This window comes from Hibiscus syriacus, unplaced genomic scaffold (genome assembly GCF_006381635.1).
Source record: "Hibiscus syriacus cultivar Baekdansim isolate YM2019G1 unplaced genomic scaffold, ASM638163v2 tig00110328_pilon, whole genome shotgun sequence".
NCBI classification, from domain to species: Eukaryota; Viridiplantae; Streptophyta; class Magnoliopsida; order Malvales; family Malvaceae; genus Hibiscus; species Hibiscus syriacus.
The window spans coordinates 36,077-108,165 of NW_024062685.1; the positions used below are offsets into that span (position 1 = coordinate 36,077).

The 72,089-nt window shown below is 36.6% G+C and overlaps 2 protein-coding genes and 2 pseudogenes across 2 annotated transcripts; 3 read left to right on the forward strand and 1 right to left on the reverse strand.

The window, feature by feature from the left end:
* Positions 1-28,839: 28,839 nt before the first annotated feature.
* Positions 28,840-32,159, forward strand: LOC120118744 (RING-H2 finger protein ATL48-like). Its single transcript, XM_039138737.1, has 2 exons — positions 28,840-28,972; positions 31,830-32,159. Exons 1-2 carry the CDS (start codon positions 28,897-28,899, stop codon positions 32,009-32,011), a joined length of 258 nt encoding a protein of 85 aa, XP_038994668.1. The 5' UTR covers positions 28,840-28,896; the 3' UTR covers positions 32,012-32,159.
* A 4,511-nt stretch (positions 32,160-36,670) lies between these two features.
* LOC120118778 lies at positions 36,671-43,788 on the forward strand (annotated as a pseudogene).
* Positions 43,789-44,131: 343 nt separating this feature from the next.
* On the reverse strand, positions 44,132-44,663 carry LOC120118393 (annotated as a pseudogene).
* A 307-nt stretch (positions 44,664-44,970) lies between these two features.
* On the forward strand, positions 44,971-45,910 carry LOC120118392 (glutaredoxin-like). Its single transcript, XM_039138428.1, has 4 exons — positions 44,971-45,165; positions 45,233-45,321; positions 45,397-45,495; positions 45,685-45,910. The coding sequence occupies exons 1-4, from the start codon at positions 45,062-45,064 to the stop codon at positions 45,765-45,767; spliced, it is 375 nt and encodes a 124-aa protein (XP_038994359.1). The 5' UTR covers positions 44,971-45,061; the 3' UTR covers positions 45,768-45,910.
* The last annotated feature ends 26,179 nt before the right edge of the window (positions 45,911-72,089 follow it).

Here is a 72,089-nt window from a genome sequence, read left to right on the forward strand (position 1 = left end):
TATATAATGCCTTCCTCATTAATGGGTTCAGGTTCCACACGAAATCTCGTGAAAGATTAAGAAGGACACAAAATTGTGGAGTCGTAGTTACTTCGTCAACTACAAGTTATGCTACTGTAAGGGACAATAATCCGCAGGAGGGAGAGGTCGATTATTATGGAAATCTTACGGACATTATTGAGTTAGATTATTATGGAAAATGAAAGGTTGTGTTGTTTCGGTGTGACTGGGTTGATGTAAACAGATGTATAAAAAAATCGGGTTTACAATAGTGAATTTCTCTCGATTAATTCACACGGGTCAACGTTTGATGGATGAACCATATGTATTTTCTTCTCAAGTGAAACAAGTATTTTATTGTCACGATCCAATGGATGACGGTTGGTATGTTGTGCTTCGAAATACTCACTGAGACTTGATAGACATCGGGGAAGGAAGTAGAGATGACATTGAAACAAGATCAGAAAGTTTACCTCTACTACCACAAAACTTAGATGAAACTATCAGTAATACAAAACAATTTCAATGGGTTCGGGAGGATGGTGATGAAGATATTTATGACAACTGACATTATATAAAACTTTTGTAGGATTTTATATCTTCATTTATTTATTTATAATGTTATAACCTTTAACATGTTATCTTTCAATATATTCATTAATTAATTCATTTTTTATTACTCATGTTTGTTTATTATATATATCATGCCGAGGAGAAAAATAAATAATTTACGGGTTGTTCGAGCTTCTGAAGACCATGAAGAAAGAAATAACGAGGAATCGAATGCACCTGAGTCTTCTGAAGTTCTGGAAACTGTTGAAGAAGACGTAGAAATTCAAAGTATTCTTCGAAACATTATTTACTACTTTGTTCATTTTTAAAACTAGCATTTAATAATTTCTTATATAGTTGAAAATGTTGGAACGCGCAAGACTCGAGGACGTATAACTTTGAAGGAATTATACCAACTTCCTCCTGGGCATCGTGTCAAAGTTTCAAGAAACGATGTCGGTCAACCTATTGGCCCAGAATCACATCTTCTAGCAGGTTACTTAGGCATAGTTGGATGTAATGCGAATCTGTTACCGATCAATTACGAGTCATAGCGCGAAATGCCTAATAGTAACAAAAATCAAGCGTTGGATTTTGTTAAGGTAATAATGTCATTATAATACATACTCTATAGAAATTTAATACTAATTTATACTTACGGTGCACACTTATATGTTGTATAGGAGAAATTTTCTTTAGAGGTCTCTGACGATTATGTGAAGCAAACGTTAGGGAATAGATGGAGGGATCACAAGAGCTCCTTAAAGAAGAAATACTTCAAGAATGATCTCAGCCTTGAAGAGAAGTTGCAAACAATCCCACCAGGAATGCTCAGGTACCAATGGGAAGATGCAGTCAGATTTTGGAGTTCACAAAAAGGACAGGTATGATGTATTTTTCAGAAATAATTGTAACGAATTGTAAATCATCATTAAAACTAGTTGTTTGACATTGTAGACCCGAGAGCATATTGGTGTTTCTAGCAGGCAACAACAAAAGTTTACGCACACGGTTGGATCGAAGAGTTTTGCTTGTATAGCTCATGAGGAGGTATTATAGATTATTGAAATAGATTTTTTGTATTCCATGTACATACTAACTCATAATAATTATATTATGGTACATTGTAGGAAAATACATCCGGTTCTAAAGTTGGTCGAATCCAACTCTTTGACATGACACATACGAAGAAGGATGGCACTCCTATGACTGCTGACGCTGTAGAAATTATGGTACGTTTTTTGGGTAGATGTTTTAAATTTACCTGACTTTATTTATATTTCTACAATGACATTTTTTATTTTAATTAATTATTCACCTTATTAGGAAAAATTGAGAGAGAAAAAGGCGGAGTATCATGTTACTGCTTCGAGTCAAGGTATTGTTAATGATGATGACATTGAAAACCAAGCTATTAATGACGTTTTGGGTCCTGAAAGATATGGTCGGGTGCGCTGTCAAGGATCATTCGTTACTCCCACCAAATATTTTGGATCCAGTTCATCACAGTATATGTCATCACAGTCTCAATCTTCCCACCAAGAAGTTTGTCATTTAAAAGAAAAGTTGGTTGAGATGGATCAACAAATGGCTAACTTGAAAGCGGAAAATGAAGCAAGGGAAGCAGAGAGAGCAGCAGCAGAAGCAACCAGAGTAGCAGCGGAAGCAGAGAAAGAAGCTGCAGTAGCACAGAGAGAAGTAGCGGCAGCACAGAGAGAAGCAGCATATCAGCAGAGATGTGAAGAATTTGAAAAACGACTCAATGATATGATGCTGATGATTCAGAAAACGCAACCTCAGAATTCATCATCGTAGTCTCATTTATGTTATGAGCATTCTACTGAACCTTCTGTAACTGAACTTATATTACGTTAATGAAAACTTTTATTTATTATATTGGATTTGATGTTGTTTCTTATGAATATAGAGTTTGAAATTGTTATTTTTTTTGTTTGTTGGATAATGGAACAGGTTGAAAAAACAGTTTTGGGGTAATCAAGCATAATTTTTAGGATTGTTAAATTCTGTGTTATTTAGCGGCGTTTGTAAAAAACCGCTGCAATATACCATACATTTAGTGGCGTTTTTATCCTAGAAACGCCGCTATATACAGACTTGTACCGGTATTTTTAGCAGAAATGCCGCAAAACATCAACACCTACTGCGGCGTTTTAACAAAAAACGCCGCTAAACATCATAACATATTGCGGCGTTTGTCTGAGAAACGCCACTAAATATCAACACCTATTGCGGCGTTTGTTGAAAAATGCTGCTAAATATCAACACCTATTGCGGCGTTTTTATGACAAACGCCGCTAAATATCAACACCTATTGCGGCGTTTTTATAACAAACGCCACTAAATATCAACACCTATTGCATCATTTTTCACACAAACACCGCTAAATATCAATACTTACTGCGGTGTTTTTTGTGAAAAAATGCCGCAAACTTTAGCGGCGCCATTTTCAACGACGATTTTTGCGGCGTTTGTCTTAATGCCGCATGTGTTTTAGCGGCGCTTATAAACGCCGCTAAAGATAAAAAAACACCGCAAAAAGCCTGTTTTACTGTAGTGACATATTGATGTTTTTATTTCAGATCATTTGGATGGGTTCAACTGGAGGTGTACGAGATTTTATAGTGGACCAAAAGAGTAAAATCAGAGAAACTTTTGAAATTTATTAAGACAGCTGGATGATTGCCCTAGTTTTCCCTGGATGGTTATCGGGGACTGAAACAAAATAATGTTTCCTACTGAAAATTGGATGGTTATCTGAGTGTTAGATGGGGAAGTTTCATCATGCCCTAAGTGATTATAGCCTTGAGAATGTGGGTTACATGGGGTAGTGGTATACTTAGGAGCGAGGTCGGCTTTGTGAGACAAGTATTCGCGAACATTTAGGTAGGGGTGTTGCAACAGCATCCTGGGGTATTCCGTTCCTAAATTATGAGGTGCAACACTTGATTCATTTTTTTGGATCATTGTCCCTTTTTCTTGAATACTTGTATTTCTCCTCAGGATCGTAGATTTTGGTACTTTAAATTTGAGGTCCTTTAGCTCCTTGAAGACTCTTGCAAGATGCAATTGCGATCTCTATGGGATTATTCGAGTGGATCTTTGCATGAAAGACTTGATGTGGTTCGATATGGTCTTGATAAGTGATTTAAGAATTTGTTCCATGTGAGGCGGTTGACAGAGTTTCAGTTAAAGGAGAAATTGAGTGAGCTTATGGAGTTGCACCCGACGAAAGAGGTATTGGATGATATTATACATACAAACTTTAATTAAATCTTAAGACTGACAAAACTGAGATTTATTGAGAACAACGTGCGCGGAAAAATTCTCTTTTAAACGAGATAACATCGTTTTTCCACCGATTCATAACAAAATGAAAAAAGTGTAATAAGATGGTATTGTTAGAATCTGAGACGAGAGAAAGTATAGAAGGGGAAATGGCGATTGAAGATTGTGCGAGACGTTATTTCTAGGATCTTTTCACCTCTTCTAGTAGTTCGATTGATGGGGGATTTTTTGTAGGATTTCACCTTTTATTACACCTAGAATAAATATGATGCTTTCACGAGAATTTACTTTTAAGGAGATTTCCCAATCGATAAAAGCTATGAGCTCGATGAAGGTATCTAGGGAAATTATGATAGAGTATTTTCAAGGATTAAGATATAAGAGTTCAGAGATATAAAGTAGGTTGGAAATGAGATAGGTATTATTCGAAAGAATCATAAGATGACTATCAATCGATAGAAATTTTAAACGAATTTTAAAAGAAAAGAGATTAAATATCAAGTAAAGATAGAGTATTTTCAAAAGTATTGTTGATAGGAAAGATATTATGATTAAGAGAATAAGTGAAACTAAGGTATGAATTATGAGTCCGTATGAGGTTATTAAAATGATAAATTTAATGACCTATTGATTAGTTCTATTTTAGAAAAGAACGAGAAATTATGACGTATTTATGCATGACATTTCAAAGGTATGATTTGGATTTTTAAACGTGCTGCCATATTGAAAATTTTGAGATTTGAATAGATTTAATTATGAAGAAAAATTAATAAGGATACTAAAGCAAGAAGTTAAAGTATTGAGAAAACAATTGATGTTATCTGTTAAAGTTCTTTTAAGAAAGCATAAGGTTCCAAAAGTTAGACAAGAATGTAAAAGATAAATGAAAAGTGATAGACTTATTGGTTGAATCAAGTATGTGTTGAAAATTTAAGGACGAGTTTTCTTTAACGGGGAAGAATTGATATACCCCATTTTTTGCTAGTGACCAAAATGTAAGTTTTAAATGTTTAGTGGCCAAAGTATAAATTTGGAAAAGTTCATGGACCAAAAATTTAATTTTTAAAAATTATATGTTTTGACCCGTAAATAATGTTTTATTAAAAAATTGATGTTTTCCTGGTAATCAGAATTTTGATTCAGGATTTGTACTAAAAGCTATAAAGTAGTAAAGTCTGATAAGAATTAAGATAATCAGATCGAATCAGAATTTCACGAAAATTTGAAGGATGTCATAAAAGGGCTAGAAATATTATTTCCATAATATAAATCAGTGAAATGTAACATGGATCAATGGAATTAAGATTGATTTTTCATGTTAAGTCAATTTTGGAATTAAGTGAGTAAATTGCAATTTTCAAAAAATTGCAAGGGCAAACATGAAAAATCAGAATTATGATATTTTTTTATGGATATGATGATGTGAGGTATGATTTCATGGAGTGGAAAAATTATAGTTATGAAGATTCATTAAGGGCAAAATGATAATTTTACATTAATTGAATTTTAAATTCAATTATATTAAGTTAAGCCATGTGTTAAGTGATAATTATCAAAAAATTTTGAGAAAATTTTATCTTCTTCAACCCTTCAATCCGTGAACTCCATTACAAAATAGGTAAGAATTTTTAATTTTATTTTTAAGCTTATTAGATTGATTTTTGGGTTAAGTTATTAGATAGAGAATTAATGTACTTGAAATTCTCTATCATTTGGTATAAATAATTCATGAAAAACATGCTTGGATGATGATATTCAGGATTTGGGTTCATGAAGAACATGTTGGATTTTGATGATTTAAAGGTTGGTTTTTATGTTATTAATATTTGTAGATTAATTTCTAATCATGTGTGATGAATAAGAACATGCATAATGGCTTATGTGAGTTTCAACCACTCTAGCTTTTGGAGGAATTGTTGAATTTTAATTGAACCCGGACCTGAGTCCGAGGTGTCACATTGACTTTTCAAAACATTACTTGTATAAAATAATGAGTAATTTAAAAATTTTATAACATATAACTTATTCAAAACGTTTACAGAACTATTCAGAGCTTATACAATATATTATTGAATACATGCCAACTAAAACTTTATATATTAAAATACATATTATTCACCTTTCTTCTGATCTGACCTTCGGTAAGGAGAACTGACCTGTCTTACTCCACATTTCTCTTTACTCTTCTCACTTCTGTAACCTACGTGTGAAACAATCACACGCTAAGTCTATGACTTAGTGAGGCATTACATTTATAAAAGAACTCTAATTATTTAAACATGCAGGAACACATCATCTCATGATGTCATACCAAAACAATTTAACATTACATACAATGTAATATACACATATACATATCTCACACTATTTCCATTACTAACCTTATTCCACTATCCATATTCTTATCATTTATGTCTTATAATCATATACTCGTATGTCTATTCTTTTAAGCCATATATGATTCATTTAACCAAACAATACACATATCATCATATAATCATATAATGCAATTCATATTACAAAAGCATATACTTTACATGTAATATATTTATTTATTGTTATCTATTTGTTAGCCCATGTACATCTGTGAGAACTGTAGATATGTGAGTCTATTGAGGTTGTGCACTATGCTGTCACCACAGCTCGTATGGGGTCCCACTAGGGGCTATGAAATTTGTCCTGAAGGACCTATCCAGAGGTCATAAAGAACCTCGGCAACTGTCATAGGTCCCGAAGAACCTAGGTAAACTGTCCATATGTTCCGTAGAACATAGGTATATTGTTCATATGTCCCAAAAGACATAAATAATTCTGTCCATATATCCTGAAAGACATAGGTAATTCTGTCCATATGTTCCATAGAACATAGGTAAACCCTCGACTTTTGGCATGCCAACTATACCACTAGCTCTCATATTACATAACATGGGCATTATCATTTATAACATTTCATATCACTTGTTATTTCTCTTCTGTCACATACCACATGTATGTGTAAGCATATATTTCATATAGTCACATATCACTTATCACATGGTTTACATCTTATGATCATGCAATCATATCAAACATATTCACCCACATAAGAATCACCTATTATATCTCATAGACATATCATTTCCATATCATTATCACATAGCTCATATAACTTTTCCTGCATATTCATGTCACATAATGTATATGGTATGAACTCATAGCATGTTTCATAATATGAAATGAATCATATATCAAATTATTCACAAGTCTAGAACTGAATATACTACTATAATCATGCTATGCATATGCACTCACCTTGGCCTCACTAAGTTTCAATCCACTTTTATGCTTTCCTCTCTTTTGATCGAATCTTAACTTGATAATCATTTTGGAACTTGTTCGTGCTCGATATCTATATAATCATACATTGATACATATCAGTATCCAATTGATATATTCTAATCTATCATTTCTTAGACCAAAAGAAAGGTATAATTCTATTTTCCCTTGAAGTGCATCGATACATTCTACAGTGTATCGATGCATTCTTTAACATGTGCATCGATGCACTACCCATGCATCGATACACAAATCACCTTCGATGTTTTCATTTTAAGGGGGTGCATCAATGCACTCCTTATGCATCGATGCACTAATTGCATTCGATGTTCATTTATTTGAGAGTGCATCGATACACATTGAAGATGCATCGATGCACACAACCCAGAAATTTCATTTTGAGCCAAAAAATTCTTACTTTGTCCTCAAATTCTACTTATTAACCCCTCCTTATACCATAAAACTTATCTTACATATGTAAACCTTCTTATAACATTATAACACTTCATTATCCTTCATAATTCACTATAATTCTTGAATTAAAGAATTTCATCAAATTTTCCATGTGTTCTTAATTCAATTCTATTACCTCTAACTTCTTAATTAACCCTTTGGCAAGTCAAATTTAACCCCCAACTTCAATTACTAACTCTTTTCCAATATTTTAATTTGAAACCTCTTATTTTCAATCTCTCATAACTTGATAATCTTTGAGTTTTAATCCATCTTAAGCTTCCCTTAATATTTTCTATCACTCTAAGAATCAAAACCAACTTTAAAAAAAAAGAATTAATCAACTTGGAACCAACTTACCTTTGCCATGGAGCTTACGAGAAGAGAAGAAGAAGAAGGTTGAACCAAAGTCTCCAGACTTTTCTATTTTCTTTCCTCCATTTCCACGTGCCATCTCCTATATAAAGGAGAAATAAAAATCTTTCTTATGAAATTACTATTATACCCTTCAAAATTTCACAATTACCATTTAATATAACACTGAAATTTTTCTATTCAAGTCCTTGAACTTTTAACTTATTTCGAAATTAAACACAAAACTTTCAAAATTCATGTTTTAGTCACTAGCCCTGTTTTAGGATGTTACAAAAATAGAATGAATTTAAGCGTTAGAAGGTTGAATTCATGCTTGAAATCGAAATAAAAGATTAGCCTAATATCTTAAGGACATTCGACCATAAGGGGAAAAATAAGGGGAAAATGTTGAAAATTTCCTATGGTCTAGAATTGATATTAGAAGTGTTCTACATACTTTGGAGATCAAATTAGATTAATTTGGAACCTTGAGGTAGTAAAAGGACCATTTTGTATGTTTTGAGAATTGTGAGACATTGATGAATAATTGTGTAATTAAGAGTATTCAATGCTAAAATTTAATTATGGAATGCTGAAATTTAAGTTAGAATGTATATTTTGGACCAAATGAAAATTTGGAAAAAAGTTACAAAGTGGAATTCGAAAGGTCAAGAAATTTAGGGAATTGATTGTAAGTTTTTAAATGTGATGGTACTAGTTGAATATGAAATTTCAATGTTGGAAATTTTTATTTGAATGTTGGTTTTCAAGTTTAAGTGTATGTTTGGGATCAAATTACAAGTTGGCAAAATTAGTGGTTAAATTCGAAAAGGCTAGGTAAAATTTAGGATGAAATTAAAAGTTTTCAAATATTTAAGTATTGGATTGAGTGTATTAATGATATGCTGGAAATTTTAGTAACTAATTCGAAGTGACCATAATGGTGAAGGACCATTATAAATTAAAAGGAACAATTGATATAAATTCTAAAAGAATTCATAAAAGTGATTTTAATGCAAAGGTTGTGAAAGTTGAAGGAATTATGATGAAAATTAACGTTTATGAAATCAAATAGCTATTGTGGAAAGTTTGAAGTTATGATGGAATCGTGATTTAGTTTTATGTCGATTTAGCAATGATTACGTTTTATAGAATTTATTTTATGAAAATTAGATTATGTTAGTATCATACTAACATATAGTTGAAAATGTTGTTATGTATGTGATAGTACATATTACGACAGATCTTGTGATTCTAGTGACTCGAAAGCAAAAGATAAAACATATGAGTAAAGGTTCAATAGTAAGGCAAATATGAGTACAATTATTTATTTAATTATACTGATTGAGGAAGACTTGCGATAAGTCAACCTCAGATAATTTGTTTTAAAAGAAAATGTTTGAATCAAATTATTGAATATTTCCATAATGGTTATAGAAAGGATTTATGAATCATTTTGGGTATAAATTACCCAATATATTTTGTGTGATATTTTCTGAAAATATATTTGAATGATTTTATAAAATGACTTTAAAGAATGATATTTTTAAATATAGAATATTCCTAAATGCTTATGTGAAGGTTTTATGAATGATTTTAGGGTGTGAACTACCCAAGTAAATGGTTTTGATAATGATAATTTGGAAATGATTCTGATTTGAAATGGATGATTAATAAATGAATGTAATATGATATGGAAGTCTATTGTATGTTGCATTGAGAGTCATAGGTATACTTGACATAACAGGAAGTTGAGTAAAGTAAACTAAAGTTATGGTACATTCGTGTGTATTATGAATGGTGTCATTGGTGCATATAATAGGATTGTACTTGCAGTGCATCCTATAATGATGATGATCATCATCATTGTTGGTGCATATGATAGGATTATACTTAAAGTGCATCCTATAATGATGATGATTGTAATACCCCCAACTCGTACCCGGCTCGGATACGAGTCCGAGATGTCACATTGACTTTTCAAAACAATATACTTATACAAAATAATAGAAAATTTAAATTTATACTAAGAAATCCAATAATTTACATAAGTTTATAAAAAAGGTCACAAAATAATTGGAGCATATACAACTTAAACTCTTGATTACATGCCAACATTAATTTTCATAACAAAATAACTTACTGTTTAAGTTGCTTCTGATCTGATATCTACAGGAATGATGCTATCCCAACTACATATCCTTGCTCGTCTAACTTCATGTATCCTACGTGTGAAACACTCACACGCTAAGTCATCGACTTAGAAAGACATAAAATATATACAATGATATTGTAATGAAATATACTAACATGAAATCATATCTTCATTCAATGCAAAATACTTAATCACACATAGTAATTTATCATAGTATTTAATGTTATTTCATATTATATATTTCATTAGCCCATGATACAATACAAGAACTTAAGGTATGTTAGTGCATTGAGGTTGTGCACAAATACTGCCACCACAACTCGTATAAATGCACCGAAGTGCCACGTAGAATTACACCGAAATGCTGCGTAGAAATGCACCGAAGTGCCATATAAAATGTCTAGAAGGACCACATAGAAATCTCCTTAAGAACTATATACACATTCCAAAGGACCAAATATGTGTCTCAAAGGACCGCATATATGTTCCAAAGGATTACATATATATCCTAAAGGACCATGTAGACCCTCGACTCTTGGCATGCCAATTATACCTCTAGCTATCATCTACATAGCATGGGTTTTTCACAATTCACATAGTTTATACATCATAGACATATAATTTCTTACCTTTTATCACATCACTTATGTAAACTTCTCATACATATTCACATAGATCATTGTTATATAATGCATATCATAGGAGTTCATAAAATGTATCATATCATGTAATGCAATCATGTATTACCTGTGTTGGAATTATACTTATCACAAGTCTAATTTCCATATCATATTATAATCATTCTATAAATATGCATTCCCCTATAGTTCTTTGTCTTTCCCTCATTCAATCTTCCTCGTCACTTGTTCTGGAACTCGTTTAGGCTCGGTATCTACATAAATATGATTTCCAAAAAAATCGTCAGAATCCTAAACATCATAGCTCGATCTTAATAATTTAACTATTTGATGAACATAATTCATATTTTTCTTATTAACCAGAACCACACCTAAATCCCAAGGATTAACCAAATGAAAGCCAACTAACCTTAGCTTATAGAGCTTCACGACTGGAGAAAAAGAAAGATGAAGAGATATATGGAACCTTTGCTTTTTCCCAAATATATGCTCCATGTGGTTATTTTTTTAATTATTTCTCTTGCTCAATGACCCATTTGCCCCTTTATTCCTCTTTCTTTTGTTAAACCATCTTACAAAAATATTTCAATTAAATCTCTGAACTTTTCAATTTATCTATTTAAGTCATTGAATTCTAAAATCTCATAATTTGGTCACTAACCCGATGTTTGGGATGTTACAAATCTCCCCTTAAGAAAATTCTTCCTCGAATTTTCATTGCACAAAGAGATGGGGGTATTGTTTACGCATATCTTCTTCACGCTCCCTGTTCGCATTTTGTGAGTACTATAAAATATACGCAAATAATGTGCAAGTATACACAATCGCTCAAGTAATATAATGATGAGTGAGTATCGTCTCCACAGGGATTGGGTGAAATCACAAAAGTCTAACCAAAGCAATGCAATATTCTATCTAAGTATAGTTAGTCTTGATATATACAAATGTCACGGTAATGTAAATGTGTATGCTGGTGAATGTGGATTGATGGTGTGATGGTGTAGCAAATGGAAATGCAGTGGCAATGATGGATGTTTAATGTTGAGTATGGTGAAATGTTGAGGCAATGAGAATTGGTAAAAACAGTAAATAAAAAGATAAACAAAATAAGAAGAAAATAATCCTCACGTGACAAGCTTCCAATGAAATGAATGGTAAGGATTGGTCTAAGGTTGCTAAACTTATTTCCCAAGTATATTTAAGCTATCTTGTCTTTACTTACTCGACAGGGCTTTCCTAAGGTGTTCAAAAGAACCTAACAGAATAGGATGCCAAGGCATCTGCTCTCACTCAACGATGTTGGATAGCCTACCCTATTGATAAAGACACCCTTTTTAGTCGTTGAAATCCTATCCTAGTCTCTTCCGAGATCTAAGGGATTAAGTTATAATATTCCTAGGCCGGTTCAAAGCCCCTTGAAAATACCATAACCCATTGCTTATGAGGATCTTATCTTGTGTTTCTTCCGAATACTTACAAGTATTTTTAGCTTAGGATTCTTCCGAATACCTAACCTTCATCTAAGAGATGGACATTTCCATGCCTCTTACAAGCCTAGATGGTGAAGCATTCATAAGCAAAGCAAATAAATAACCAAAATAAACTTAAATATACTATTGAAAATAAAGTTCAAACAACCATTCAACCAACCTCCACCAAATAAGTTAGTTCATAGTGGGGTTCGAAATATCCAAACACAAAGTCATGAAAATATTCGTTCCAACAACCCATAAAATAATATAAAAACAGCAGCAAAAAGGGAAGTGAGAAGAAGCCTTCGACGCGCCACCGGAGGTCTCCTCTCGGCCACCACGAACTACCTAGCTCGCTTGCTCCTTTCGGCGCCTAGCTTGCCACTCCTTGGAGCTTTATCAATGGAAGAATATTCCAAGGAAAAAGAAAGGAAAAGAGAAAAAAAATGTGATTTTTCTGCTCTATGCGTGTGCTCACCGTCCTCGTATCTCTCTCTCCCATGAGGTGTCATATATAATAAATAAAATATCTATGGGTAATGATGAGTTTGTTGGGTGCAAAATACCCCTCATACCCCTAGAATCACATGTTGTGCATGAACCTTATCCTCTAAGTGGCAGTGGTCCTTTGGCAGCTCTGGCAGGCGGTTACAGCAGTCCTTCACGTGCAGAGACAGCTGTCCAGTGCCAGCTGTACTTATGCAGAAATATCTTTTTGTCTTTTTCTGTGCCAGAAATGCCAAGGCATTTCAATCTGCTATAGCAACGTATGATGCCGCGACATTACTTCCCAAAGAATCCTTTTTCTTGCTATTCCCTGAACACCATAGACAAACTGCACCTTTCCCTCAAACAGCACCATTAAGAAATAAAATAGCACAACCACCACAAATGCAACTATATGCAACTACATGATCCTAAAATGACTAAAATGAGCTTTTAAACAAACAATAACTTAAGTGAAAAAGGCTTTAAAAGTAGCCTTTTTAGGAAGTTAACATACCCCCAAACTTAAGCTATTGTTTGTCCTCAAGCAATTGATAGTAGTTACATAAGCATAATGTCATGGCAAAGTTCGATAGTAAGACAGTAGGACAAAATTGAATTTCAACCCTCAAAACAATAGGCTTCAACATGCTAGACTTATCAAGAATTCAAGTACTTTTCCCTATGTCAAAATAATTTGTGGTAGTGTGTGTGCGTGATTGTATCCAATCTATACTTAGCGAATTTAGACAATTTCTAATCAAGTCCCCTAGTTTTTGTCAAGGCATTTACTTATCATTAAGCACATTTTTACTCTCTTTTCTTTGATTTTTTTTTAAATGCTGTTACGAAGGGAGTCAGCTCATCACACCTACTCTCCCACACTCTAGATGAACGGGAGCATACCTTCCATCCCCGAGCTAGTTAAGTAGAGTCATCCCGTGACTTCTTTCATTCACTCATATGCACAAGGCTTCCATTTATTAAAGAAAGTTCCAGGAAATGCCACGGCAAAGAGGAGTGTCCCTCTACAGCTATGCTTAAGCATTTATTCACAGTTTCATTTCTAAGGGAGTTTGTTTTTTATTTTTCTTTTAAACACCATACTATAATTCAATGCCAAGACTAATTAAAGTTTCTTCATAAAAATTTCCTAAATTTTCTAAGTATAGAAAACATACAAATCGTGTAAATATTTTTTCACAAAGCATCAAGCCCTAGAGTGAGTTCTATCATTCTCAACAGTCATTTACATTCAGATTCTAGCCTAACAAAATTATCATCATCGGGTATCCTCAAAACATTTCATCTAACTGTCCTACCATTTACTGATGCCATGGCATAATACTATGCTAATGCTATCATGCATATGACCTACCAAGAACAATACCTCCCCCAAACTTAAGGGAAGCATTGTCCTCAATGCTTTAAAGAGAACTAAACTAACTATAAACTATATGTTATGCAATGAAATGCAACTAAATGAAAATGGATGCAAGAGAGGTACCTCAATGTTTACGTCGTGGTGGTGCTTTGGAGGTGCTAGCAGCTCCTCATCGGGTGCGCTTTCGGATAGGTGCTGGGCTGGACTCGGAAGAAGTGGAGTAATAGTACGCAATGCGTCCAACCGTGGTCTTGGTGCGGCGACCACTACGTTGTGCATGAGCAGGATTGGGTGCTGGGATGGGGCTGGGTGTTTCTTCGACAGGGACAGTGGGAGGATATTCAGGAGTCTCGGACCGGTGTGTATCAGGAGTAGGGTCAGTAGCAGGAGGATCAGGTGCATCGTGGTCAGGCTCTGGAGATGCCTCGGCATTGAATGCCGGCAGAATTTCGTCTGGGAAACCAGGAAAATTCTGTTGTCCGTGGGGAATAATTTCTTGAAATAACAATTCCACCACAACATCTCTATGCTTCACGTATCCAAAGAAATTACGGATGTCACCTGTAAAGCATGCAGTTGAGCTTGAGTCTGTGTCACAGCTTCCTCGAGAGCAAGTAACCTTGCCTCGGCATTCGATTCTGTAGTACCTACAGATTGCTCATGAACAGGGTCGTTAGACTTGGGATTTTCAATTACCAACAATAGTGGAAGTCTAGCCCTAGTGATGCCCGATAATCCAGGTAAAATTTCATCAAAAGCATTTCCTCAACCTTTTTCTTACGACATAAAGCGGTAATTAAATTAGGAAACACCAAAGCACTTGCCTTTTTACCCAAACAGTCGTGAACTTGTTGAACAATGATACACCCACATCGATCGGACGGGATTCCATTATAGAATGTAAAAGCAATAAGCGTGAAAGTGATATCGTAGTGTTGTGGGAGGTGGGCATGAGTTTATGCTTGAGGAAGTGATTCCATAATTTTGCACGCGCTGAAGACGTTCCCGGTTGACCGAGTATCGGCTCGTCTGGCGACCATTCCACTCAGTGTTTTCGAAACAAAGGTCCTCCAAGACCCCATCGTATGTGTTTTTATCAGCTTCCTCTTCGAACGTGGCATGGTCGTCTACTACCTCCTGTAAATGAAAATAACAATTAATAGCAGTGGATGTAAAACGGATTTGCTTACCTCGAACGAAGATGGAGTGTTGATTGGGCTTGGAAATGTTCGCATAGAACTCCTTAACTAATGAGGCGTTCACCGAACCAGGATGACGGGCAAACTTCTGCCACTTGAGTGGCGTCACGATGTCCATAACTTCGGGTCCAAAACCACATCGGTTTCCTCGGTAAAAATAATCCTAACTCAAAAAAAAGTTTTCGGTTCTTGAAATTTTGGAACCGAGCCTTAGCCTCATCATTCTCAAACTGTTGCCAAGCGGTCGTGTCGGTTGGACCGGTCTTGAGCGCACCATTTTCAGTGTTTTTGATGTAAGAAAAATGAAAAATGAAGAAGCTTTGGAAAGCTTTAAAAACTTGGATGTATTTCGGCTATGGAGAAATAACAAAGAAAGAAGAGGAATGAAAGAAAGAGAAAAGGTAAAAGTTAAAATGAAAGAGAAAAATTAATAATGAAAGATAAAAGAAAAAGTTAAAAATTTGGGAGGGAAAAGGGGTGATAGGACGGTTAAGAGAGAAATTAGTGGGTGGGGGTTGTGCGTGTATGGGGAAGGAAAAACTGCCAAAAAGCAATGATGATGATGGGACAAAAACTGTGGAAAGAGAAAAGTAAATGTCAGAAATTAAATTAAATAAAAAGAAACAAATCAAAAGAATATCTCTCCAAGTAATGCTTTGTCCTTTCCTCCATTTGGTAACCGCTCCTTGTACGGTTTGCAGCAATGTGGTCCCTACAAATCAGATCAAAAATTAATTACAAAATAAAATAAAATAAAACTAAAGAAAAAACTTGAATGTTAAATTTTATTTATGCACAGACACAAATTCAATGCCGAGGCTTCAAATTTTGATTCTCCTCTGGGCACGCTTCAGTATCGTGCAGCCGTAACACGTCCTTGTTGTGCGGTGGTGGAATTCCAATGTAGGCTTTCAGACGCTGGCCATTGACCTTGAAGATCTTCCCATTATCTATTCTCTTGATGTCAACATCTCCATGGGGATAGACATAATGCACCTCAAATGGCCCTGACCATCGAGATTTTAGCTTCCCAGGAAAGAGTTTAAGTCTAGAGTTGTAAAGCAAGACTTGTTGCCCCACATGAAAATGCCGTGGCATCAGTTTTTGGTCATGCCACTTCTTGGTTTTCTCCTTGTATATTCGAGCATTCTCATATGCTTGTGCTCTAAACTCTTCCATTTCATTAAGTTCTAATAATCTCTGCTCCCCAGCTAGTTGAGCATCGAAATTCAATCGGTTGATAGCCCAATAAGCTTTATGTTCAAGCTCAACCGGGAGATGACAAGCTTTACCATACACTAACTTGAAGGGTGACATCCCCAAAGGAGTTTTGAATGCTGTTCTGTACGCCCAAAGTGCTTCATCCAACTTTGGCGACCAATCCTTTCGCTTTGGGTTCACCACTTTCTCTAAAATCTGCTTGATCTCTCGATTAGATATCTCAGCTTGGCCATTTGTCTGCGGATGATATGTCGTGGCAATCTTGTGTCGAACTCCATATCTCACCAATGCCTTGGCAATCAACTTGTTATCAAAATGGGTTCCTTCATCACTGATGATAGCACGAGGTACTCCAAACCGAGTGAAAATATACTTGTGCAAAAACTTGAGTACGGTCTTGGAGTCATTCTTTGAAGTTGCTATTGCTTCCACCCACTTTGACACATAATCCACAACAAGCAATATATATAATTTTCCTTCAGAAGATGGGAATGGTCCCATGAAGTCGATGCCCCACACATCAAACAGCTCTATCTCCAAAATATTTTGCAGCGGCATCTCATGTCGTCTGGAGATGTTTCCAGTCTGTTGGCATCGATCACATCCTTTGTAAAATGCTTGGGCATCTCTGAACAAAGTTGGCCAGTAAAAGCCTGATTGCAGGACCTTAGCAGCAGTCCTTGCTCCACCAAAATGGCCTCCACTTGGGGCCGAATGACAATAGTACAAAATATCACTTTGCTCTTCTTCAGGTACACATCGTCTAATGAGCTGATCGGCACAATATTTGAATAGATATGGCTCATCCCAAAAATAGTGCCTTGCATCGTGCTTGAACTTCTTTTTAGCCTGACTATTCAAATCAAAAGGCACAATTCCACTAACAAGAAAATTAACAAGGTCAGCGTACCACGAGATTGCCGCGGCATATAAAATTTTCTCATCAGGAAATTCCTCTTGGATATCTACAGTGTCATGGCATTCAGAATTGTTCTCTAGCCTAGATAAGTGATCAGCAACTTGATTTTCAGTTCCTTTTCTATCTACCACCTCTAAGTCAAATTCTTGCAAAAGTAAGATCCACCTAATAAGTCTAGGCTTGGCATTCTTTTTGTTCACTAAGTATTTTATAGCCGAATGATCAGCGTGAACAATAACTTTAGTTCCTATTAGGTAAGGTCTAAATTTATCAAAAGCAAATACCACGGCAAGTAATTTTTTCTCAGTGGTGGTGTAGTTCAATTGTGCTTCATTAAAGTGCGACTAAAGTAATAAATAACATGAAAGATTTTACCTCGGCGTTGCCCCAAAACAGCTCCTACGGCATAATCGATTGCATCACACATCAGCTCAAATAGTGATGTCCAGTCGGGAGGGACTACAATGGGTGCCGAGATCAGTTGTCGCTTTAGCTCAGTAAACGCGCCGAGGCATAATTCGTCAAATACAAAGGGTTGGTTTTGTTGAAGCAATGTGCACAAGGGTTTAGAAATCTTGGAGAAGTTTTTGATAAACCTTCTATAGAATCCAGCATGTCCAAGAAAACTTCTTATTCCCTTAACCGAAGTTGGTGGTGGCAACTTTTCAATCACTTCAATTTTCGCCTTGTCCACTTCAATACCCTTGTGTGAAATTTTGTGGCCTAATACAATGCCTTCAGTCACCATGAAGTGCCATTTTTCCCAGTTTAAGACCAACTCAGCCTCCTCGCATCTCTTGAGAACTTTTGCTAAATTGCCGAGGCATCGTTCAAAATCATCCCCACAAACAGAAAAATCGTCCATGAAGATCTCCAAAAAATCCTCAACCATATATGAAAATATAGCTTGCATACAGCGCTGAAACGTTGTCGGGGCATTACAGAGTCCAAAAGGCATCCTCCTAAAAGCAAAAGTGCCATAGGGACAAGTAAATGTAGTCTTCTCCTGGTCCTCTGGTGCGATGGCAATTTGATTGTACCCCGAGTACCCATCCAAAAAGCAATAGAATGCTTTGCCGGCCAATCGATCCAACATTTGGTCGATGAAAGGTAGAGGAAAGTGGTCCTTCTTCGTAGCTTTATTGAGTTTTCTATAGTCCATACATATCCTCCATCCGGTCACAGTGTGAGTGGGTAATAGCTCATTATCCTCATTCGTAACCACCGTCGTGCCTCCTTTCTTCGGAACACATTGGACAGGGCTCACCCATGAGCTATTGGAGATAGGGTAGATCACTCCAGCATCAAGCCATTTCAGAATTTCTTTCATCACCACTTGCTTTATAACAGGGTTGAGTCTTCTTTGTGGTTCAATTGAATTGCCGTGGCAATCTTCTATCAGAATCGTGTGCATGCAGATCGTGGGACTAATGCCTTTCAAATCGGCCATAGTCCAACCAATTGCTTTCTTATGTTGCATCAAAACACTTAACAAACTTTTCTCTTGGTTAGCAGTAAGGTTAGCGGAAATAATCACCGGTAAAGTCTCATCGCTACCTAAGTAAACATATTTAAGATGCCCTGGCAAAGTCTTAAGCTCTAGATTGGGTGCATGCAATAATAAAGGCTTAGGAGAAATGAATTCATCAAAATTTAGAGGTTCAAAATTCATACCTGATCTAACTTGTACTAAGCTAGATTGCTCCTCCAAAATTAGAAAGTCGTCGGACTCCACTAAGCTTTCATCATCCACCCAATATTCATTTTCTGCTAGCTGAATGAAGTTGTTCTGGCAAAGATGTTCAGTCTCTTCTTCAATCACTGAGTTCAATTCAGAAATGCCTTGGCATTCTTCAGTGTCATCAACATATTTGAGGGTTCTAAAAACATTGACAGTCACACACTGATCAGCCACTCTCATGGTGAGTTCACATTTTTCACAGTCTATCAAGATACGTCCAGTGGCTAGGAAAGGTCTTCCCAGAATGATTGGAGCCTTGGCATCAACTTCGCAGTCCAGAATTAAGAAGTCGACTGGAAACACAAACTTGTCCACCCTTACTATGACATCCTCGACTCTCCCTTCAGGTTTAACATGGGATTTGTTGGCAAGTTGTAAAATAACTGAGGTGGGTCTTGCATCTCCTATGCCAAGCTTCAAGAATATCGATTTCGGCATTAAGTTGACACTTGAACCAAGATCACATAAAGCCTTTCCAACGAAATTAGCTCCAATTGAACAAGGAATAATGAAGCTGCCCGGATCATTTCTCTTTGGTGGCAACTTACTCAATGAAGAACAAAATTCTGTTGTCGTGGCAACAGTCTCTACTTTCCTCTTCTTGGTACAGATGTCCTTCAGAAATTTGGCATACATCGGCATCTGTTCAACAGCTTCCAAGAGAGGTACATTGATATGGAGCTGATCAAGAATGTCTACGAACTTCTTGAACTGAACTTCATCATTGTGCTTCTTCAATCTTTACGGGAATGGTGGGGGAGGTCTAGCTTCCTTAGCTGTAGGAATAGAATTTTCTTTTGCCTTGGCATCAGAATCTGGTACCTTGGCAGAATCCTCCTCCTTGTCCTTCTCAGAAACTATATCATCTTGTAATTCAGCTTCAATAGTGGGATTAGAATCATCATGCTGTGGCCCACTATCCTTGACTTGTCGATTGATTTGTGTTCCACTCCTAAGAGTTAACACATTGGAGTGCTCTTTTCCAGGCCCTTTAGTGACTTCAATATCACTTGGCAAACGTCCTTGCTGACGCTCTTGCAATGCCGTAGCAATCTGACCAACTTGACCTTCCAAAGCTCTCAGAGACGAGCTATGGCTTTGAAGTAAGGCGCCTTGACTATGAATTAAAGCTCCTTGATTCTTAATTGAAGTAGAATGGTCTTGCAGCATTGTCTTCGTAGTAGATATGAATTCTTGAATTGTAGCTTCTAAGGAACTTATGCTCGCTGAAGATGAAGCTCATTTGTTAGCATTATGCCATGGCATAGAATTTTGGTAACCTTGAGGCTCATTGTGATTCTGCTGCCTAGTAGGTTGATTAGCATTGTGGGCTCCTTGATTTCCCCATGAAAAATTAGGATGCTGACGCCATCCAGCATTATAAGTGTTTGAGTAAGGAATGTTGATGCCTCGATTGTAATTGCCTACAAAGTTGATGGACTCATGGTTGGTTGGGCATTCGCTCTCGTGATTATTGCCTTGGCATAACAGACATGCCAGATTAGTTGTTTTCACTTCCTTCACATCAGTGGAACATTGTAAGTTCTTCAACATATTAGTAATAGCGGAGAGTTGAGCGGACACCGAATCTTTGGCTTCTAACTCGAATGCTCCAGGTGCTCTCCTCCCACTCCCAAGTCTTGAGGAAGGAAATTGATAATCATTGTTAGCAATTCTGTCCAAGATAGTAAACACCTCCGTAGGTGATTTGTCCAGCAATGTCCCATTTGCTGAGGCATCTAGTAACATCCTCGTGGGTGCATTGACTCCATTATAGAACATGACAACTTGAGTCCAATCATGAAAACCATGATTTGAACACTTTCGAAGCAAACTCTTGTAACGATCCCAACACTCATACATGGATTCGTCGTCGCCCTGGCGAAAAGATGATATTTCATTCCTTAGCTGCGTATTCATATTCGGTGGGTTGTACCTCAAAAAAAAAACTCTTGCAAAGATCGGCCCATGATTCCATCGAACCGGCTGGTACACCACTCAACCAAGCCCTTGCTCGGTCACGTAATGAATACGGAAAAATCTTTAATTTCAGAAAATCGTCATGCACTCCTTCTTGGCGGAAAGAATCACAAACTTCCAGAAAATTGCGAATGTGCTGCCTGGCATCTTCAGTTGGCATACCCCCAAACTGCCCAATGGAATTCAACATGTTGAAGATGACTGGTTTCAGCTCGAAATGTGCAGCTTGAATTTCGGGTGCCACAATCCCAGGATTCAGATCATCCAGCATCGATTTAAATGATCCCGAATAACACGAGGCCTGATAGCAGGTTCAGCATTGTTTAATGCCGTGGCATTCTGATTTCCGTCATCTTGGCCAATGCCTTGGTTTCCAATCTGATACATATTTCCTTGAGCACGTCTTCTTCTTCTAAAGAGTCTTTCAATCTCAGGTTCTATTGGTTCCAAAGGCTCTTCAGAATTTCTTCTAGGCATACACTAAATAAACCTGAAAAATAAAACAAAAATATCAAGTAAACTATACAAAAAATAAAAATGCAAAACAAAATAAAATGCTCTGGCAAAACTAAATAACTTCAGGCTGCCAATCCCCGGCAACAGCGCCAAAAACTTGTTCGCGTTTTGTGAGTACTATAAAATATACGCAAATAATGTGCAAGTATACACAATCGCTCAAGTAATATAATGATGAGTGAGTATCGTCTCCACAGGGATTGGGTAAAATCACAAAAGTCTAACCAAATCAATGCAATATTCTATCTAAGTATAGTTAGTCTTGATATATACAAATGTCACAGTAATGGAAATGTGTATGCTGGTGAATGTGGATTGATGGTGTGATGGTGTAGCAAATGGAAATGCAGTGGCAATGATGGATGTTTAATGTTGAGTATGGTGAAATGTTGAGGCAGTGAGAATTGGCAAAAACAGTAAATAAAAAGATAAATAAAATAAGAAGAAAATAATCCTCACGTGACAAGCTTCCAATGAAATGAATGGTAAGGATTGGTCTAAGGTTGCTAAACTTATTTCTCAAGTATATTTAAGCTATCTTGTCTTTACTTACTCGACAGAGCTTTCCTAAGGTGTTCAAAAGAACCTAACAGAATAGGATGCCAAGGCATCTGCTCTCACTCAACGATGTTGGACAGCCTACCTATTGATAAATACACCCTTTTTAGTCGTTGAAATCCTATCCTAGTCTCTTCCGAGATCTAAGGGATTAAGTTATAATATTCCTAGGCCGGTTCAAAGCCCCTTGAAAATACCATAACCCATTGCTTATGAGGATCTTATCTTGCGTTTCTTCCGAATACTTACAAGTATTTTTAACTTAGGATTCTTCCGAATACCTAACCTTCATCTAAGAGATGGACATTTCCATGCCTCTTACAAGCCTAGATGGTGAAGCATTCATAAACAAAGCAAATAAAGAACCAAAATAAACTTAAATATACTATTAAAAATAAAGTTCAAACAACCATTCAACCAACCACCACCAAATAAGTTAGTTCATGGTGGGGTTCGAAATATCCAAACACAAAGTCATGAAAATATTCGTTCCAACAACCCATAAAATAATATAAAAACAGTAGCAAAAAGGGAAGTGAGAAGAAGCCTTCGACGCGCCACTGGAGGTCTCCTCTCGGCCACCACAAACCACCTAGCTCGCTATCTCCTTTCGGCGCCTAGCTTTCCACTCCTTGGAGCTTTATCAATGGATGAATATTCCAAGGAAAAAGAAAGGAAAAGATAAAAAAAATGTGATTTTTCTGCTCTATGCGTGTGCTCACCGTCCTCGTATCTCTCTCTCCATGAGGTGTCATATATAATAAATAAAATATCTAGGGGTAATGATGAGTTTGTTGGGTGCAAAATACCCCTCATACCCCTAGAATCACATGTTGTGCATGAACCTTATCCTCCAAGTGGTAGTGGTCCTTTGGCAGTCTGGCAGGTGGTTACACAGTCTTTCACGTGCAGAGACAGCTGTCCAGTGCCAGCTGTCCTTATGCAGAAATATCTTTTTGTCTTTTTTTGTGCCAGAAATGCCAAGGCATTTCAATCTGCTTTAGCAACGTGTGATGCCGCGGCATTACTTCCCAAAGAATCCTTTTTCTTGCTATTCCCTGCACACCATAGACAAACTGCACATTTCCCTCAAACAGCACCATTAAGAAATAAAATAGCACAACCACCACAAATGCAACTATATGCAACTACATGATCCTAAAATGACTAAAATGAGCTTTTAAACAAACAATAACTTAAGTGAAAAAGGCTTTAAAAGTAGCCTTTTTAGGAAGTTAACACTCCCACGTTACTTCCTCCACTTTATGATTCCTCTATAAGATTTTAATCAGTGGAACTGTTTTATTTCTTAACTGCTCGACTTCATAAGCTAATAATCACACTGGTTCCTCCTCGTAAGTCAAATCAGGTTAAACTTCAATTTGTTCCGATACAACGATATGAGAGGGGTCGGACCTGTATCTCCGCACCATGGATACATGGAAAATTATGAATCTTTTCCATTTCTGGTGGAAAATCTAACTGATATGTCACTGGTCCTATCCTCTTAACAATCTCATATGACCCAATGAATCTAGGACTCAATTTTCCCTTTCGACCAAACCTTAATACTTTCTTCCAGGGAGATACCCTCAGGAAAACTTTATCTCCAACTTCGAATTCAATTTCTTTTCTTTTAAGATCAGAATATGACTTTTGTTGATCAAATGCCACTTTGAGATTATGATGAATTTCTCAAATTTTTTCTTCCACATCTTGAATCAGATCCAGACCAAGAACACTTCGATCTTTAAGCTAATACCAGTTTAATGGCTACGACATTTCCTCCCATATAACGCCTCATAGGGTGCCATCTTAATACTAGACTGATAACTATTGTTGTAAGCGAATTCTGCCAAAGGTAAATACTTCTCCCACGACCCTTTGAACTCAATTATACATGTTTTCAACATATCTTCCAAAATTTGAATAGTCCACTCTGATTGTCCATCAGTCTGAGGGTGAAAAGTTGTACTAAAGTTCAGGTGAGTTCCCAATGCTCCATGTAAAGATTTCCAAAATCTTGAGGTAAATCGAGGGTCTCAGTCAGAAACTATGGAAACAGACACTCGTGCAATCTAATAATTTCTCTAATGTACAACTCAACATACTTTTCCATAGAGAAATCAGTTATGAAAGGAAGAAAATGTGTTGACTTAGTCAACCGATCAACAATTACCCAAATTGAATCTCTTTTGTTCGGAGTCAGAGATAACCCCGAAACAAAGTCCATCGTCACATTTTCTCACTTCCATTAAGGAATGGAAAGTGGTTGCAATAATCCTTAAGGAACTTGATGTTCGGCTTTGACTTGTTGACATGTCAATCATTTAATACAAATTCAATAATACTTCTTTTTATTCTTGGCCATCAAAACCGATTCTTAAAATCCATAAACATCTTGTTTCCACCTGGGTGCATCGTCAATGGACTACAATGAGCCTCTTTCAATAGATCTTTCTTCAATTCCTCATCATCTGGAATCACCATTCTTACTCTATAGTACAAATTCCCATCAGACTTGATCTCGAAATCCATATTTTCTTCATTCTTTACTTGTTCCAATCTTTTCAAACACATGTCATCTTTATTTTGCAATTTTTTAATTTGATCCAACCATGCGGGTTTAAGCTTTAATTTCGCACATAAACCACCATCTAAATTCAAAGATAATCTAGCATCTAAAGCTCGTAAGGCTACAAACGTTTTTCTACTTAAAGCATCCGCTACCACGTTAGCTTTTCCAGGATGGAAATCAATTATTACATCATAATCCTTTAAGAATTCCACCCATATTCTATGTCTCAAATTTAATTCTTTCTAAGCCATCAAATACTTCAAGCTTTTATGGTCTGTATAAAGATAACAATGTTCTCCATATAAGTAGTGACGCCAAATCTTGAGAGCGAACACCACTACAGTCATCTTCAAATCATGAGTTAGATAATTCTTTTCAAGGATTTCAATTACCTCGATGCATACGCTACCACTTTCCCCTCTTGCATTAATACACATCCTAATCCATTATGGGACGTGTCACTGAAAACCATAAAATTCTTGCCAGATTCAGGTTGAACCAATACTGGAGCTTCTGTCAAAATTCTCTTTAACGTTTCAAAACTTTCTTGACACTCAGGAGTCCAAATAAATGGTACATTCTTTCTCATCAATTTGGTTAAAGGTAAAACTATCATCGAAAAATTCTTAACAAATTTTCAATAATAACATGCAAGCCCAATAAAACTATGAATTTCAGACACATTCTTTGGAACTTCCCATTCCAAAATAGATTTTATCTTTTGAGGATCTACACGAATTCCATCTGCAGATATCACATGCCCCAAGAAAATCACTTCATTTAGCCAAAACTCGCATTTAGACAACTTGGCGAAAAGTTTCTTATCTCTTAGGACCGTCAACACTATTCTCAGATGGGCATTATGCTCTTCATTGGACTTTGAGTATACCAATATATCATCAATAAAAATAACTACAAAGTGGTCCAAATAGGGTTAAAATATCATATTCATGAGATCCATAAAACAATAGGTGCATTTGTTACCCCAAATGGCATCACGATAAACTCATAGTGACCATATATCGTTTTAAAAGATGTCTTCGGAATATCCTTCTCCTGAATCTTCAATTGATGATAACCCGAACGTAAATCAATCTTCGAGAATACTAAAGCTCCTTTTAACTGGTCAAACAAATTAATTCTTGAAAGGGGATATTTGTTCTTGATAGTCACCTTATTAAGTTGTCGATAATCAATGCAAAGACGCATTGAACCATCCTTTTTCTTAACAAACAATACTGGAGCTCCCAAAGGTAACATACTTGGTCTTATGAATCCCTTCTCTAATAATTTCTACAACTGATTCTTCAACTATTATAATTCATTCGGAGCCATACGATAAGGTGCCATAGCAATAGGAGTTGTTTCCGACATCACTTTGATTTGAAATTCTACTTCTCTATCTGGAGGTAATCCTGGCAACTCCGCAGGAAATACATCAGGAAACTCACTGACTATCATAATTTCATCTAAACTTTTCTCTTTAACTCTTCTATTAATCACATTTGCAATATCATACAATTAGCAAGAATGGCAAAATATTAGTGATTGGGCTATTTGGTATGCTCCAAACAAATTTTATCAGGAAGATAAGTCGATTTGTGTGCATGAAATTGTAAATTTTGTTAAAACTCAATGTAATGAGTTTAGTATAGCTCACCTGCATGTTCGTTCCTTGTTCCCAGTAAATACCGTTCGATGGTCCCCCCCCTTCGAGGATCCAATGGTCAAAGCTAATTTTGGTGCACATTACATGCAATCAGAAAACGCCTCTTAGTCAGGGGTTACTATCAGAAACTCAACTTTGCAAATAATTGGTTCTTTTAGGCGGCGATGTCAAAATATTATCTCTACTGTCACGGTCGAGATTGTGACGATCATCCATGCTACCCAGCTGTCAGTGGATCTGGGCTTTAGGTAAGCTGTTGTAGAGGGTGTTTCTCGTACACTGATTCTCAAAATCTCCTCACCTGACACTGATTTATAAAAATTAGTGCATGGATCAGTGAAGGTAAGGGTCGATCAACATCTCTACAAACTTGTGAGTTTCGGATCATCCCAAGAACATGCAATCGCACGATACATCTGTTGGCTATTGATTCTTCAATTGGAAACGACTACCAATTCTAGATGGAGGAGGTTCCCCGTCGCGTGATTCTTCAGGCAGTTGAGCACAGATGATGTGATAAACATAAATGATTTTGATATAACATTAAATATAATATTTTTTTGTAAAACTAATTTTGTGTCTCTAAAATTTATCAAATCTTTAAAATGAGTCTTTCAAGTTCAAATTATATTAAAAATATCATTCAGATACTTTAGAATAATTTTTAAAGTCTTACATTTCTTAAAATGTCAAAAACTATCTTTTTAAACAAGCATTGACCAGAAGTTTTAAAACTTCTATAAGAGTTTCGAAACTTTCCAGAAAGTAGCCCAAAAAGTTTCGATACTTTCATGTAGTTTCGAAACTATCTCAATAGTTTCGAAACTTTCCTTAAAGTTTCGATACTTTGGGGCAACGGTCATATTTTTCAATTGCTCTTTTGAAGAGTTTCGAAACTTTGTGTGCATGTAGCCTTAAATGTGCAAATTTAATGCTTCAAACGACTCCAAACACTCTCCAATAACCATAATGACTAAAAATCAATTAGAGCATATAAAAGGGGTCTTCAAACAGCCAAGAAAAGACAAGAAATTTATTACAACAATCAAAGTGCATTTAAAGCCAAATTTGTAATTCATTTTTGTCTTTCTTACATAGAACACTATTTCATTCTTTGTATTTTTTATTCTAGTGTTCTTGGGTGTGTGAGAGTTTCAATTTGCAAACATCTTATCTTTTGAGAATATTCAATAGTTTGTTTCTTTGTAATTTCTTCTCAGGAAGGTTTGTACACTTGAGACTTTGGGGTATAAGTCTAAGGGGTTGTTTGATAAAATAAAATGATTAAGCGTTGAATGATTCAATGGCCTGAATGATTCAAAGGCTCTGTATGAATTGGCTCTAAATGTGACATGTTGTTTGATAATGGTTCTGAATGTACAATCTGAATTATGAATATTTTCATTTTTACCTTCATATTGATTTATTATATTATAAGATATGATTGTTTAATAAGACAACATGTGAAAAAAATATGTATTATGGTAAAATATCGGTTGCTTTATGATTCAGAATGTACTTTAATGTTGAATCATTCAGCAGTGTTTTGTTGTTTCATTCAGCATAGTCTTCATTCAGAGGTGAGAATCAAACACACTGAATGCTTCATTCAGCAGTAGACAAACGACCCCTAAGTGTTTTGTAAGGCTACACCTTATCCTAAAAGGTTAGAAGAAATTAGTGTATTTGTTGAAATCCTTAATATGGAAGCTAAGATAGTGGATGTAGATTTCTTTGAAGAAGTTGAACCATTCCAAAATTATTTGTGTCAAATTTTCATTTTCTTGCAAAAAACTTCCATTATTTTTCTAATTGTCAATTCACCCCTCTTAGTCATTCCATCGATTCGATTAACTCAACACAATGGTTGAAACTCTAGCTACTAACTTCTTCTGTGTAGATTTTGTGATAAGGCTCGATTTGTTCTTTTCTTGTCGTTCGTTTTCATCTTTTTTTCTCTCGCAGGGAAAGGAAACATCGACGATTTAGGCTCTCTTCGAGGAGCAAGAACGTTTTATTTTCTTTCCACTTTTTATTTTAATTTTTTTTACTATTTGTTTATTTTCATACCTGGCATTCTTTTCCATTAATAAAAAATTAGCCGCCGTTTCATTTTAAAAAATAATAATAATTTTTTAACTAAATAATTATATATATATATATTTGTTTTTTTTAAAAAGGTGACCAATGAACTAATAATTAGATTTGCTGGGTCTATTTTACCAAACAAAGGGCGGTACTTATTTTATACCCGAAGCCTGAAAAAAAAACAGTCCATTTAACTCAATGGGCCCTTACTGCTTCACCAAATTTGCTAAATAAAATTTACTTCTCCAAATCCTTTTCGCCTTGTTCAATTTTCTCAACTTGAAAGATTTTGCGGAAAAAGAAGGGTGAAAAATGGGTGCAGGAGAACCTAGTTTGGAAGAATTGTTGGTGGAGAAGAAGCGGGTTAGGAACCCGCTTGTTCCTGTAGGTAATTTTCCGATTTCCCTTCTCTTGTTTCTGCTTTTTCATCAATGGGTTCTAATACTTTTTCTGTGGAAGATTTTGTGGTTCGAATCTTTGGAAATTCAACTTCACTTCAGTTTTTCTTGTAGATCTACTTTCTGATAAAGTTTTCTGCTTTTAAACTTTTATTGTGAAAGTGATGCCCCTCACAGCTAGTTTAAACTACCTAATTTCTGATAGCTAATCGAATGCCATCTGATTGAAGTAGTGTTGAAATGTGAAGAATAATTCAGGGTCCAGACAAGTTGTCAGCTGTAAACTAAGTGCTTTGATTCTATCATGGGGAGAACCAAACTTTCAGGTTCCCTCCCATCATAATTGTAGTTTGGTGTGTGTAGAATACTATGACAATTGATGTCATGTTTGCTTGGAGTTGCCTTTAGGTCACTCCCATGATTAGTTTTGAGTTTTTTCTTCAGTTTGTACTCAGTTTGAGTGTATTGCTTTACTCCTTATTCTTGTTTATTGATGCTTGAGGGCTCTACCTCGCTTGATATTTGGTTTCTAGTTTCATGAATTCATGGACTAGCTAGCTGCTTCTTTGTCTCGTGTTCTTTTTCCAACCCATAAATGGAACCAGTATTGCATGAAACGATACTATACCAGTGAGCATATAAAAATTATATCAGATCAGTTTATGAATTACGAACATCTTTTCTTTTTTCGAGAGGAACTTTTGAAATCTATCTTCACTGCTTTTTGGCCGATAAGTTTGTATGCTCAACATAAAGCCATGTCCTCTGTTTGACCATTATTCATTTTTTATTTCCACAAATTTACCTTTACCAAAGTATTGTGATTGATGGTCGCAACTTTTCTTTATAATATTATGACAATTAGGGTGATCATTGCTGCACTGTAAATGCCACCACCACTTCCATTACTTTCTTGAATCCTAAGATGCTCTTTACATATCGACTTTCAACTTGTGAGATGCCGTCACTCTGATCAAACCTAAACATGAATGCTGTGTGTCCGAAACTTAATCAATGACATTACTTGCACCTTCTATATTACGAGCCTTATGCCTTATTGCCTTTGGCCAAGGACTTTTCTTTTTTAATTTATTGCTATTTCCTAACCAACCATCCTGCAAAGTTCTCACTGGTATGGATTCTTGAATCCAGCTTTTATCCAACCTGGAAGAAACATATTTTGGTTTGGACCTAATGACCCTTCCCTGAGGAATGTAGCGAAGAGATTTGTATAGTAGTATAGTACTTACTTCTTTGTTCAATTTGGCTCTTTTTGTCGTCATTTTTGAACTTTTCTTTATTATGTAATTGTTCGTTGGTTTTCTTCCACTGGGGTAGTTCTGACTATCTTAGTCAGATTGATAGCTTGTATTATTTTAGGCATTTGCTATACATTATAGAGGTTGTTAGCCATCTTAAACACGAAATCCAATTGATGCTGTTCCCTACTTTTAACTATTGAGGAAGTAGCTTAGTTAAGATTATAAATAGTTTTAAAAGGCGCACCGAGGCGCAAAGGGTTCCTGTCGCCTAGGCGCGAGGTGCAGGGCGAAGGCATGCGACTTTTGTAGGCGAGGCGCAGTGATATCCTAATATTCATTTTAGCTCCCATGACTGTCATTTTTATATATTTTTCTGATCTAGAGGTATTATCTAATCCCTAATAATCTAATAGGGAATCACTAGTTATAGTTTCATGCCTTCCTTCTAGTCCCAAATATTGGGTTATAATCGAGTAGGTTCTGGCTGCTCTTTCTCTAATGCTATTTCAACCTCCTAAAGATATTAGGTATTATTGGAAGCTAATAAATTTAAAAGTGCTTAGCATCTAATGATTCAACAAACCGAATGCTTTTATCTTTCCTTGTAGGCTCTTAAGAAGCTCTTAGCTTAATCAAGCTATGGACAGGTGGCAAGGGCCATGGACAGGTAGCAGACTCTGCACCTGCCTTTGCCTCCACCTCACAGCTGAACAAAAGAATGAGGGACACTTTTAAACATCCCCGTTTCCATCTAAAGAGTGAAGTGGTGATTCAGTGAATCCTGTTGCTGCAAAGGCCAGGTGTCAGAGTCAGACCCTAGATATGCCTTTGACTCCACAACCATAAATTGTTGCCACGTGGAATTTGGAACAACTTGTTCACTACAAATCTAAACAAAAGAATGAGGGACACTAAAGCGTCGAAAGCGGTGCGCCTCTTCAAAAGGCTACAAAAGCGCACGCCTATATGAGTCTTTGGTATCTCGCCTCACTTCTTAGTCTGTGGATGCGTTTTTTTATTCTCCCACGTGAGCCTGGCATTTTAGGCGCACTTTTTATATGAGTGTTGTTCTACTTTGAGGTCTTGGGTTCGGTGCACGTGCGTTGTCATTTGTTAAGAATGATTATGAACAAATATAATCTTATATAGAACTAGAGTTATACTTGGTAATTGGTCTTTTACATTACATCAGGGTTTAGTGGCTTAATTAATTTTCTAGTAAAGTTCTAGAGTCAAAGTGTTTGTTATTTCCAAATGGCACCGGGGTTTATATAAACCGATATACTTTTCCTTTTGAAGACAGATTATGGTTATGAGAATTTTAGCATTACTGCTAGTCAAATTTTGTGATGCACTTGATCCTAGCCTAGGCGTAATGCTTGGGCTTTTCTTTCTTCTTTGTTGTGTTATGCAAATGGGGTGGAGGAACCAACCTCAGGTTATTGTTTCTTTTGTTCTTAAGAATTTGAAATAAATTGTCATTGAAATTTGTATCCACTAATTCTTTTCTTCAATATTTCATCTGCTGTGATATTCTTCCTCATACATGGAACTAAATAGACATGGGCAATTGTGTACCATACAGGTGCACTTATTACTGCAGGAGTGCTCACTGCTGGGTTAATCAGTTTTAGACAAGGCAATTCTCAGTTGGGTCAGATGCTAATGAGAGCTAGGGTGGTAGTTCAGGGGGCTACAGTTGCTCTTATGGTTGGCACTGCATACTACTATGGGGAGAATCCTTGGAAATCGAGTGAAAATCCGTGAACTATTCAGTTGCTTGTAGCTTATTGGTTGCGATTGTTACATTGTTTCTATTTCACCATGCATATTTTTGTAGAGATATATGTTGAAAGAAAACAAATGCTCTGACATTTATATAATTTGGAAATAAATTGAATATGCTCTGTCCCAACCCGAATCATTGGCAAGCAACAAAGCACTTACCTTTAGATCCTCCATTCCCGGCATAGACATAGAAATCATCACCACCATCGATCCAAAGCTCTTCAAAATCTACAATTAGCTTTAAAAAATCTTGTTGCAAACAAAACCCCAACAAGTAAAAAAGTCTCCAGCCTTGCTTGCTAATCGTTATCACATTGAAGCAATGTAGATTCCTAAAACCCATTATGCCTTGCATATTTGGTACACACACAACTTATGACAATCTAACAATTAGTTTTTGTATTTATAATTAGGATCCCTAATTTTTTTATATTTATAATTAGAACCCTTAATTTTTATAATTTCATATTTTTTTAGTTTTTGACCCTCTTTTTTTCATTTCTCTTATTAATTCATTCAATTTTGAATTAAATTTAACTAATTTTTATATTTATAATTAGCCCTCCTAATTTTTATAATTTCATAAAATGTGTAGTTTTTTACCATCTTTTTCATTTCTCTTATTTATTTATTTATTTATTCAATTTTGAATTAAATTGAATTATTTTTCTCTTTTCTCAAATCTTACTCTTCAATTTATCAAATATTCTTTAATTTTTAATCTTATTCTATCTCAATCTAACAATAAAATAATTACAATTCTTTTATTTGTTTATTATTCAAAATCAAGCTATGTATCACATATGCATTCAATTTTTTTATATTTATTCTCTTTTAGTTGTATTTAAGGTGTTTTCTTAATAAAATAATAAAAATAATATATTTTCATAAATTTTATTCATTTTTCTATGATTTATTTATGTAGTATTTAATTAATTGCTCAAAGCAATGAAATACACTTTCATTTTATAAAAACATGTTTTTTAGTTCTTACACCGAAAATGTCTGAGAAGACTTCTAGTTGATTTAGAGGTAGGTTGTGTGTTTGTATTCGTTGTAGGACATTAACCATCTCAAGCATATTCCTCAGTTTTGAGCCAACGTTACTAGGGGTGAGCAAAACTCGATTCGACTCGAAAAATTAATTTTTTTTACTCGAATCGATTCGAAAAAACTCGATTCGAATTGAGTTTTAATTGTAATTTCATAAACTCGACTTGCCTCGAAAAAATTCAAATTCAAATCGAGCTGTAAAATAAAACTCGAGTAACTTGAAATTTTTAATAATTAGTATATTGATTTTTAAGTTTAAGTCGAAGTTTGAGTTGAGTCCCTCAACTTTATATGGTATATGTAAATCACATATGAAAAAATACAAAAAAATTATATATGTATTGTATATGATTATAAAATATCATTTAAATTAGAATTAAATAATTTCATAATATTATAAATATTTATAATTAAATTTAAATAGAAACTCGAAAATTTATCTCGACTAGAATTTTATAAAATCAACTCGACTCGAAAAAAATTCAAATCAAATCCAAGTTATAAAATAAGACTCGTCAACTTGAATAAATCGAAATTTTTTGACTATACTCGATCGAATGTTCACCCTAACCGTTACCGAGCATAAGCTGGTCCGAGATTAAGTTTATTGCGACGATAGTGAGCCCATCATTCACGAAAACAGAGTACAATAGATTCTTGTTTCTACTTAATATTAATAACGATAAATTACTTATAAAATATTGATTTTTTACTGGATTAGATTCGAATGCATTGAATCATCATATTACCTTGAATAGCAGCCCTATAAAATTACGAACCAAATAGAAAACATAAGGATCAAGATTATCACACTGAGAATTAACCTTACTATATCTATTCATGAAGATTTTATCAGTTTTGCAACGCATTTAGCCTATATATATGATTTCTTTTATCAAACACAGTCACGGGTCTTTCTCTTCGACATAACTGAACTCTTTTTAAAAAATAGTAATCAATTTTTTTAGTCAGAATAATTTAAGTTGAATAGAGATATTTTTTTTATTTGGGTAAATTGGGTTAAAATTTAGTTAGGTGTTGATAAATGGGTATATTGTGGTTAAAAAATAATTAAGTCTTAATTCTTAATGAGTTTGAGTTTAAAATATATTTAGTATATTTAATATTTTTTATTAATTTAGTTAATTAATCAATTTTGAATCGAATTAATCACTAATTGAATATTGTAAAAAAATAATTGTTTCCCCATCAAATTAATTTGGCGGCCAACTGTCTGAACGGAATTAATTCACATTGATTTGTGAAGCTAGATTATTCAGTTTTCAGTTGCAGCATTCAAGAAAAAGCACAGCTATGATGCGCTGCTTTATTATGTTTGTGGAAAAGAAAAAGCTCGTAGATTTTTATCTATTGCTCATCAAGTCAAGTCCTGAAATAAGCAAAATAAAAATATTAAAACCATGTTTAGTAGGACAAAAAATTCTGTTTTGAAGTCGTAGCAAGTTTAATAACCCAAATGGTTGAGTAATACTTCAGAAACTGATACCGAACGTACAATTAGTGTATCAAAAAAACGAATTCTAGACACGTAGCTAATACGAAAAGGGTGAAAATTGATAGAATTAAGAGCATTCTGATTTATATTGGTTCCAGGGTCCATAAGATGGCAATTTGTTGCATTGCCAATCAAGAGCCCTGACAGCAAAAAGAGAACATGATACTGTGGCTATTTTTTGACCGTCTTCTTTATCTGTATATGGATGCCAAAAAGATATATTTGCTACATTTGAGCGCATCCGTTAGCTGAGTTCACACCAAACCTATTACTTTGGTTTTGGAAATCATTTCCAATCTTATCCTAAACTATATTCCAAACAAATTAAGTGAAGCCAATGTCTTCTTTTTAGACTAGGCTGCTCAACATTGGCTTTAGCCTGACCTGATTATTATTATTATGGCGTCAATAAGATTCTTCCTTGAAAAAGCGAGCTTAAATAAGGTAGTGGTGGCAAGTGGTAGCTGGTTGTGGGCCTGAAACTTTCCTTTTGGGATACACCATTCCTGTCCTGAAACCATTGTGGACTTCTCAAAACTTCTCTAAATAAAATACTGGAATATGCAATAAATTTATTCCGTGTTTTTTTTAAATACAAAAACAAAATTTTAGTTTATGGGCTCAAGGGATATGAGTTTTTGTCCTAGTGGTAGTAAGTTGAGCTTCAACTTTGGGTTTGTGTTCAAGGGCCTATTCTTGCTCATGATTTGATTGGGTCCAAGACACGTATGTTTGCCAGTTGTTCGACTGCTATTATTTTGTCTGCTAGTTATTGTATTTAACCCTAACCTATGCTTTTTGCCCTTTATTTAATAACATTGCATTGTTGAATCCAGCTTGCTTGCTTTCGCTGTTACCATTTGACACGAGTCCCATTGCTCCATTGTAAAAAGTTACACTCTTCTTATTGTCATGCGTGATATATCTCATGTCTTATTCTCTTATTGGTTTATATAGATATATTCTCTGTTCTGTCCGTGAACGAGTGATGGGAGAGGAATGGTAAGGCAAAGAGATAATATCTTTGAGGTTGAGTTTCAAATGTCATTCATCTTACTTGCTAGAAAGAAACTGCTCATGCATGTAACTGCCAATTTCAATTTTGTTTTGTTTTCCCTTATGTTTGTGGGGCCTAACTTCACCAGGCTACACCCACACTTGCTTGTTCGTTCAATCCATTTTTCTCTTTTAAATTCATTGTTGAAAGTGACGGTACCAAGCATCAGTTGAAAAGGAAACAAGCGTCCAGCATGCCCATTTTAATATCTTGGTTTCCGGGATATCTTATATGCTTATTGTTTCTCTTTTGGTATTTAGGGACAGATTTTTTTTTTTGGGATAATTACAGAAAGAAATATTGTTTGTGCTAAAGAGTGTATTTTTAACAGTCTCTTGATTATTTGAGTAAAATATTCAAGTTCCAGGTCGGTTGTATTTTACAAATAAAAGAGAAATGGCAAATGGTTATTAACTTCCATGGAAGGAAAAATAAATTGGTTCTACTTCCCTATGTCAGAGGCAAAGTTCTTATCAACGCATACGAAGTGGGAATCAGAATGATGCAAACTGGAAAGCAATGAATCATTGAATTCAATTCTCCAAATTATTATTATATCATTTGTTTAAAATTTTGCATGCCCTCCTGACTTGAGTTGTAGTAATCGTAAAAAACAGCAGTCAATGCTCTTTAGCCGTGTGTGTCCTACTGTCCTACATAACCTTTGGGGAATCCCTCTCTCTGTGTCATGCTTATCTACACAAAACACGACCTGTCCTTAGGTGCCAGTTTCATGTGCACTATGCTTAATCTGGTAAATTATTAACCACTACCATTACTCTCCTTCTAAAATCTAAACCTCTTCTTCTCTTCCCTCTATCTCCAGTTCTCCTCCACCACATTCGCCCCCCCCCCCCCAATTATTACCGTTAGTTAGTTCATTCCTTTCCTTGGATTTTATTTCAAGGTTGTAGCTAGGCCGACCCTACCAAAATGCCTCTTCTTCTGTGAAGAAATCTAACTCTACTGTACGTTTTGAGACTTCAGTCTGGACTCTGGAGTCTCCTCCGCAATGGCTTTCTTTAACATGTCATGTCTGGTTTTTCTTTGTTTGGTTTTGAGTTTCAAAGGGAACTGCGAAGCTTCTCAGTTGTCCGTCAAGTTCTTAAAGGCTCCTCCTACATTTTCACACCACAACTCAGCCAAATTTGTATTTCAATTATTGGAAGCTGCCGATGTTACTTGCTAACACTGTAGCATCACTTGCAAGGTTAGGTTGTTACTCATCTACTTTTTCTTAGCTCTCATTTCTTTATTTTTCGATCGTTTCCCTAAAGCAAACTCCTTTCATGTGACCCCTTGCATGCAGCTGGATTATGGGTCTGCTTCGGATTGTAGAGCTAGAAAGTTTTTGTACTCAGGCTTACAAGACGGAAACCACTCATTTGGGGTCTGCATAAATGCCTCTCAAGGACCTGCCTGCTCTAGCTATAACTGGACTGTTGGTTAAGAAACCTTCCTTTATTCTTTATAAGTTGTAATCATCTTCCTTTTGTTTTTCTTACAATACATACAAAATGAACTGTTTGTGTATATGTAGATTGTTCAATTCAACCTATCTTGAATAATTGTAGCGTCCTTCACTGAGTTCAATTGTAACTTACTTTTTGCAGATACTGTCTCTCCCACAGCATATATAACCTCATCAACACCTTTCACAAATACTCTAAATGTTTCTGTAAATATTTCTTTCACTGAATCTTGTTCTGGTGGAGGAGGTTTTAGATGTTCATCTGTCAATGATTGCAACGTGAGTAAATGGCCTTTAACCTTTTAAACTTCTAAATTATGTTGATTTTTACTTCATGTGTTTCCTACATTTGCTTGCGCTGTTCATCCGTGCACAACCTCTTTGTTTTCTGTTTATCAACTGATCGAAAACAATGTATGTTCACAAGGTTATTGTGACTTTAGGGCATCTCCAACGCTGCAAGAATGCGGCGCATATCTCCACTTTGAGTGGTCCAGCACTGCGCCAAACTCATCTCTTTGAGTGGTTCAGCGATGCGCCAAACTCATCTCCACTTTGAAGATATATGAAACTAGATGAAATTGTAAGATAGATAAAAATACATTGAAATTAGATGAATAAACATATTAATTTTGCTATACGAAATGCATTAATTGAGCATTATTATTATTATTTGTAATTTTCTTTTTTATTTTTATTTTCGTAATGTTATTTATGAATGTTTTATTAATACTTTTTATTTTGATATTTTTTAGAAATGTATATTTTTATTTTATATTTGCAAAATCAATATTATAATAGTTAAATATTATGAGTAAAGTAGAGTTCGTGATAATGTTTTCTGTTTCATTCTTTAAATGACCAAAGATGGGATATGATATTTTCCTCTTATCGAGCATTTGTGAGTCTATTCTATCAATTTATGCATAAAATGAATGACCAAATTCTAACATGTCTCCTGGCAGTTGCTTGTTTATGGTGCCGGCGAAGTTGTACCGTCATCACTCACCATTCTGGAGCCAAACCTCAAGTATTCGCTTTTTGTGAGCATATCATCTGCTTCTCAGTATGGACGATTGCTATTGGTGATGGGTAGGGATTTTTGTTCTGATGCTGCTGGGAACCCGTTTGCTAGATCACCAAATTCAACTTTCTATGTGCATTATGGCGAGTACTCTTCTTTCCTTCAAATTTATTCTCTGTTTCAATTACGCATTCATGAAATGTTTAAGTTTTCAAACTTCTCGCTTCATGCTTGTGGCTGATTGTATTTCACAGATAGTAGAAGTGTATTTGTTGACCTGAGGGTTCATGTTCCTGAGAAATTGCTTAAACTACAAAGTGAAGTTAGGACGGTGCAGGCAACTAATAATTATAATAACCTTAAGGTTTACCTATACTTCTCAGTGCCTATTTTCAAGTCATTGAACGAGATTTTAAGTTCTCTGAGCATTAGTCAGGGTACGCTTCTTCCTATTATTGGAGAACATCATGGGAATCGCAGATTTGGCTTTATGGTCAGTATGTCAGTTCTAAAGTTGACTTAACTCATGATCTCTTTGACACTTCACAATTCATTTTATTGTTTCCTTTCAGGTTGCTAATATATCTAATATAGCTATAATAACAATAAGCCTCAATGCAAGCTCTAGAATAAGCAGACAAGGGACTCCGGTTTCTCCAGTTGCACCTGTTACTTTCCTTTATGGTACAAGTCACTTTTCTAAAACGAAATTTAAAGAAATTTCATATTCCATGGAGGATAAAAATTTACTTCCATTTCAGCAGTATTCTCTTCAGTGAGAAGAGTTTTCTCTATTTGTGGAGTTAATAACATTATCTGTGAACACTGATTAGATGCACTACATGCCTACTGACATGGACATAGGTGTGATATGTAGATTCTCAGAGGACTGCAGTGAGACTAAGCAAAACAAGTCATATGAGGACACGTGAGGACACGAGAAGACAACATCCCGATTTCGATAAAGTTCAAAAAGCCTGTTTTTTATTTTAATTCATCATTGATATCCATCACCGGAGGGCAATTGAGGAGGCAAGTAATTACCAACCTTTATGCTGTAGTTTTTGAAGGAAAATAAGGAACAGCTCAGGAAGAAACTTAAAAGTCGAGAAATATGTACTTGTGCTTTCTGCTGGCATGTTATTGAAGGAAAATGAAAGAGAAAAAATGCTCAGAATGAGTTAACCGCAATGAACTAACTTCTTTTCCTTGTTTTTGACACATTCCAGCTTCCATGAAACTAGTGGAAGCATATATGCTGCAGAAATACGCGCAGATGATGATGTTGTTTCTGTTAGTGTCCCTGAGAATGTAACTGGGGATGTTGCTGGAAATAAGAATTTGGCATCTAATGTTCTTCGAGTAAGCATTGTAAGAATAGTTTTCATCTTAATATTTGCTTATTGTTACCTCAATTGATCTGAAAAATCTACATTCATGAGGTTGTTGTGGCTAACCTTTTTCTGTTTCACTAATCTAATGCCTGTTATCCGAATTTTATGCAGATAATATACCTGTAGTCTCTTCTGTGATTTCCATCTTTGTAACTGCTGTTTTTTCGCTGACATGTTTCACTGCGGGGCTTCTGACCATGTCGATTGCAAGCCTTCAATCGGTCAGTGCATTTTCAAGACCATCTTCATCTTTGTCATCTGACCCAGCAAGGATTCTATTTGTAAGATACCTGACACTTTTTTCCCGGTTTTTCCACTTTGATTTTAAGCAATGTACCTTCTTTCGTTTGTAATGATTCTAAAATAGATCATTTCCACACGCCTCATAATCTCACCATGAAAGAATGAAGAATAATGATATATGCCATACTAGAAGGAACAAATGTACCTCCTTGACAATACGTAAGATTTCATGCAGACAAAACACTTCCCACTGTTTTTGACCAGTCATTTGTTAATATATTAAGCTTCATAAGTCCTAGACCGACAAACAATTTCATATATAGATTGTGGGGTAGAATATCGATTCTTTCTTGTAATTATCAAGTCAACAGTACGTAAGACAAAAAGTGACAAACAATTCAATCCTTGTGTTTTTCTTTTCTACAGAGAAGTGCATGCCACATTCAGGTTTTTGCACTGATTAGGTGGTTACCAGTAAAATTGCCGGTAGAGTATTATGAATTTGCAAGGAGTTTAGAGCGAAGCATTCCTTATTTTAGTCTCCCATGGGAAACTGGGCATGTTCAGCCAGTCATGATGGGTGCAAGCCCCAGCGGAACTTCAAATTCTTTCCTTTCCCAAGCATATGATAGGGAAATCTCCCATAGTTTTCAACCAAAAAAAGATGACTTCAAAATAGCAGCTGCAGTATACGGTTCACCACTTACTCCAATTGAATATAGATCGTTTTTTGAGGTCAGAAATCACTTCGTATTTTTCTCATTATAAAATATCATAGGTTACAAGAAATGCCTTCAAATAACAGGTGTGTTTATTTGGGCAGAGCCAAAGCATTATACCCGAAGCAGAATATATTTCGGATAGGCTGCATTCAAATGGGTAAGTTGTTAGCATACTGTCTGTTGTGTGTTCAACAAATTCTTCATTTGTAAATGGATCTTTTCAAATGAACAAAGTTTAGAATATTCTACTTGACTGTCAATAGCTACAAAAAATTAGACAAACTGTAAAATTGAAACTTCAAGGTCAGAACACATGTTTAAGAAAGATTATAGAATTTCACTCTCGATTCAAAAGTGCCATTTTGCCGATCCTGATAGCAATGGCCAATTATGGATACATGCACTTAAAACAATCCATGCCCTGCCTTGCCTTTCCTTCTCGTTAGGTGGTTTAGGAAGATTCTTTTTCCTTCTCCCTTCATTAAAGTACTAACAAAATATGTTGATCATTTATCCTCTTTATCCCATCTGAGCAGGTGGAGGAATTTTGATAGAAGCTTGTTCTGGTTAGTCGTAATTGGAGGCAGTTTGATACTGTTACATGCTGTTCTATTTCTCATTCTCAAGTACAAGAAGAGAGATTCCGAAAAGAAGAGGAGTTATGGGGCACTCATATTTTGTTGAAAATATTTTGATGTTTCGATATAACAAATGAATTTTAAGATTTTGTAAATGATTTTCTAAGTATATTCGATATAATTATTCGAATATCAAAATATTACTCCAAGTCTTTCAAAATTCATTTTAATCCTTACTAAAGTGTAAAATTGTGTTTTATACTTAAACTATTTTAAAACAATTTTACAAAGTATTTTGAGCCTTAATCGAGCCAAAAATATTTTTTTTTTAAGGGTTTCAAGAAAAATCAGATTGTCCAGGGGTACAGATTCCCCCAGGGGAAACAGATTCCCCCAGGGGTACCGATTCCCCCTGTCTAATGGTCAAAAACATATTGCACTTAGGGAACCGATTCCCCATGAGGGGTACCGATTCCCCCACGCTCCAAATTGTTTTATTAATTATTTATCATCCCCAAACGGCTCCAAAACATCTCAACGACTATATACGACTTCAAACACATTCCAAGCTATAAATACAAGCTAAGGACACTTGAAGAAGAAAAAGAACAACTATCCAAGCAATAAAGCACAATAGAAGAGTTTTTCATTCTTATTTCATCTTTCTCTTGTATATATTTTGTTCTTGTGAGCTCAATCTTGTAAACACCTACCTTAGAGAGGTTTTCTTGTTTACATTTTTTATCCTTTTGTAAAGGGGAAAGGTTCTAGCTAATCCCGTGTAAAAGCTAGGGAAATGTTATAGTTTAGCCCGGAAAAACTAGAGAGTTTGTAAGATTACTCTTCATTCTCAAAAGAAATAACAAATTAGTGAATTTGTTGGAAAATCTTGGTGAGGAGCTAAGGTAGTGGGCGTAGACTTTGATTGAGAAAGTCGAACCACTATAAATCGCTGTGCAATTCTCTATCTTTCAATCTCCTTACTCCCTAAACACAAAACCATTCCGACTCCTCTTTGCAAACCGTTCCGGTTGTCGATTCGAGCTTCCGAAAATCCTAACATATTTCCTAGATTCGAGATATTTCTTTTAATTCTTGCACTACCTTGTATCTGCCAGGCCTCCGCTGCTCTAGTTGCAAGTATCTTATACAATTAAAAACTTCCCTAAAGAATTCATGGTTCATAATGAAAAACTTCCCCTCAACTGCTACATAGCTTTTTATTTGTTATTCGTTTCGTATCCTTTACTGCATGTCGACTCAAGTGTCAGTAATAGTGTCTATTTCACCTTTCTGCATTTTGGCACTCTATCTAGAGAAAGAACTATTTTCCATTGATACTGACCTGGAGAATCTTGTATCTAGAAATCCTTGTTTCCTAATATCGAATACTGTAGGAAGCAGCACTGATATGCACTGATTCTAAATTGAATTGATGACATATTTACATATTGGTAGGTTGCTCACTCACTCATTTTGTTAACTTTTATGATTAAAGGAGGAACACCATCAGGAGTTGTAGTTGGCATTCTGCTGCTGGGTGCTTGGCTTTCGTTCTGCTGCCGTTATTTTTGTTCCTGTCAGTCGGAATTACATTTGGAAAGCTGCTTCTGTACAAGGAAGTCCACCAAGAAGGCCAGCAATTTCATTGGTACCAAGAGCTCATCCGAGTTACTCTTGGTCCAGGTAAAAGAGGGCAGTGTACTTGGAAAAATGAAGCCACCTCTATTTATCAAACCATGTTAGGCCCTCTATTCAAAGATTTAAGAGGTCCTCCAAAATATATGGTTTCACAAATATCTGGTAGCAGTCTCAGCAGCAACAGGCAAGGTGAACGTATCATTGCTTCAGATGATGAAACGGAGGATTCCTTTTATTCAAAAGTTGTTCGGAATACTCAGAATATACTATACCAGTATACCCTGTTAGAATCTGCGAAAAGAGTTACACTGGGAGTTTTGGTAGGTGCCTACTTGGATAACCGTGCGTCTAAGACTCCAATAACTGTCTTGCTATGCATAACCTCTTTTCAGCTATTCTTCCTTGTTCTTAAGAAGCCTTTCATCAAGAAAAGGGTACAGTTGGTTGAAATTATCTCTCTTTTCTGTGAAGTGGGCATGTTTGCTACTTGTCTTGTACTATTGGAGAAGGAATCTTCGATTACAATCGGGATCTTCATGCTTATATTATTCCTAGTAGGGTTCATGGTGCAAATGGTCGGTGAAGGGTATGCTTTGTATGAACAAACAAAGCAACTAGACACTTTTGAGAACTCTTTCTTCTCAGGTTTAAAAATAGCTTCAATTGGATTTCTCCTATATTTCATCCCTCTGAAACTGATGAAAAGCTTTGAAAGCAAATTCCCAGTATTTCGATGCATGGAAACGACAAGTTTTCCTGGTGATAGCAACAAGAGCACTTCTGAGACATTGGAGAAACCATGGCCGAAGCAACTAAGGGAAATGGCGAAGGCTAGCTTTAGTAAAGATAGAAGCAATGCTCCAACTGATCCTTCGAGCAGCCGAACCAAATAGAGCGGGCTTTGGGGTTGGGTACAAAAAGGAGTGGGAGCTCATCTGTAGATTCCCATTCAGATTTCAAGCCGAAGTCAAAATCAAAAGGACTGTACAAAGTAGCCATTTTTACGTCCAAATTATGCTTATTCATCCCCAAAACCCAAAAATGTACCAAGACTTGACTTCACTACTTGAATGTATAGCTCAGACTACCCATTCTTCAATGCTTACTTGTAGTGATTTTATTTTATTCTAGATATGAATATCATAGGTTAACTTAAGTTTATCCATGACAAAGGTCCTCCAAAACATCTATTCATGTTAACTACTGCATAATTTTTAAGAAGATAACAGTCAAGTGGTAAATTTGAACCTAAAAAACGCACACTTCATGAAAAATTAAGAAATTTTGCTGTTTACATACAAAATAGTTGTTCTTATTGATTTACCCATCTTAAATTAATAAAAGAAGTTGCACTGATATTATGACTCTGAACAAAAAGGAATAAAGGGCAATGGCGGCTTTCAGTGATAACCGAGGGGAACAGGAGCTTCCTTCAGCTGGCGTCCCTGATAAAGTAAATCAGAAGCGAAGTGGTTAACATCACGGTGATGTGCCTCATCTGCCCGCACAGCCAAAACATCTCGCAGAGTGGAGTTTGGGGGCAAACGCCAATAATCAATAGCAATGGGTGGAGCAGGGACGTTTTGCATGTTACCATTGTCCAACTCCTTGAGGAACTCGGTGTAACGTGTAAGAGTGAATTGCTTCCTCCTCAAGGTAGCCCACCACTCGATGGGCGAATCTAGGTGAAATAATGTGGCCCAAGAAGTAAGCATTGCAGAAAACACCTTGGACAGCAAACACAAGGGCGCGCTCGTACCATCTATGGGTCGGAAACCTCCATGAATGTCATGAGGTGCATACGCTCATTCTCAGCCTCTTCCAGCAGTGCTTTGATCCAACCTCCACTGTGCTCGAATCTCCTCAAGGACTTGAAGTGCAGCAGCATTCCTCCCACCATCTCTGGCACTGCTGCCCCGTCTCCAGCATCATTGCACGGCATCCATGATTAGAATAGCTAATTTCGAGTAATCAAGTGACTGATAATTTAGTTTAACTATTTAATATAATATTTTGTGGAAAAAGAAAACCAAGTATTTTACTAAAAAAAACATTTTAAACGTTCCAAAAATAATAATAATTTTCACTCGGGAATAAATATCATTTAACGTACAATTTCTGTAATATCCGGTGCGAGCGACTTGACCCATATAGTCATTTTCTAACCCGCCGCGTCTAGTTAATTGTGATTAGAATTAGGTTTATGATGAAACAAAGTATAATTTTTTTGTTTTAGCCAGTAGCCATTAGGCACCATCCATAATCCTTTCTGGTATTTCCTGGCAAAAGCAGCCACGCCCACCAACATCTGAGAGAAGAGACAAACGGCCATGGGTTCTTTCCTGAGTTCCAATAACTTCAGCAAGGAAGATATTCAAATGGCACTTGACAAGGTCAAGCAAATCGTTTCCTCCACGCCCGTTGTTGTCTTCAGGTACAATTCTCCGCAATCAAATTTTGGGGTTTCTATTCCTGATTCTCATCTGGCTTTGTTTTTGCAGTAAGACCTATTGTGTTTACTGCAATAGGGTTAAGCAGCTGCTTACTCAGTTAGGGGCTTCTTACAAAACCATTGAGTTGGATGAAGAAAGTAAGGCAACTGTTTCAGCTTCTTAAAATCAGCAATTAATTACTAACTTGTGTTGATTTTTTTTGTTTTCGGAAGGTGATGGTGGTGAAATGCAAGCAGCTTTGATAGAGTGGACTGGGCAGACCACTGTACCTAATGTGTTCATTGGCGAGACACATATTGGTGGCTGCGATTGTAAGCCCCACTTTGCCAAATCCTTTCATTCATTGCTTGTTACTTCATCATCGGGGTTGCTGGTTAATTCTAAATTTACAAATCTATGTAAATTGAAGCATCATTCTCTCGATGTATATAATAGGTTTTGTGGAATGAGAAAAATAAAGAGTCATGAGCATGATACCACTTCTTTTTTATTTGTTGCAGCTGTTGTGGCCAAGCATCAAGCAGGTCAGCTTGCGGCTCTCCTTGCAAATGCTGGTGCCATTACGGTCAATCTCAATGCCTGAGACCAAGCCTTTATGCAGAGGCCAAATATTACTCTTCTTTCCGAGACCTACTAGACTTTCCAATGGCCGATAGATAAAACAGTTTGTGTGCTTCTTGCAATATGTTTGAATTTCTGAGACTGCAAATGCTATTATAGAATTGGGTAATTTTTTTATAGGAATTGAAGGTCTCGTTAAAACCCTCTTCATGATTAAAGGATCACAAGGTGCTCCTAAATATTTCATTAATAACCACAAATTACAAAAACTTAAAAACAACCATACAATTTCTCTTGCCAAATCAACCCAAAGCCTAACAGATAAACTAACCAACCAAACAAAAACATCATATCTATCCAATACCAGCCTTAGCTAAACTATTAGCCTCAACATTTACTGACCTAACAACCCATCAAATACTACCATTCAAACCTCTAATCGTATCGACAATAGCTGTCACAATATCTAAGTACACATAGGGACAGCGGTCAATACTCTTGACCCATTCCACTGCTAATTTACTGTCTGATTCAACAATTAACATGTCCTTAAGACTCTGATGAAACAACGCAAAGAAGGATAACCCTTTCTTAATAGCCTTGAGTTCTATCAAAATAGGAGGACCTGGACCAACAGCCTCTCGAAAGGAACCCAACACCGAACCATCATGAGCCCTTAGGATGCCCCCAACACCACTCTTCCTCCAGTCTGCAGTCACTGTCGCATCAACATTCAACTTAATAAAGCCCTTTGGAGGGTGAGACCAAGACACAATTTCGATGACAGGAGAGCTTGATAAAGAGCAACAATCCCCAAGTGAAAGGTCACCGATTAGAGAATCCTTAGAAATAGATACAACCTTGTAATAAGCTAACAACCAAGCAACCAACCTGCATCTTGCCATAAAGAATAATCAATCTGATCTACCCTGCCCCCCTCGAACACAACAACATTCCTACATTTCCAAATAGTCAATATCACCACCCCCGTAATGAATGACCAAATTTTAGAATTAGGAACCAATTCATCCCAAGCAACCATAAAACTTTGAGCATTGACTTGAAAAACATAAGAAACTCCCCAAAAGCTCATAAATTTATTCCATAAGGACCACGCCACCAAGCAAGAAAAAAAATAAATGTAATGAGGTTTCATCCGCCTTTTCACACAAAGGGCAAGCAACATCATCAATAGTTGCGACTCCTCTCCTCTTTAACTCAATCTTAACTTGCAGTCTCTGCAACACCACTTGCCACAAAAAGACCTCCACTCTAGGAGGCACTAATCCCCTCCAAACGAACTTCTTCCAAAAAGGATCTGCTGAACCAGCAGGACAACAAGACTTAACACACGAACTGACAGTATAGAGTCCTTCCCCATTCCCACACCAAACCAGCCCATCTGATAACTCCTGAGAAAGAGTGATATTATGGATTAAAGCCATTAAATCAGCATATTGAGACAATTCTCAATCACTCAAATTCCTTCTCATATGAACATGCCAAGACCACACTGTTGACCGAAACTCCCCAAACTCAATAAGCTTCCCATTCTTGTTTACAGACAAGACAAACATTCTGGGAAAAACCACTTTAAGAGGGAATCATGTGCCCAACTATCAAGCCAAAATCTGATGCTCCCTCCATCCCCCACTCAGACAATAAAATTACTTCGAAACTTAGCTCCAAACTAATCTTGCTTGAAATGGTTCTGGACCACCGATTTCCAAATCCAAGAAGCATGTGTAGGAAGTTTCTCGTTAAACATCAGAAAACTTGGATCCATATTGTATTTACAGCATATAACCTTCTTCCACACTGACTCTTTATCATTAGCAAACCTCCAAGACCATCTCCCTAAAAGAGCTCTATTCATATAACTAATGTCCAAAGCACCAAGACCACCAACACTTTTTCCAGAATACACTTTTGACCAATTAACCCAATGGATTTTTCTGGCCTCAACTCCTCCTCCCCATAAAAATCTGGCCATGATGGAATTTAGCTTGATAGTCACCGATGAAGGAATCTTAAACATGGACTTGAAGTAAATAGCAAGGGAACCCAAAACTGCCTTCAATAAAATCAGCCTCCCTGCCATTGATAAAGTCTTCGCCTATAGAATTGGGTAATTTATTATCAGTACAGTTCATGTCATTGGAATCCAAAGAAACTGTTTCGAGTTTGGAAGAAATATTCACGAAAACAACTTTGTGGATCCAGCTGAACAGCAATCCCATCAAGTCCCTCTTAAAGTTGAGGGCGGGTGGCTTTATACCTTGTAGAAGGAAAAAAAAAAAGATATACCAATTTTTTATTCAAAATAATTCCAGCATGTAAACCTTCCGTCGACCCAAAGTTCCAAGAGCTTTATTCTAGTGTAGTTTTTTCTTTAACGTTCTGCATTGAAGAAGAGATGAGGTGCAGTAGTGAAGCACAACGGAGGAAACATGGTTTGACTTACATTTGAGATGTCTACCCATGCATTAAGCGTCTTTAGAGCTTTCCCTGATAATTGTGTCTAACGAGCCAAAGCTACCCCTTCAGAAAGTGACATCACACCCACTCACTAGAAGCGCAGCTTCTGCATTAAGGATCTGAGAATGTTGCTACTGTGTCAGAATCATCTCAGCATTTATAAATGCTGTTATATTACATTTAAAAGCGCTTTTAATTATCCAACAGAAAGAAATAATGTGGCTTGCAAGTCCAAAAATTGGAAGAGACAGAAGGATAAGAAGTGGTTTACAAGTGCATCTGCAATGGGCCCTTTCTCCCCTGATAGAATACACATAAGCACATCCGCATTGTATTCCTTCCTACCACCTCGCAGGTCCTCTAGAGTACAACGAGGAATGCCAAAATCCACTGTCCAAATATTTATCTTCTCAGAGATTTAGTAAGTATAAAATACAGCAGTTTTAAAATCATTTTCTGCCATTCAATATATACATCTAACAATGACTCAACTTCACTTCGAGGGCAAAATTAATCTATGGTCTCAATATACAATGAAAATATCATGAAATACAGACGAGATCTTACATGGATCAAACATAAACTTCTCAATATTTTCTGGAGTGACATCAAGGACTTGCCCAGGCCCTATACACATTATGATGTGAGATTGTAATGATTTAGAGTAAAGACAACATGATATGATGATAAAGCCAAGGGAGAGGAGTGAGGAATGAAGCTTACCGAGGGGACTCATTTCATCTAAACCCTCCGAGTGCGCTACTAATGCTCTTTTCACGCCAAACCGTTGTAGAGCTTTTGTCATTTTGTGGACCTATTTCAAACAGTTAGAACTCATCTCAGCATTGGATTAAAGGAGAACACTAGCAAATTACATATAAATGCAAATACTTTATCATATGTCTAATTCTTTTGTGCAAGAAAGATATAAAACAGAAGATCACATGGATGGCAACCATAGCTTGAGGTGGAACCTACAAGACTAGCATCAATCAGATGTTACACGCGCAAGCAACTATGCCCATCTTACAATTTTCCCTTTGTAATATTGGAAAGAGTTTGTGCTCCTCACTTCCCTTTACCTTTCATCATCATAGGGCAGAAACCCTCATATTTCTTCTCTTTTCAAAGTTTTTATTATTTTTCACCATGAAAGCTCAATTTCTGAAGAAGTTATTCTCATATATTTCTCCCTTAGTATTTGCAGTTTGCACTCTAACTTCTATTCATTGTTTATTTATTGAACAAATAATAGGAAGGTAATTTTTGCTATTGAAAGTTAGAGAAATTGATAAACTGTACAGGATGTCTTTGTTCAGCCTGAAATTGAAAGATATACTAGGAGGAATGTTGGAGATTGAACCCTCAACTATACATGTATCATTTATCAAAAATTGATCGGACAAAAAACATGACATGATGTGGTACTAATTGCAAAATCAATATATAATTTCCGTAGGTCTGCATCAGCATGACTGGAAACTACATTGTTCTATGAACCTAAAATGAATCATCCAAATGTTACAGATACATTATTTTAGTGTAAGATCTACAACTCCCAACATATTTTAATATTGAGAAAGAACCTTTGAACATGACCAAGCAAAATAGGCAACTACTAGTTTCAATTATAAGGATATGAATCGACGATTTGTCAAAAGAAAGATATTTTAGCTAAGGTTCGACCAATAATATGTTCAAGCCAACAGGGATGACAGCTGACACCTAGAGCCTTGAATCTATCCACATAGCACCTCTAAATCCAGCAATTGTATCACAATTCAAGGACACGAGATGCAGGGGAAGGCCATTGCGAAAATTAGGTCAGGGAACTGTAATAAAGAAAGTCTTTTTTTTATAAGAGTTGGAGGTCTCATTAAAAAACCCCTTCATGCTTCTCGGCACTCAGCGGGGAGTACCAAAAAGTATCGGAAGGAGGAAAAGAGTACCTCGGAATTTTATTAAATTTAGGCGAATACAAAACACCAACAAAAACATAATTACAACACTGAAACCCAAAACCCCAAGAGATAGGAAACCTGAATAACACCCAAGTGTTCTTATCTAGACCAAATCTAGACGTCCTAACCAATTCCTTTCTTAGCCAAATCATCCGCCCTAGCATTCGTGCCCCGACTAACATGTCGACAAATAACCGCTCTATCCTTAACAATCTCAACTATTTCCCGGACAATATTAACAAAAGGGCCAGGGCTAGAATAAGGGTCGGCAATCCAAGCAAGATGTAGATGCTCGATTTGTCTGGTCCAACTCAAAGTGCTCAATTGGTGGGAGATCAAAGCCAAATTGGCAGCCCAACAACTAAGAACCGAGCTCAGCTTCCAGCAACAATGTTTCCCAGCCTCTGCATGAACGTTTGCCAACTGAAAATGAAAGGAACCCCTGCAAACAAATATAATAACCAAGGTAGCACCAAAACGTGAGGGGAACCGTTAGCAATAGAGAGAGATATGTTGAGTAGTCAAGAAAACCGTAAAGTATCATTTTTTCAATTAACTACCAGAAACGTGGGACACGCAGAAAAGAGGGGGTGAACGACTGAAAACTGAAAAAAAAGAGGTTAACATCTATCATTAGCAGGGGGAGAGGGGGATCAGGGAAAAAACCAGAAACGAACACAAAAAAGAGTAGGGGATCGATCCTCAACCCATCAGCAGTAGAGAAGAAGAGAAAATAGAAATTAACAGCCATCGACAACGACCAGAGGAAGAAAAACAATAAACCACAGCGAAACCAAAAACAATAAAAAAAAATAGAAACCACCATTCTAAAAAACCACGAAAAAAAGACTTACCTCTTGAATCCAGAAGCCTTGGTCGTCTTTTTTAGGAACCCACGACCCATGAGAAGGTAAGTCCTTCATTTTTTTGTTATTTTCCAGTCATGCATGTTGGTTTTAAACCTTGGATTTTGGGGATTTGATGGGTTTTAAGTAGGTCTCGGTCGGGATTGTCCTCGGATCTAGGGGTTCTAGTCATTTCCTCGTCGAAACTTAGGGAGAAGGAAACTACAGTGGATGTAGGTTTGGTTTTGAGGGGTCTCGAGGGTTCGGTTAGAGCCTAGGCGTTGGGGCTTTGGTTTAGTGGTTGAGAGGCTCGGCGACGTTCATGGATCGAAGGTAAGTCTAAGGATTTTGGCTCTCGGCTGGAGTTGTGTGTGGCCAAACCCTCGTCGGGTTTAGATGGTGTTCTCACCGGAGTCGAGCGAGCAGAGAGGGTCGAGAGATGGGATCAGTTTGATCTAGTTTTTTTTTTACCTATGACCGTTGTGGTAGGGAAGACTTGGGCTGCGTCGGCTTGGCGGCGTTGGAGCTTCCTTGGGTTGTGAAGGCGGTCGTGAGTGAGGAAGAAGGAGAGTTAGAGATTTGAGAGTGATAGAGATAACAGTGAGGAATTCGTTGGGTTTAGATATTAGGGTTTTATCTTTAGGTTAGATTTTATTTTAGAATTAGCTAAAACGCCGTCGTTTCAGCCGATACTTTCCTAGTTTCTATTTCTGACCCAATATTATGCTCGCATTCCATTTCGGTCCCCAAAATCAGGCATTTCGAGCTTTGTTGTTATTTTAATATTGTCTCTTAATTTTAAGCGTTTTATATCTTAGCCCAGAATCATGTTAGAGCCATTTTTGCACTGTTTTTACATTGGTTATGTAATTTACGAACTTTCATTTTGGTCCTTGAACGAATCTTTTGTGCCTTCTTAATTTGGTCTTCATATTTATGAACACTTTTCATGTTAGTCCTGAAATGTTTTTATGTTTTATTTTTGAAATGTAATTTGTAATTTTGGTTGTTTGACAATTTAGGCACTTAGCATGTTTTTTAATTTAATGGTTAATTCCTACTTTGCATGCTTAGTTTAATTTTATTTTATTCTGGTCCTTCATGGTAATTTTGAATATGAAATTGAGTTACTAATAGTATGTTTTATTGTATATATTGTTTTATTCTAATGTATGCCAATGTCGTTGTATGCATGTATATACCATATCACCATACTTTATTTTAGACTTAGGTGTTCATTTGAATATAGGATATTATTTAATTAGTTTTTACATGACATTATTTTGCATAATATGCATGATAGCCTCACGTGCATAACTCGACCATATGATATAATTGGATTAAGGGTAATATACTTTTAATTTAAAATTGTTTTAAGTGGGCAGTCATAACTGATTTGAGGTCCGCTTTTAGTGATTTTAAAATAAAAGTGTATCCCAAAAGTGAAACCAAAAATTGATTCGTCACCTAAAATTTGGGAATGAAAGAAAAGGAAATGTTCGTTTATTTAAATTTATCGATAAAAGGTTGTTATAACTTTTAAGATCTGGTCTCGATATTTGTAAATAATCGAACATTCTTTATCTTTCTAAAACGACTCGGTAATTTTAATTTAATTTATTTGAGTGTTTTTGAATGTTTTAAATTTACATTTTATTTTATGGGATCAAAAATCAGAATAAGTCCGAATTTGTAAAGTTCATTGCAAAGACGTTAATTAATCGATTAGGTACCAATTTAGGGCGTTGTGGGGGTGCTAATCCTTCCCCACACGTAATCGACTCCCGAACTCATTTTTTGGTAACACAGACCTTAATTTGTTGTTTTAATTAAAATTAATTTTTATTTAAAATAACAAAATATTTTTGGGTGCCCAATCACACCCTAATCAAAGATTGGTGGCGACTTTTGAACAATATTTTTTTTAACGTAAAGAGAATTTCAAAATTTTCGAAACGAGAGGTTTTTAAATCGTATTTGTTTTTAAATAAAAAATCAATTGAAAGAGATAAGTTAAAAATTGATGTGGTTTTCAAAATCTCACCTTTGTTTTTCACCTTTTGAGGGAATAATCGTTTCGACAGCTTGGCGACTCCGCTGGGGATTTTTTTTAGAAAGTCAGGCCGATAGTCAATTAATTAATTGTCTTTGCAATTGAAAATTACAAATTCGTTTTAATTTGATTTTTGATCCCTTGTTTGGTTTTTAATAAGTTTAGTTTGTATTTTGATTTCTTTAATTTCATTCGATTGACAATTAAATAGTTGTACTAATCTGTTTGCTAATGGTTTCAGAATAATTGTTTGTTTTAGGAATTGATTTTGAGTGTTTTTATTGTTTGTTTTTTCGCTTTTCCTCACACACTGCACAGCTGTATTATCATAACATGAGCTAAAACCCCGCTCCGTCCTATTTAAGTAGGAGTGAGAGACTATGCCCTCATGTGGTTTTCACCTCCGCATGGGATAGTGGATCGCTCTTGGAGCACACGCCTTATGGTCCTCGTGATGGTAATCACCTCCGCATGGACATAAGGAGGTGTGTTCCCTTGAAATTGAACTCGATCCCCTAAAGCCTGTGATGGGCCAGGATTGAGGGTTTGGCAGCCCAAGGGGGCACCGGCAAGGATAATTCGAGAACCTATTGCTTTAGAACCTAACCCGGCATATGAACGTAGAGCCTGAACTTAGGTTGAACCAAACTCGAATCTTAAGAATCCCGTGAGGAGGGTACACAAGGAAAAGCTTTTTTTGAGTCATTTATTTTCGTTTTTTCGAATAAATGCATGCGAACTAGATATCATGCGGTTAGGTTTATTTTTTGAACAAACATGCGAATTAGATATCATGTGGTTAGGATTTATTTTTGTGAATAACAAATCATGGGGGTAGATATCATGTTGGGTAGGATCTGATAAAGCATGATTGGGTAGCCAGCATGTGAGTAGAATTCTTGAACAAATTATTATCCCGATTTAATTGCTTTATGTTTACTAACTGATCTTTTGTTGTCTTTGCTTGTTTCTTTTCTGTTTTGCATTGCACTATCCATTACATGGTGTTGATTTGGGATCGATGTCCATATAGGAGGCCAGTAATATGGAACGAACGGTTCGGAAAGAGGTTGAGGACAATGCAGATGTTCTGAGGTGGTCGGAACAGTCCCAATTGACCAATGGAGACAGCGTGATGCCTGGATATGTGTCAGAGTTATTTGGTTACACTCACATCAACGTACGTCAGAATGATCTGAGTGAGCTAAGAGAGATATGGGGAAGATGGGAAGCAGCCGATAAGGAGATGTTTTATCAGTTGTACGGCGATATTCCTTATCTTCTGGATGTTCCTATTGACCGAAATCTGTTTAGAGCATTGGCGCAGTTCTGGAATCCGGCTTATGGCTGTTTCACATTTGGTAGAGTGGATATGACACCAACAATAGAGGAGTATCAAGCTTTGGTCCGTTGTTCGAAGTCCCAGATGGATAGAGTATATACCAAGCTGCCAGTCACTCATTCGTTTAAGAAGAAATTACTATTGATGACCGGAATGAGTGAAGATTGGGTAATCAGAAACATTAAGAAGAAGGGAGACAGTGAGTGTATCTCTTGGGCTGCTTTCAAAGAAGTAATTGATCATCACCCTGATAAGAGAAAGAAGCTTGACTTGTTTGCTTTAGGGATTTATGGGCTCATTATTTTTCCAAAGGTGCTAGGATATGTAGACGTATCAGTCATTGACCTGTTTGAAAGATTAGACAAGCATGTGAATCATATTCCAGTCATTTTAGCTGAGACATTCCGGTCTTTGAGTTCTTGTAGGCGCGAGGGAGAAGGACGCTTTATATGATGTGCGTCTTTGCTGCTAGTGTGGATTCTGAGTCATTTCAAACATGTTGAAAGAGCACCAGGACGATGTTTCTAGAGGGTTTTTCACCTTTGAAAGATTTTCTTTCTAAAGAATGGCCTGGGGGCTTCACCGAAGAAAAATGGATGGTCATCTTCAAGGATATCAGAGATGGAGATATTTTGTGGCGAGCTTCATGGAATACCTCTTCGGATATACTTTACCGATGTGGAGAGCGAGATTGGGTTCCTTTGCCAGGTATATGGGGTTCTGTTGGGTATGCACCGCTACTAGTTTCCAGACAGTATGGATCGAGGCAATTCATTCCAGCCACGTGGGACTTGGTAGGATCGGATTTTGCATTCAAAGGAGATCAGTATAAGGGTAAAGTTAAAGGGGTTGCTGAGGCCTGGAAGCAAACTCGTTGCGTGAATTTGTTCACCTATGATCTCGAGTTATCTCAAGAGTACGAGCAGTGGAGAAGCGGTCGAGTAAACGACAACATCCCGATAGTGAATCCTGAAAATATTCAGCCGGTGGAGGAACAGTTAAGAGTGGTGTCATCTTCATTAGAGTTAGCCAAGCGCGATTTCGAAGCAGAACGGAGACAATGGAGAATGACTTTACAGAAGCTAGAAGATGAAGTGTATCAAAAGGGATTGGAGATTGACATTCAGAAGAGTAGAGCAGATCGAATTGAAAAAGTAGAGAAACAACTTCGGCTAGACTTTGACGATCTTCGGTCAACTTATCAGCGAATGGTAAAAGCTCAGACAGGTTCTAGCTCGAGTAAGTCATCTGTCGAATGGAGGCAAGAGGTGGCGAGCCTCAAAAGAGTAGCCAGAGAGAGTCAAGAAGAGCTCAAGCAAAGCAGGCAACAAGTGAAAATTTTATCGAAAGAAAAGGATTCTTTAGAGCAGCGGTTACAAAAGAGTCAAGCCCAAAATGAAAAGTTGAAGGAGAAAATTTCAAGTTTAGAGATCTTATTACGACGATACCGAAACAGGGAAGGTAGCTCAAGCCATGGGGAAGTTGAAAGTCTGAAAAAACAAGTGAGTGAGCTTGAAGCCATGGTTCGAGATTTTCAGAGGCAATCAAGTGAGCTATCGATAGTTCCTTATGAGGGGGATATACAATGGCGTTTTCGATGGAAGCGAGCTCAGGCGAGAGTTAAACAAAGAGAAGACCTTATTGCTTATTACTTAGGACACGAGAATAGCTCAATATTTGGTCATTTTATCCGAGGAAGCTGCTGATGTGACTGAAGAACTGGATCCCGAGGCTGAAGAAAACCAGAAGATCGTGGAGTTGCTAGCACATGTACAGCAAATAGGAGAGATGGTGCAGATTTATTTGTGATATGTTTCAACTTTGTAATTGAACGTCGTTCTAATATAAAGAGTTGTTCTAAGGAGTCGTTCCAAGATCAACACCCTGCATTTTGCATATGCATTTTTAATACATTTAAATTTTTGCATCGCATTTTATTCATTCATAATCATATATCTCATATTCATTAATAAATATCACTGATAACAAAATGACTCTGTGACAGAGTAATACGGGAAAATCCCAAGCATATCTACAGAACCAGGAAGAAAGTTATAGAAGACAAACTTGCCCAAATTGAGAAGGCTCAGTTGGAGTTACAAGATAATATCAAGAAAATGAAAGAAGATATGATGAATGCCCAAAAGGAGATGTTTGCTAAGTTTGCGGGTATGTTGGAAGGAAGAAATCCAAAACATGGGAAAAGCCCTATGCCAGAAGGTGTAACTGAGGACCCACTTCATCATCCAGGGTTAACCCCAGAACAATCTCAAAACGTTTAAGTGACCCCTGTTCATGTCGGGAAGATGCACATTAATCCAGTCAGTGCTTCTGTTAACGTACAACATGGATCTAGTTCATATCAGGAAGAACATCAATATCATCAAGTTCCAGACCTTGATGAAGAAGCCAAGAAGGACCAAAACAATCTGTTGGAAGAGAAATGGAAGCAGTTAGAAAGAGAGGTCAGAGCCATGAAGGAAGATACCAATGTATATGGATTTGACGCAAAGGAGTTAAGTCTAGTTCCTGAGCTGGTCTTGCCTCCAAAGTTCAAGGTTCCTGACTTTGAGAAATTTGATGGTACCAGGTGTCCCTCTGCGCATATCATGATGTTTTGTAGGAAGATGACCGGATACATAGGAGACGATCAATTGTTGATACACTGCTTTCAGGAAAGCTTAACTGGCTCGGCAATCCGATGGTATAACCAGCTGAGTAGAGCTAATATTAAGTCGTGGAAAGACTTGGCTAAGTCTTTTCTTGAGCAATACAAACATGTGAAAGATGTTAGGCCCAACAGGATGATGTTGCAAGGAATGGAAATGAAGTCTAACGAGAGTTTTAGATAATATGCTCAAAGATGGAGAGATGTAGCAGTGCAAGTCCACCCGCCATTGGAAGAGGAGGAAACAAATATGCTTTTTGTCAACACCTTAAAGGCTCCTTTTTTCTCGCATCTTATCGGTAATCCTTATCGAAGTTTTGCTGATGTAGTTACGGCGGGAGAAATGATTGAAATGGTTGTTAAGAGTCAGAAGCTCGAGGGAGGAGAGTCTAGTAAGAGGCCACCAGTAAGGAAAAAGGAAAACGAAGTCAGTAATGTGAGGCAGTACGATTCTAATAACATCACTATTTCCCGCCCTCAAGGTGCAGGGTCGTCAACACAAAATGATAATAGACAAGGGGCAAGGGACCAAAGGAGATAGAGGCCTCAATTTGATCCAATTCCGATGACTTATAAGGAATTGTTTCAGATTTTGTATGATAGACATGTGGTTTCGTCGTATCACGTGACACCAATGCAACCTCCTTTTCCCAAATGGTATGATGCTAGTGCTCAGTGTGAGTACCATGCAGGGAACCCCGGGCATTCCATTGAGAACTGTACTGCTTTTAAGAAGGTTGTCCAAGCTTTGAGAACGAGGAATGTCATCAACTTTGGTGACAGTGAACAGCCGAATATAGCTCAGAATCTGTTGCCAAGCCATGCAGGAGCGGGAGTTAACGCGATTACTGAAGAGAAAGGAAAGAGAATTGTAATGAATGTTAGTGAGGTGGTATCACCCATGAGTTGGGTGTGGTGCCAGATGGTCAAGGTAGGATTGTTGAAGCCCAGTTTGATGGTTGAACAGTTTAACAGTGGAGATGTATGTCAGTATCATAACAGTGAAGGACACAGTATTCAACAATGTCCTGACTTCCTATCTTTGGTACAAGACATGATGGACAGTAAAGAAATTGAGTTCTTTAGAGAGATTGCTGAAGAAGAGGAAACGGAAGTTTGCGCTTCAGAAGGATCGTCTAAAGGGGTATACAATGCCAGTTGTCCCCTAATTATTACTCCCAAAAATCGAGTTGCTGAGAAGGTAGCCCCGAAAGTGGTTATTACACCTCCATCTCCATTCCCATATCGGGATAATAAACAAGTGCCTTGGAGATATGATTGCCAGATGGGAGATGTAACAAAAGAAAATGAGGAAGTAGATGAGGTGGGACGCTTTACTAGAAGCGGTAGGTGTTATTCTCTTAATCCACCTAAAGAGTCTGAGAAGAAGGTTGCAATTGATAAGAGGAAAAAGGTTGATGTGCAGATAGAAGAAGATAAGCCTGTTATCAATGAACCAGTAACCGAGAGTGAAGCGGTAGAATTTTTGAAGTTTCTGAAACACAATGAGTACAGTGTTGTTGAACAGTTACACAAGTTGCCTGCCCGTATTTCTATTTTATCATTACTTTTGAGTTCAGAGGCCCATAGGAATGCTCTGTTAAAGGTTTTGAACCAGACTTTTGTTCCGAAAGAGTTGCCCATTGAAAAGTTAGATCGTTTAGTTTCCAATGTACAAGCTGATAATTTTTTATCTTTTTCTGAGGATGAAATCCCTTCTGGGATTATGGGTAATCAGAAGGCTTTGTAGATTACAGTTAAATGTAAAGGGTATGTGTTGTCCCGGGTCTTAGTTGATAATGGTTCAGCTTTGAATGTGATGCCCTTAGTGACTCTGAAGAAGCTTCCATTAGATAGTACACTTATGAGAACCTGTCAAAGTGTGGTTCGAGCTTTCGATGGGACTAAACGAGAAGTGTTGGGCAAGATTGATGTTCCTCTGAATATTGGTCCAGCAACTTATGAAGTGGAATTTCTCGTAATGGACATTATGCCTACGTACAATTGTTTGTTGGGAAGGCCTTGGATTCATCAGGCCGGTGCAGTTCCGTCCACATTGCACCAGAGACTGAAATTTGTGATTGATGGAAGGTTGGTATGTATTCATGCTGAAGAGGACATTATTGCTTCTGTGTCTACTACTGCTCCGTACATTGAAGTGGATGACCAAGCGATCGAGTGTTCTTTTAGATCGTTGGAGTTTGTCAATGTTACGTTTGTGGCCGAAGGCAGGAAGATACCAAAGCCTCGATTGTCAAACTGTACCAAGATGGGGCTTAAATTGACTCTTGGAAGAGGAGCGAAAGTTGGAAAGGGGTTAGGTCGATAGTTGCAAGGACCGGTGAATCCAATATGCCCTGTTACTAAAAGAGATCGATTTGGTTTGGGGTATCAGCCAACTCTGAGGGATAAGCTGGGGGGAATTAAGAAGGGTCAGGAAATGAGAAAGGCCAGATTGGCTGGTGAAGACCTTAGCTGGGAACCCATGACCTTCCGCCGTTGAGCAGTATTTTTATATCTGGGGGACATATGTTTCAAGGGAATTCAAGGAACACTGAGGTGATGGTTGAGGATGCCTTGGGAGATTTAGGCGTTAATGTTATAACTGATGATGAATTTGAGGAAATGAGAGTTATGGGCATTTATCCTGCACCGCCGGGCTTCGTGTTGAACAATTGGACCGCGGAAGAACTGCCTGTAGTTTACAAATCTTTTACAGAGTAATGCACTGGAACTTTCTCCCTGTTGTTCATACCCTGGGGCAATAGGTGATTTTATGTAAAGGGTTAAGCTATTTGTTTTTTCTTGCTTTCAATAAAAGATGCATTCTGTTAGTTCCAAATGGCAAACATTTTCCCATGCATTTCATTCATTCATTCTTTGTTGTATATATGTATGTATTTATTTATTTCTATTTATTTATATGGGAAAAGATCCTCCCATATGTATATATGTATATATATCTTCTCTTTCATTATTTTTTCAGGAGCTCAGATATCAATAATATGAATGCCAATGACTCTGATCCGGAGATTGATTTCGAGAAGCCTATATGTCAAGGAGAAATCGAAGATTGTGATGATGATGAAGGATGTGAACTACCTTCTGAATTACTGAAAATGGTGGAGAATGAAGATAAGCAGATTCTGCCTCATAAAGAGTCTACTGAGATTTTGAATTTGGGGACATATGAGGATAAGAGAGAAGTAAAGATTGGTACCACTCTGTCAGTTGGAGGTCGACATGATTTGATAGAATTGCTTCAAGAATACAAGGATGTGTTTGCTTGGTCATACGAAGATATGCCGGGTTTAGATACAGAGTTGGTTGTTCACAAACTGCCAATAAAGTCCGAATGTAAACCGGTACAACAAAAACTGAGAAGAATGAGACCCGAGATGCTGCTCAAGATTACAGAGGAAGTGAAGAAACAATTTGATGCCGGGTTTCTTAAAGTGGCTAAATATCCTGAGTGGGTGACGAATATTGTCCTAGTACCGAATAAGGATGGGAAAGTTCGAATGTGTGTCGACTACAGGGATCTCAACCGAGCTAATCCAAAAGATAATTTTCCTTTGCCACATATAGACACGCTAGTGGATAATACTGCTGGAAATTCTTTGTTCTCTTTTATGGATGGTTTCTCTTGCTACAATCAAATCAAGATGAACCTTGAAGATATGGAAAAAACGACGTTCGTTACCATGTGGGGACGTCTTGTTATAAAGTAATACCGTTTGGATTGAAGAACGCCGGGGTAACATATCAAAGGGCCATGGTGACGTTATTTCATGACATGATGCATAAAGAGATAGAAGTTTATGTCGATGATATGATTGTCAAAGCTAAGACAGAGGAAGAACATATCGGGAATTTGAGAAAGCTTTTTAAAAGACTAAGAAGATGCCAGTTAAAACTCAACCCAAATAAATGTACTTTTGGCGTGACATCTGGGAAGTTATTGGGATTCGTAGTAAGCCAAAAAGGAATTGAAATAGACCCATATAAAGTAAAGGCTATTCAAGACTTGCTAGCCCCACGAACACAAAAAGAAGTCAGAGGATTTTTGGGGAAATTGAATTATATAGCTCGGTTTATTTCACAGCTGACGGAAAAGTGTGATCCCATATTCCGCCTTCTTCGTAAGAATAACTCAGGGGAATGGAGTGAAGATTGTCAAAAATCTTTTGAAGCAGTGAAAAGATATTTGTCGAGCACTCCAATCTTGGCGCCACCTATCTCAGGCAAACCATTGATTCTGTATTTGTCGGTTTATGAAAATTCAATGGGGTGTGTGCTGGGGCAACGTGACCAAACTGAGAAGAAAGAAAGGGCTATCTATTATCTCAGTAAGAAGTTCACTGAATGTGAGACAAGATACTCACCCATAGAAAAGTTGTGTTGCGCTTTAGTATGGGCTACCCGAAGGCTTAGGCAATATATGTTGTATCATACTACTTGGCTTATATCCAAGCTTGATCCCTTGAAATATCTAATGGGTGTGCCTGCATTATCTGGAAGATTAGCTCGTTGGCAGATCTTATTGTCCGAGTTTGACATCCAGTATGTAAACCAGACGGCAATTAAAGGAAGTGCTATAGCGGAATTCTTTGCAAGCAGGGCTTCGGAAGAATATGAGTCGTTGAGCTTTGATTTCCCAGATGAAGATTTAATGGCTATTTCGGTAGAAGAAGCAGTTGCATCCACTAGCAAATATTGGAAGTTGAACTTCGATGGTGCTTCAAATGCCATGGGACATGGAATCGGGGCAATTTTGGTCTCACCAGAAGGAGAGCATTATCCTTTTACCAGTCGGCTTAATTTTGATTGTACAAACAATATGGCCGAGTATGAAGCTTGTGTTCTGGGTCTTAGAGCTGCTGTTGAACGCAAAGTAAAAATGCTTAAAGTATATAGAGATTCAGCTTTGGTAATATACCAGCTCAGAGGAGAATGGGAGACAAAAGATCCTAAGCTTGTAGAATACCGTAAGTTGGTTATGGAACTTGTTGAAGAATTTGAAGAAGTAACTTTCAATTATCTCCCCAGAGAAGAGAATCAAATGGCAGATGCCTTAGCCACACTGGCAGCAGCGTTTAAGATGAACGAGCATTCAAATATGATGCCTATTGAAATGAAGGCTTATGAGTATCCAACCCATTGTTTTAATATTGAAGAGGAAGAAGATGGAAACCCTTGGTATTATGATATCTTGCAATATATAAGGTATCCGAGTTATCCAGAACAGGCTACTGAGAATGATAAGAGAACCATTAGAAGAATGACATCAGGGTATGTGCTTGATGGTGAGTCCCTATACAAGAAAAGTTTGGATCAGGTCTTGTTAAGATGTGTGGACGCGAAAGAAGCCAAATTGATTCTTGAAGAAGTGCATGAGGGAATATGTGGTACCCATGCTAATGGGCATGTTATGGCTAGACAGATTATGAGATTTGGGTATTATTGGTCAACTATGGAAACAGGCTGTATCAATTATGCCCGAAAATGTCACAAGTGTCAGATTTATGGAGATATGATACATACTCCTCCTCATTCGTTGCATGTAATGACAGCTCCGTGGCCATTCTCAATGTGGGGCATGGATGTTATTGGACAAATTTCGCCCAAAGCTTCAAATGGTCATCGCTTCATTCTAGTAGCCATAGATTATTTCACCAAGTGGGTAGAAGCAGCTTCTTACGCAAATGTTACCCAGTCTACAATATGCAAATTCTTAAAGAATGAGATCATTTGTAGATATGGTTTACCAGAGAGGATTATCTCCGATAATGCGTTGAATTTAAATAATAAGATGATGGACTCGGTCTGTAAACAATTCAAAATAAAGCATCATAATTCCACCACTTATCGCCCGAAGATGAATGGGGCAGTAGAGGCGGCCAATAAAAACATCAAAAGGCTCATAGAGAAGATGACTGAGACCTATAAAGATTGGCATGAGAAGTTGCCATTTGCTCTATTTGCCTATCGAACTTCTGTACGAACGTCAACTGGGGCAACTCCATTTTCTCTGGTATATGGGATGGAAGTTGTCTTACCTATTGAGGTGGAAATTCCCTCACTTCGTATTTTGTCAGAAGTAAAGCTCGATGAGGCAGAATGGGTACAGGCTAGATATGACCAATTGAATCTGATTGAAGAAAAGAGATTGAAAGCTATTTGTCATGGTCAGATGTACCAAAAACGTATGATACGGGCACATGGTAAGAAGTTCGCCTTCGAGAATTCATGAGGGAGATTTGGTGCTTAAAAGGATTTTGCCTATTCAGAAGGATTTTAGAGGAAAATGGATGCCCAATTGGGAAGGACCTTATGTTGTCAAGAAGGCCTTTTCTGGGGGAGCTCTAGTCCTAACTGAAATGACGGATCAAAATTACCATATCAAGTGAATTCCGACGTTGTTAAGAGATATTTCGCTTGAAGAAGAAATAAAAGAGAAAAAGAAAAAAGAAAAAATGAAAAAAATAATAATAATAAAAATGAGAAGAAGAAAAAGAAGAAAAGAAAAATGAGAAAAAAATAAAAATGGTGAAAGAAGAAAGAAAAAAGAAGAAAAATGAAAAGAGAAAATAAAAAATGAAAAAATGAAAAAGAAGAAAAAAGAAAAAGAAATAAAAAGAGGGTTCAAGATGAAAATCCACAAAGGGCATCTTGAAACCAAAGGAGGTCTCAAGTTGAAAACCTGTAAAGGGCGGCTTGAGTTTTAAATTCAGAATTTGTGCATGGTGGAGGTTCTGAATCAATTTTGGTAGTGGAAAGAGCTCCTGATATGGATAGTAAAAATGACAGTTGGTGATCAGGGATGAGACTAAAGATTAATGAGTCTCGATTGAAATAACCAAGAGAAATTGAATCCACATGAGATTCAATACTGGTTTAAGGCATCTAACGATAGAGATTTGGGAGTTTAGAAGCAGCTTCATACTCTTATGCATCACAAATTTGGAGATCTTTTTTACAGAATCTACACTCGAGACATTCTAACGGCGTGCCAGTTCAAAAGCATTTGCATTATTGATATTTGAAGACGCCTACTCTTTTGTTCTTTTACTGTTTCCAGTTAAAAGTTTGCCATTTAGTTGCCTAAAATTCTCTGTATTTATATAAATAAAGAGATGTCTTTCCTTGTTCGTTCCCTTTTGTAAGCATCTTATTTTGAAAAGTTAAAACATATAGTTTAACTTGAAGTACATGAGATCATTTTGTATTATTGTGCAAAAGGTTTTAGAAAATGCAGGTATTCTGAAGCTGATGATGGTTTTAACATGTAAGCTTGTGTGGTTACGGAAAATGAAATCTTGAAATTCATAAGAAAATCTCAGCCATGAGAAGAAGACCTAAAGAGATTGTCATTAATTAAGAAGTTGATTATGGGTACTGGTGGGTTTTCAGGAAAGAAAGAAGTCAAGGCCCTATTAAGCTGAGAAATATGGAATTGAGATTGTTAGCCGGGGTGAACTGGTCAAACGTTCTGTGCCCAAGATGAAGCCAAGTTCCATCAAGATTAAAAGGAGATAGAGTTCCTTCGAAGAAGAAAATGCATCAAATTGCATATTTGCATACATTTTAGGCATGAATAGGATAATGGCATTCATAATTGCATGATGACTTAAATATTTACAGGTTTCATAGGGATAGTTGAAGATTGAGGATATTGAAGCATCGAGATGAACATAACTGGTTTTGATATTTTGAAAAGAATGATGTTTATACGAAAACTGAGCGCCAAAGCAGATTCACGTATCCAATGGTTTCCAGACAAGTTTTCGCGATGGAGATGGATTTTCAGAAATTTTATCAAATTCTAAATTTTTAAGTATAATATTTTCAAACATACATTAATGATTGGTAATGTTTGATTTTCAGGTTGGATCTTTGAAACAAATCAATCTTAAGCCTTCACGGAAGAGTAGTGAAGCAAATCATCTATAAGCCTTCACGGAAGAATAGTGAAGCAAACCCGTTTTATGAAGATTGTTCGAGTTCTATACTCTCTGAAGGAATAGAGAGCGGACTCGTTTTATGAAGATTGTTCGAGTTCTATACTCTCTGAAGGAATAGAGAGCGGACCTGTTTTATGAAGATTGTTCGAGTTCTATACTCTCTGAAGGAATAGAGAGCGGACCCATTTTATGAAGATTGTTCGAGTTCTATACTCTCTGAAGGAATAGAGAGCGGACCCGCTTTATGAAGACCGTTCGAGTTCTATACTCTCTGAAGGAATAGAGAACGGACCCGTTTTATGAAGATTGTTGAGTTCTATACTCTCTGAAGGAATAGAGAGCGGACCCGTTTGTTGAAGATTATTCGAGTCTTATACTCCCTGAACTAATAGGGAGCAGACACGTTTGTTGAAGATTGTTTTAGTCTTATTCTCCCTGAATGAATAGGGAGCAGACACGTTTGCCAATGATTGTTCGAGTCTTATACTCCTTGAAAGAAAAGGGAGCAGACCCGTTATTTGAAGATTTTTCAAGTATCACTTCTCTTGAAGTAACAGTGGAATGAATTAATCTTTTGAAGTTCTAATGACTTGACAAACTCAATCATCTATTGATCTTTGCTCTATTCTCGTTACACGACAATAAGCAAAGAGGGGCAGCTGTAGATGCTCGATTTGTCCGGTCCAACTCAAAGTGCTCAATTGGTGGGAGATCAAAGCCAAACTGGCAGCCCAACAACTAAGAACCGAGCTCAGCTTCCAGCAACAATGTTTCCCAGCCTCTGCATGAACGGTTTGCCAACTGAAAATGAAAGGAACCCCTGCAAACAAATATAATAACCAAGGCAGCACCAAAACGTGAGGGGAACCGTTAGCAATAGAGAGAGATATGTTGAGCAGTCAAGAAAACCGTAAAGTATCAGTTTTCAATTAACTACCAGAAACGTGGGACACGCAGAAAAGAGAGGGTGAACGACTGAAAACAGAAAGAAAAAAAGATGTTAACATCTATCATCAGCAGGGGGAGAGGGGGATCAGGGAAAAAACCAGAAACGAACACAAAAAGAGTAGGGGATCGATCCTCAACCCATCAGCAGTAGAGAAGAAGAGAAAATAGAAATTAACAGCCATCGACAATGACCAGAGGAAGAAAAACAATAAACCACAGCGAAACCAAAAACAGTAAAAAAAAATAGAAACCACCATTCTAAAAAACCACGAAAAAAAGACTTACCTCTTGAATCCAGAAACCTTGGTCGTCTTTTTTAGGAACCCACGACCCGTGAGAAGGTAAGTCCTTCATTTTTTTTATTTTCCAGTCATGCATGTTGGTTTTAAACCTTGGATTTTGGGGATTTGATGGGTTTTAAGTAGGTCTCGGTCGGGATTGTCCTCGGATCTAGGGGTTTTAGTCATTTCCTCGTCGGAACTTAGGGAGAAGGAAACCTACAGTGGACGTAGGTTTGGTTTTGAGGGGTCTCGAGGGTTCGGTTAGAGCCTAGGCGTTGGGGCTTTGGTTTAGTGGTTGAGAGGCTCGGCGGCGTTCATGGATCGAAGGTAAGTCTAAGGATTTTGGCTCTCGGCTGGAGTTGTGTGTGGCCAAACCCTCGTCGGGTTTAGATGGTGTTCTCACCGGAGTCGAGCGAGCAGAGAGGGTCGAGAGATGGGATCAGTTTGGTCTAGTTTTTTTTACCTATGACCGTTGTGGTAGGGAAGACTTGGGCTGTGTCGGCTTGGCGGCGTTGGAGCTTCCTTGGGTTGTGAAGGCGGTCGTGAGTGAGGAAGAAGGAGAGTTAGAGAGTTGAGAGTGATAGAGATAACGGTGAGGAATTCGTTGGGTTTAGATATTAGGGTTTTGTCTTTAGGTTAGATTTTATTTTAGAATTAGCTAAAACGTCGTCGTTTCAGCCGATACTTTCCTAGTTTCTATTTCTGACCCAGTATTATGCGCGCATTCCATTTCGGTCCCCAAAATCAGGCATTTCGAGCTTTATTGTTATTTTAATATTGTCTCTTAATTTTAAGCGTTTTATATCTTAGCCCAGAATCATGTTAGAGCCATTTTTGCACTGTTTTTACATTGGTTATGTAATTTACGGAACTTTCATTTTGGTCCTTGAACGAATCTTTTGTGCCTTCTTAATTTGGTCTTCATATTTATGAACACTTTTCATGTTAGTCCTGAAATGTTTTTATGTTTTATTTTTGAAATGTAATTTGTAATTTTGGTTGTTTGACAATTTAGGCACTTAGCATGTTTTTTAATTTAATGGTTAATTCCTACTTTGCATGGTTAGTTTAATTTTATTTTATTCTGGTCCTTCATGGTAATTTTGAATATAAAATCGAGTTACTAATAGTATGTTTTATTGTATATATTGTTTTATTCTAATGTATGCCAATGTCATTGTATGCATGTATATACCATATCAACATACTTTATTTTAGACTTAGGTGTTTATTTGAATATAGGATATTATTTAATTAGTTTTTACATGACATTATTTTGCATAATATGCATGATAGCCTCACGTGCATAACTCGACCATATGATATAATTGGATTAAGGGTAATATACTTTTAATTTAAAATTGTTTTAAGTGGGCAGTCATAACTGATTTGAGGTCCGCTTTTAGTGATTTTAAAATAAAAGTGTATCCCAAAAGTGAAACCAAAAATTGATTCGTCACCTAAAATTTGGGAATGAAAGAAAAGGAAATGTTCGTTTATTTAAATTTATCGAGAAAAGGTTGTTATAACTTTTAAGATTTGGTCTCGATATTTGTAAATAATCGAACATTCTTTATCTTTCTAAAATGACTCGGTAATTTTAATTTAATTTATTTGAGTGCTTTTGAATGTTTTAAATTTACATTTTATTTTATGGGATCAAAAATCAGAATAAGTCCGAATTTGTAAAGTTCATTGCAAAGACGTTAATTAATCGATTAGGTACCAATTTAGGGCGTTGTGGGGGTGCTAATCCTTCCCCACACGTAATCGACTCCCAAACTCATTTTTTGGTAACGCAGACCTTAATTTGTTGTTTTAATTAAAATTAATTTTTATTTAAAATAACAAAATATTTTTGGGTGCCCAATCACACCCTAATCAAAGATTGGTGGCGACTCTTTGAACAATATTTTTTTTAACGTAAAGAGAATTTCAAAATTTTCGAAACGAGAGGTTTTTAAATCGTATTTGTTTTTAAATTAAAAATCAATTGAAAGAGATAAGTTAAAAATTGATGTAGTTTTCAAAATCTCACCTTTGTTTTTCACCTTTTGAGTGAATAATTGTTTCGACACAAGAGTCGTCTTACAGTCACTCTCCAATACCAATCTATGCTTAATGCTCGAATCCAAACTTAAAAACAAAGCTAAACCCTGCTTAATTGCCAACAACTCTGCTAGAAGGGGGGACTTAGCCCTACAAGTTCCGGAAAGAAAGCCACCGATTTACTATTTGAGTCACGAATAATGCCACCAACTCCTCCTGCACTCCAGTCTCTTTTCATCGCTCCATCAACGTTAAGTTTTAGAAAACCTCAGGTGGGGGAGACCATATCGCAGAGCTACACTTCGGCAAGCCATTCGACCCAGATAAATCTGCCAACTCAGGGTCACAAACAAGACTATCAAAAGAGATGTGGCAAGAAGGGGACTTCGCTTTGAACCAACTAAAATGGATGTCCCTTTTTCCCATATATATAGGGTAAGGGGGAGGTAAGATAGTAGGCTACCCCCAACACCAGGTTGAGAGCAGCTTCTGTAAGAGACCTCCAAATTATGAAATGCCCTCCGTGGGACTCGATCCCACGACCTCAAGGTTAAGAACCTTGTGCTCTACCAACTGAGTTGGATGATCATTTCGCTTTGAACCAACTAACAAGCCTGCATTTGGTTATGAAAAGAAGTTGAGCAGAATCTCCTAGTCGATTGTTAAAGATACAATTGTTTCTAAATTTCCAGACCTGGATGAAATTTTGCAGGTTTGCAATGAGAACGGACTCAATTTGGCCAAGTGGAACAAGGTTGATGGCATCACCATATCTATAAGTACAAGATACAAAATCATAGTGATCATAGTGGAAATAACAGGTGGCAAAATCAATGAAATTATTAATCGCTTCAATTTATCATACCCACTCTATGCATGAAAAACTACTTTTCCAAAATTTGTTAAATTCAATAAATAAATAAGAATGTATATTTCTAAGTAGTTTTCAGTGGGTTGTTATAATTTGAATTCGACTTATATGTAACTTTTGTGATGAATTGGTGTCACTTGAAGTATATATACTAACTTTAAAAGAAAATAAAGGTGATAATTTTGGTAAATAAAAAATCAAGATTCTAGAAATCTTTATAAGGCTGCAAGGAGAGAGCGAAAGATAAAATCATAAATTTATGAATGCTGTTAAGACACCAAGAAAACTTACTAGATCTTCATGGTAGACACCAACAACAGCGAAAGGTACTCTTGCAGGGTTCAACATAGGGCCCAGTATATTGAACACGGTTTTAATTTTTAGCTTCTTTCTTACAGGGCTCACAATCTTCATTGCTGGGTGGTAATTTGGTGACATCATGAAACCAATTCCTGCTTTATTCACACAGCTCACTACTCCCTTCAAGAAAATTGATAAAAAGGGGGAAATGGATAAATGCCACAATAATATCAGTAAAGGTATTTATGATATTTGGTACACAATTACATTCATTTAATTTAGTGGGAAAGCTACTTAATGCCTTTTTCTTTCCACTTACATATAGTTCCAGATAACATACAAAATAAAAAAAACAACCAAACAAAATTCGAGCACGGATATCCTAGAAAATAAGTAATATATGATGGGTAATGTCATGATGCAAACTATTGAAGCACACGCAAAGTTCTGGTACAAGTTGTAAACACTATTTTTTTCATTTTTGTTTATTATTATTATTATTAAAATTATTATTATTATTATATTATTATTATTTAATAAATATTACAGGCCCATTTTACAAATATTGGAGGCCCAACAGTCACCCAAACTTGGTGGCCCAGATCGAGAAACCCTAACCCTTTTAGGGTTTTCTAAAAATTCCAGCCGCCCCAGCCAACGGTTCAGCTTCCAGCCGCCTCTGATGATTCCAATAGTCTCCAGCAGCAGCCGACGCCTCTACCAGGTGTTCCACCCCGCTGTAGCCACAACACTGCCACCTCAAAGAAGCCTCCAGAAACGCCTCGTCATCACCCCACGTCGAGCTCTATGGTGAGTCACCACCATAGCTATGGCGCCTCACCGAGAAACCCTTCTGTGACCGGTCCGAGGAGTGTTTCGTCGAGGCTATAAAAGCCTCGACTCACCTGCAAAATAAAAGAAGAGGGAGGAAGAACCGGAGATAACAAAAACAGAGAGGCCACAACAAGCAGACACAGAGCAAGAACAACAGAAAAGAACAGAAAAAAACAGAGAACCACGAGAGCAACTAAGAGAACATAAGCCAAACGACACACAACAAATAAACCAACAACAGCAAAGAAAGAAGAGAGAAGGGAACTTACCACCGAAGAGCCTCTACGAGCCACCAGAAACCGAAACGTTTAAGAAAAAGATCCTAGATCTACAACGATTGGTAAGAGTTTAGGTTAAAAAACTTTAGATTCGGGTATAGAAAAATAGAGACTTCAATTTAAGGGGTGGTTTTGTAATTTCGGCCACCGAATACGGTGGCCGGTGGTGGTGCTGGCACCGGAGCAAGGCGGTCGGCCGATTGCCTTCATCAGAGAAGGCGGAGAGAATTTTTATCTCTTTTTTTAGAGAGAAAAAGGAAAGAAGAAAATGAAAGGCTTAAAGCCATTCTCAGCTGATTAATGGGTATTTAAACCCCTCCCCGAACGACGTCATTTTGGGGAGGGGGTATCTCTGTAATTACCATCAAGGGTAAAACCCTTTCCGTGACCTTTCTATGTTTATATCTTTACACTTTGGTCACTAAAATCAATTATTGAGCCTTTCAATTCAGTATTTAAATTTTATTTTCTTTACATTTTAGTCCTTACCCGTAATTATACATATTTACGATAAATACCTAATTAGTCCCTGGTAATTTTAATAAATTTTATTTTAATCACGTATATATTATTAAGGCTAAATTACACTGTAGGCCTCTGGATTTTATGATATTTTAAAGTAGAGTACTAAGTTTAAATATTCTACATTTTACACTATATTTTTAATTTATTTTATTTTAATCATTATTTATTTACAATATTATTACTTTTATATTTCAATTATTGCTTTAATTATTATTTTATTATTATCTTAATCATATAAATATACATAATAAATAATATTTATTTTATTTATTTTCTATGAAATAAAAATCCTATTTATGAACTAGATATGTTTAATTTTATTTTATTATTATGTTTTAGTTATTTATTTATTTTTTAATATTGAAGGAAAGAGTTGTCTTAAAATAACTAGAAGTCCTTTTCTAATATTTTTAAATAAATAAATATCTTACTATATTAAAATAACTTTTTATTATTATTTATTTATTTATTAATATCAAAAGAAAGAGCTGTCTTAAAGCACCTAGAAGCCCTTTTCTAATATTTCTAAATAAATAAATATGTTAAGGAAATATATGTATATATATATTAATATATTTTCTTTAAATTATATTAATAAATTTGAAATAACAGGATTATAAATTAAATATATTTTTGAATTTTTAAATTTCTAATAATAGAGACAATTTATAATTAAAAAGTATTAATTTTGGGCGTTGTAGGGGTGTTAATCCTTCCCTAAACGTAACCGACCACGAATCCCTTTTTATTATTAAAAAGAACGAATTTTTGGTTAAAACGCAGATCAGTTTATCTTTTAATCGATGTTTTGTTAAAAACTCTTTTAAAGGATGATTTTTAGGTATTCGACCTACCTGATCCAAAAGGCCGATGGCGACTCCCAAATTATTTTAAAAACCATTTATTCACATCACTTTTCCCGCCAAGTAAAAAAAAATTCGTGCCCG

What these genes read in the sequence shown, in the direction of transcription:
- LOC120118744 (XM_039138737.1), top strand. Translation starts at nt 28,897, where the DNA reads ATGGGTGCAGGAGAACCTAGTTTGGAAGAATTGTTGGTGGAGAAGAAG. An exon ending in GAACCCGCTTGTTCCTGTAG is followed by an intron (nt 28,973 to 31,829) that starts GTAATTTTCCGA and finishes TGTACCATACAG; the next exon opens with GTGCACTTATTACTGCAGGA.
- LOC120118392 (XM_039138428.1), top strand. Translation starts at nt 45,062, where the DNA reads ATGGGTTCTTTCCTGAGTTCCAATAACTTCAGCAAGGAAGATATTCAA. An exon ending in ACGCCCGTTGTTGTCTTCAG is followed by an intron (nt 45,166 to 45,232) that starts GTACAATTCTCC and finishes TTGTTTTTGCAG; the next exon opens with TAAGACCTATTGTGTTTACT. An exon ending in ACATATTGGTGGCTGCGATT is followed by an intron (nt 45,496 to 45,684) that starts GTAAGCCCCACT and finishes TATTTGTTGCAG; the next exon opens with CTGTTGTGGCCAAGCATCAA.